The 72,089-nt window shown below is 37.1% G+C and overlaps 1 protein-coding gene across 1 annotated transcript; it reads left to right on the top strand.

Annotated features, from left to right (window-relative positions):
- Window positions 1–29,206: 29,206 nt before the first annotated feature.
- BTLA (B and T lymphocyte associated) lies at window positions 29,207–58,389 on the top strand (the record flags this gene model as incomplete). The annotated part of the gene is made up of 6 exons (XM_081302276.1): window positions 29,207–29,294; window positions 47,003–47,326; window positions 52,294–52,329; window positions 53,402–53,563; window positions 55,212–55,258; window positions 58,102–58,389. 6 exons carry the CDS (start codon window positions 29,207–29,209, stop codon window positions 58,387–58,389), a joined length of 945 nt encoding a protein of 314 aa, XP_081158402.1.
- Between the last annotated feature and the right edge of the window lie 13,700 nt (window positions 58,390–72,089).

Genomic DNA, 72,089 nt, shown 5'->3' with positions numbered 1-72,089 from the left:
TTTGTGGTGGCAGGAGTTGGAAGCAATCTGGTCATTTATAACTGGTAGAATTACAAACTACTATGCAGCAATTAGAAACATACACGTGAGACAACAAGAATAGATGTTAAATACAGACTGGAATAAAAAAAAAAAAAATTTACTTTGTGTGTTATCTACTTGGCATCACAAACATAACACACCCAACCCCAAACTCCTAATTTTATGTCTACTGCCAAAATAACTACCACAAGTGAATTAACAATAAAAACCCATGCTCCTCTCCCAATCCTTCCCATCTCAATTGATGTTACTGCTGTCCAACCAGTTGCTTAGCCAAAAGTTCTAGAGTCATCTTTACTTAATTCCTCCTGATCTTTCTGCGCCCCACCCATTAATCCCATTTCTAGCATCAAATCCTACCCTTTCCATCTTAAACATTCTGTGGTCTGGGATTGAGGCATGGATCCCATTGGGTGAGAAACCTTTAGAAGCATTCTTTCCTACTCTCAAGAAAGAATTCATCCAGCAGAGGGCAGTGAAACAGCACAAGATTAAGCACATAAATATCTTATATTTTTATTTTAATGTCTGACGAGATGGGTGGTGTTGGTGAACCTCTTATGTTTGAGAGGTGAGGAGTCATCTTCCTCTGATAAATTTGGGGCCTTCTCCAGAAAGAAAAGGTAATGGAACATGTTTTTTATTTGGGGCTTTTTAGAATAAAGGTCATTTCATAATTGCATTGTTATTAATCAGTGAATCAGTAGATATCAAGTGGTAATACCATTCAAGATTAATCACCGATGCAATTGAAAAATCGAAAGTTTATATTTGATGAACATAAGTTACAAGGTACTGGTCTTTAGAACCAATATTTAATTTTCTTTTTTAGTTGTATGACCTTGATTGGTTTACTTACTTCTGAGCCTCCAGGTGAGGATAAAGTATTCCAGCCATAGAGTAGTTAGGATTAAATGAGCTCAGGATGTAAGCATGTGACTCAGTGCTTGAGCTCAACAAAGCTACAGCTGGTATGATGATGGCTGTGATTGCTGTTCCCTGTGATTTGGACTATAGCTTCATTTTGAGGCCACAAATACTATGCTCATCCAGTAGAGGGCAGTGGAACAGCACAAAATTTAAGCACAGAGGCGTCAGATTTACCAAATATAGCTTCTCTTCTCAGGTTTATGGTTGTAATGTATGAGGTGAGGGATGAAATGTTTAAGAGTCTCACTCCTATATTTGTTGAAGGATTGTGGTGCATCCAGATATAACACTGGCTTGTAATTATTGGCAGTCTCACACTCCTAACATCTTTATGGTCCTTCACAGATATCTAATACACTTCATCCCAGGGTCCCCTTTCTAAAATGAGGGGAATGGATTAAACAGCATTTAGTTTTTAAGTCCTGTTCCCAAGAGTCCTTGCTGTTACTGAGCTGTAAAGGGCTATCAGAGTTGGAAATGGGAGTTCTACTTCTCTCCTTACTACTGTCTTAACATGTGCATATGTTTGATATAGGAATTTCTCCTAAAATTCTATATGGGGGGTAGGTGCTTTAACAATGGATGCTCACTCTGGGGCTGTAGCTCAGTGGCAGAGTACTTGCCTAGCATGTGTGAAGCACTGGGTTCAATCCTGAGCACCACATACAAATAAATAAAACAAAGGCATTTTATCCATCTGCAACTACCCCCAAAAAAATAATTAATTAAAAAGTTCTGGATACTAAAGAAACTAAAAATTTGACACCCACTAAAATCCTTTCCAGCTCTATTTTGCCATATATCCAGTTGGCTGGGGTCTTTGTTGTTTCAACAAATATAGTATTTCTGACTAGCATTTTTCAACACTTGGGCAATTCATCGATTAAAAATCAGTTATGGTGGTCTGGGATTGTGGCTCAGTGGCAGGGCCCTTGCCTTGCAGGTATGAGGCTCTGGGTTTTATCCTCAGCAGCATATAAAAATAAATAAATACAGGTATTGTGTCCATCTACAACTAAAAAAAAATTTTAAAACTCAGTTATTGTGAATTTTTATATGAATTAATGGAATATTATAATACAATTGAAAATATCAACATTCACTGACTGTACTAAGGGAAATTGTTTAAAAATGTTTCAGATATGATAAAATGAATTTATATTGTAGGTTGTGATCAGAAGTTTGAAAGCCATTGATGTGACTCCTTTTAACACAGTACTAATTTGCCAGGACTGCTCCAACAAAGTACCTATCCACACCTTATCTGTCCACTAACCCATGTTGAGAAACAGTTCAAAGGAATTTCAGGATATCCATATAGTTTACCCAAACTACTTTAATGTGCTTATCATTAACTAAGATTTAATGTTCTTTTAATTTTTATCTTGATGTAAGCTGTATTTACAATGGAATGCACAATTCTTAAATTTCCTTTATTGAGGTTTAACAAACCCTTATGCCTGTGTAACCCAAATCGCTATCAAGATATAAACTTATCACTATAGAAAATCCTCTCAAGCCCCTTCCCAGTCAGTCCTTCCCCTCATTCCTCCAGCAACAACTTCTGCCCTGATTTTTTTTCCCTAGAGCAGTTTTATTAGATAATTTAATGTAAATGGAATAGCATGTACTTCTAAACTTCTTTCACTATGAATATATTGCTATATTGCAAACTAATATTTCATTGTATGAACATGTCAGTTTTTTTAAGTTGGTATGTAAGTAGAGCATACTTAATTAAATGAGGGAAAATGCAGCTAAAAATTCAACATTTTTATTTGACCTAATCTGATTTAAACTTCTAGGAATCTCTTCTCACATTTCTAAAACTTAGGGGCTAAATTAGGAACACCTGAAATCTTCTTCAAAAAGAGTGAAATAATTTGTTAGCAGATCATCTGCTTTGAAAATGAACATGGTAAAATTTTTGCTGTGCTATTATTCTTAACAAAAATCTTTTTAAATAGTTCAGTGCATGATGCAGTATTGTTAAGTATGGCCGTAATGTTATACATCAGACCTCTAGAATTTATTCATTTTGTATAACTGAAATTTTATACATGTTGAAGAGCAACTCCCATTTTCCTCTCCCACAGTTCCTCACAACCACCATTTGACTCTTTTTCTATGAATTTGACTCTGTTAGCTGTACTTCATGTAAGTGGAATCATGCAGTATTTGTCCTTCAGTGACTGACTTTTTAGCATAATGTCCTCAAGGTTCATCCACATTGTTCCATAAAGTAAGATTTCCTTCTTTTTTAAAGATGAATAACATTTCATGTTATGTATATACCACATTTCTTTATTTACCCATTAATGGATATTTAGGTTATTTCTACATCCTGTATATTGTGAATAATGCTTTGAACATGACAGTGCAGATATCTCTTCAAGATCCTGATTTCAATTCTTTGGGTATATATCCAGAAGTAGATTGCTGGATCATATGGTAGTTCTAGTTTTAATATTTTGAAGAATTTCCATACTGTTTTCCATAGTGGCTGCAACGTTTTACATTTCCACTAATGGTGTACAAGGGCTCAAATTTCTCCACATACTGACCAATATTTATCTTTTGATTTTTTAAGTTAGCTGTCCAGATACATTTTTTGTTGCTATGACAAAACACTTAAAGCTGATTACTTTATAAAGAAAAAAAGTTTATTTAGCTCTTAATTCTGGAGGTTCAAGAAAATAACATCCATATCTGTTGGGTTCTGGTGAGGGCCTCATGACAGATGGCATCAAAATGGTGGCACATGTACAGAGAGATCACATGGTGAGAGAGCAAGCAGTAGTACAGGTAAGGACTAGGCTCATCGAACCCAATGTGATTGAAATGAAATCCCATGGCCCAGTTACCTTCTACTAGGCCCCATCTCTTAAGGAAATTAAGCTCTCAGCACCTGAAATTTCAAGGGACACACTCAAACAGATCATAGTATTCCAGCACTGGCCCCCAAATTTCATGTCCTCACAATTCAGAATGCATTTATTTATGCCAAGAGTTCCCAGGGTTTTAACTGCTTCAAAACTGAAGTCCAAAGTCTCACCTGGAACTCAAGGGTAACTTCTTTTAGCTGTGCCTGTAAAATCAAGAACAAGTTACATAGTCTAAGATAACAACAGTGGAATAGGCAAAAGGTAAACATTCTTAGACATAACCTGAAAGAAAGGAGTCACAGGCCCTCAACAAGACTGAAACTGAATAGGGAAGGCAATAAATCTTAAACCTCCAGCTCTGGCGTCTTGTAAACCACTGGGCATGGACGGCCCCCAAAGCATCAGGCAGCTCTCCCTGTGGCTGTGTCAATGCAGCCAATCTCTTTGCTACTTCATAACAAGAATGGGCTCTAGTTTCTAATGTGATATTCCCTATTTCCCTCTGAAGCCTTGTCCACATGGCCTTTACTATCCACATTTCTATCAGTATTCTGATCATGAGCACTCCACCAATCTCTAAGGAGTTCTAACTCTCCAGATCTTCTCATTTGATCCTGTTCTGGAATTGTTCATAATACTCGAATGACTGTAAAAGTGTGGAAATATGAGAGTCTTTTCTTTTGTTCCTGATCTACTTGTCAATCCTTATGTCTTCATTGATAGAGCTTTATAGGAAGATCTGAAATAAAGTAGCATATGTCCTCTAATTCTTTTTCTCAAGTTGAATGTTCTGAGTCCTTTGAATTTTCATATATAGTTTTAAATCAGTTTTTATAGGAAAATCCAGTTGAAATTTTTATTGGGATTATAGATAGTGCAACTTGAAAGATAATTGACATTTTTAACAAGATCAAGTTTTTCAGTACATGAATGTGGTATATCTCTTTATTTAGGTTCTTGGATTTCAGCATTGAACCCAGGGATGCTTTACTACTGAGCTATATCTCCACTCCTTTTTGAGATAGGGTCTTGCCAAGTTTCTCAAAGTCTCACTAAATTGCCAAGGCTGGCCTCAAACTCTGAATGCTTCTGCCTCAGTCTCCGGAATCCCTGAAATTATGTGCCAACATATTCAGGTCTTTTATTTCAGTGGTATTGTTTAGTTTCTAGTGTACATGTTTTAAACATCTGAAATTTATTTCTAGATATTTTTAGAATTACTTTTCATTGTTTGCTGCTAGTATGTAGAAGTACAAATTTTAAAATATTAAGCATTATCTTAGTTTGAACACCGGGTGGTTTAAACAACAAACACTTATTTCTCGCAGTCCTGGAAGTTAGGAAGTTCAAAAATCAAGGTGACTAGAGACTGTTGTCTGGTGAGGACACTACTCCTGGGCTGAAGATGACTATCATATATCCTCATGTGCCCAAGAGGGAAATGATCTGTTGCGTTTCTGATAAAAGCACTTTTCCCCCTCATGAAGGCTCTAAAATCAAGGCCTAAATTACCTTCCAAAGACCCTGCCTTCTAATACCATCATGTTGTGTTCAATATATAACTTTGGAGAGACAAAGGAGTTAGGGCAGGGGAGGGGGAATGAGGATGGGAAGGATGGTGAAATGAGATGGACATTATTACCCTATATACATGTATGACTGACTACACTACAGGTGTGACTCTGCACCATGTGCAGCCAGAGGAATGAGAAGTTGTACTCCATTTGTGTACAATGTGTCAAAATGCATTCTACTATCACGTATAACTAATAACAAATTAAAAAATATATATATAATAAAAAAGTATTGCACGAATACCATCTTAGTATGTAACCTTACCAAGTTCACTTATTTTTAGTAGTTTATATAGGTTCTTTAAGATTTTCCATGTAAAGAATTATATCCTCTGAATAGGGTAGTTTGCTTTTTTTTTTAACACATCATGTTTTTATTTCTTTTACTTATGTTATTACAATGAATAGGACCTCCAGAAAAATATTGAATTGAAATGATATAACTGCTCATACTTGTCTTGCTCTTGATTTTGTTTAAAAAGCATTTAATATTTCATCATCAATTATGTTAGCTATGGTATAATATAGATTGCTCTTAAGAAACAATTCTCATGTTGCTATATGGCTTGTAAGCAGATAGACTATCATCTTTTTGTTCTGGACTATCTTGTAAGTATATTTATATAGTCAAGAACCTGTAAAGTATAGTGTCTCCCTATAGAGTAAAGGGCAGATTTGTTTACTATCCAATTTAAGGATAACACGTCCCTCTGGGAAAGTTTGATCATGTTTCCTTATTGCCTATTAAAAGACATTTTGGTTCACTAAACTCAGAGTTCCTCTTCTGTCACACAAACCACTGTGTATCCTTTTAATGAGTGTGCGATCTGTAGTAATAAGTTTCTTTTAATTGGGACTTGGGACACTGATACCAAAAAATGAAGATACTCAGTGCTATTGCTTTGAAAACCAAACTTTCCTTTACAGCTGACCCAGGAGCCTTGTATCTTCTGCCAACATCTGTGAAATTGTGACAGACTAATTTATGACCTTGCAAATAAGAGTAAAATCTCAGAATTTCAGTTTCAGTTCTTAGCATCCTTAATCAGATTTAGAAAGGTCCCTTATTTATAATCATCTGATGATTTTTTGTCATGATGTGTTAACTTTTACAAAACTTTTTTTTAATCTATTGAAATTATCATTTGTTTCACTTCATTTTAAAGTATTTTATTTTATTTCTTTTTCTTTTTTTTATTGTTGGTTGTTCAAAACATTACATAGTTCTTGATATATCATATTTCACACTTTGATTCAAGTGGGTTATGAACTCCCATTTTTACCCCGTATACAGATTGCAGAATCACATCAGTTACACTTCCATTGATTTACATATTGACATACTAGTGTCTGTTGTATTCTGCTTTATAAATTACATTGATTGATATTTGAATGTTAAATTACTCATGTATTCCTGGGATACATCCTATTTACTTGTAATGTATTATTCAGTTTATATACCACTGGTTTTGATTTGCTAATATTTTGTTAAAGGATCTTTTATATATATGCTAATCATCATCATCATCATCATCATCATCATCATCATCATCTATGCTCTGTAATTTTCTCCTCATCTTCCCCGTCTTTTCCCTCTCTTTCTTTATTGAAATTCTTTTTTCAGTTTTTGATATTCTGGGCATGCTGACTTCATTTTTAAAAATTGTAAATTTTCCTTTCTTTGCTATGTTCTGATAGAACTGGTGTGAGATCAGTCTTATTTTTCCCTTAATACATGATAGAATTGACTAGTACAACTATCTGGCCTGGAATCCTGCTTCTGGGCAAGTTTTGATGACATATTTAATTTATTTAACATATATAGGCTTATTCAAATTTTCTGTCTCATTTTATATTTGTATTGATTAGTTGTGTTCTTCAAATAATTTGTTTATTCATCTGTCAAATTTGTTTGTATAAAACTATTCATTATATTTTCTTATCCTTTTAATGGGTGTGCGATCTGTAGTAATAAGTTTCTTTTAATTCCTTACATTTGTATTTCTGTTCTTTATGGCTCCCACTTCACCAATTTTGTTAATCTTTTCAAAGAATGAACTTTTGGTGTTGATAAGTTTCTCAGTTGTTTACTATTTTGTTTCAAGTATTTCTGCTCTTTCCTTTATTGTGTTCTTCCTTCTACTACTATGGGTGTATATTACCTTCCTATTGCTAGTTTTTGAACTCTAAGCTTAACTAATTTCTTTTCTAAAATAAGCATTTTAAATTATGAATTTCCCTGTAAGCAGTGCTTTAGGTAAATCCACGAAGTTTGATATGTTATGTTTTCATTTTTTCTATTAGAAATAGCTTCTTCCCCTTGGGGTTGGGTTTGTGACTTGGGGCAGAGTGCTTGCCTAGCATGTGTGATGCATGGGGTTTGATTCTCAGCAATACATATAAATAAATAAAATAAAGATCCATTGACAACTAAACACAATTTTTTTAAAAAAATAGCTTCTTCCCCTGCCAACTTAATAAGATACAATTGACAGTAAAAGATGCGTTTTTATAATTTCCAAAATAATGTTTAGATATAGTATTCATTGTGAAATGATTACATAACTAATTGGTATATCCATCATCTCATATACTTATTTATTTATTTTTGTGAAAATATTCAAGATGTTCTCTTATAGTAAGTTTCAATTTTGCAATCATTATTGGCTATAGTAACCATTCTTTACAATAGATTGGCCGCCTTCTTCATCCTATTGCTGCCCCCAGCCCGGAGGGACAGCTGAACTTAAGGTCGCTTATGTGAATTTCCAGGGACACCAAATAAAACACAGACACACACTTTACCTTTAAACAAGCTTCAGAATGGCTTCTCCTCTCTCGGCCTCAAGCTCCCCAAATGGGAGAGCGAGGAATAGTCTTGAGAGGCTGGCAAGAGAGAGTGAGCATGTTTGGAAGTGGGCTTTTATTGAGAGGACCCTTGTTCTTAGTAAGTTCCATCCAAAAAAGGCAAGAAGGGGTGGAGTTACAAGGGACATGTGAGTGTAATGAGACCAAAGGGCTATAGGTTGATGCCTATGTCTGAAGACTTCTGGGACTTCAAACTTCTGGGACCAGGGCAATGTCCAAGTCACTATGAGTTGTAGTAAGGGTCAAAGCCTCTCTGCTCCAAGATGGAAGACGTGAATCATTCAGAGTGGCTCCCCACACCCTATAAAACATTCAAAATAATTTCTAGTTTCTCCTATTATTTTTTTCTTTGTTGCATAAACTGTTGAGAAGTCTGTTGTTTCCAAATTGGGGGATTTTTCTAAATCTCTTAATAAAGACTTCTAATTGAATCTAATTACAGTTAAAGCATATACTCTGTATGATTTCAATTATTTAAAATTGATTGAGATATTACATACAGTTCAATATTTTTCCATCGTAGTAAACATGTGCACTTGAGAAAAAATATATGTTGTGCAGTTGCAAGATTTATAGTCCTGTAAAAAATCAATTTTACTAAAGTGTTACTTGATCTGTCTTAATTAACAATTTCAATATATTCACTTCAGACTGTATAGTATGTATGAAGAGGGAAGAAAGAAGGGCTTAATGTTTAGAACTCTGACTTTATTAGAATTTACCTAAAACATTTTTGTATATATTTACTAATTAGAGCTAATGGCTAGGATCATAATGGTAAATTCATATGCCTACTAATGGAGTCATAAGCACTCCCTCTTAAAACTTACATAAAGATATGAGTTTATTGGTAACCCAGTGGGAAAACAAATAGTTAAAAGTAGGCAGATTGCTTTTAAGACTTACATAGTTTGGGGCATGGTTATATGTATTCTTCAGTGTGTCCATTGTGTTATGTCGAGTTTACTATCCAATCTCACCTTGGGAAGAAAAGAACCTACCATTACTGAGCCCCAACCATGTGAAAGCACTATACAATGAACTTTATACATGTAAGTTAATTTTCATCTCCAAGAAATCCTATTAGGGTGAATATCCTCATTTTCATTTCTTAAAAGAGGAAACAAACAGGTTAATTAAATCACCAGGTTCATGAGGTTAGCGAGAGAAGCAGAGACAGTGCTCTGTGTTCAACACTTCAGTTGGTATTTTTCCTCCCTGGAAGTGAAAAGTTTATACCCAGTCTGCCTCGATATTAAGTAAGTTCATGTGATTGTTCTTTTCAATGAAATATGAGATGAAAACGCCATGCATAAGTCTTCAATCTCTCTGTTCCCCTAATGCTGAGATAATAGAACTACCCATAGGAAAAAAACTGAACTTCTGAGTTACTGCTGAAAGAGTCTTGCCTTATAGTCACCTGATTTTTAGCAGATGTTTTTAAAGTGAGGAATAAACAGAGGTTTGCAATTATATCAAAGCCTAATATTCTGATTAAAATAAAGGGGAAACTGGTATTTGTATTCAGATCTATTAAACTTGGACCCTTGCTTTTTGTACTCTTCTTTTTACCCAAAGGCTCAGTAATCATGGTGGATCTAGTAAGGAGCCAGTAAACAGCTAGGGTACAGAAGCTAGGGTAGAGAAAATGAGTCATTCTCATCCATTCATTTACTTGTTTGAGAAATAATTGCTTATCTACTGAGGCTCTAGCTTATGCTTGGCTTTTGGAGTTTATAAATATTATAAACGCCACTGACACTTTCAAGTTGTTTGGGGATGAGAGAAACACTACCACACAGATCTGCGCAAGACACTGATACTTAGGATGCCGAGCAAATGAGTCTTGGATCCTATTACATAAGGTGGCATCTGTGATTCAAGTTAATGTTTACATTTTTTATTTCTTGTGTGTTTTATGGTACTATGATCAAAGAATAGTTTTGCAGAAAATGTGCCTCCTTGAAGGCCTGGCCTGCTTATCCTAACTAGTCTTCCAGTCTCAAACCATAGCAATATACCTCAAAATATTAGGACTGGGAAAAGGCTTTCAGAAGAAAACAGTTCTCACTAACGCAAGAACCAAGTATGGGCAGAATGGTAATTTAGCCAGGCCCATTCATGGCCAACTAACAGTTAAGCACAATATAGTCTATAGAGTTTTAGGACATTTTAAGTTCCTTTATTCTACCAAAAAAAAAAAAAAAGGAACTTAAGTCCAGAGAAGTTCCAGGGATTGATACAGAAACAGCTAATACCACTTCATAGTGGGAAACTGCCATGAAAAGTCAGTTCCTCAGTGCTACTCAGAGTGTATTGGACACTGTCTACCTAGAGACAGCTTCAGATTCCACAGGTTGAGGGCTCGGTTCCCAAAATGTTCCCTGCACTTCAGAGGCCAGCTGCAAGCTCCAGGTTGTGATCTGTGCTTCTGACCTACTGGCAACAAATTGGGGTTCCTACAACTCCTTCCTCAGGTTCAACAAATTTGCTTGAGTTGCTCCCAGATCTCAGGGAAACAGTTGCTTACATTTACTGGTTTATTATAAAGGATATTACAAAGGGTAAGATGAAGAGATGCATAGTTTGAGATATGAGAAGCTTCCATGTGCTCTCTAGACTTATCAGCATCCAGGTTCTCCATGTGCTCAGCTACCCAGAAGCTTCCCACTTCCATCTTGTTGGATTTTTATGGCATTATGTAGACATGATTGCTAATGGACAAGGTGGGAAAGCCAGAAAGGCGTCTCTGTTCAGATTCTTCTTCCAGGGTATGAGATAGGACCCCTCAGAACTGAGGAGGATCTTATGACCAACTATCAGATATGGTAGGTCAGAGAATTTCTTTATGGCCGACTCCAACATAAAAAGGTGGGGGAAGATTAGAGTTTCTAAGACTTACCTTGAGAAAGAGAAATTCTGGTTTCTAGTTCTGCATTTTGGAGGTAATTAGGTGCCAGGAACCATGGTTGAAAACCAAAATAGAAGCTGGGCATGGTTGTGCATGCCTCTAATTCCAGCCACATGGGATGCTGAGGCAGGAGGACAGCAAGTTCAAGATCAGCTTCAGTAACTTAGCAAGGCTTTAAGCAACTTAATGAGATCCTGTCTCAAAATAAAAAAATAGAAAGATCTGGGGATGCGGCTCAGTACCAAAAAGAAAGAAAAGAAAACCAAATAGACATATCATAATGTCACAGTATGACAAGGTGTTTCAGTTTTCTCTGTACATTTACTTCTTCAGGACTTGAGTCAGCTATTTTTCCAAGAAGTCAATTTAAACTGGGTTGATTGTTGTGTCTAAACTTCTTCAGCAGCTAGAACTACAAAAGTTATTCCTTCTGTCCCTTCTTCCTTCTTTCTTTCTTTTCTCTCTTCTTCTTTCCCTCATCCATTCTCCTCTTCCTGTATTTATTTATTAATTAGTTTATTTATTTTAATTAGGTATATATGACAACAGGATGCATTTTGATTCATTGTACACAACTGCAGCACCACATTTCATTTCTCCGGTTATTCATGATGTAGTATTACACCATATGTGCAGTCCTACATGTACCTATGGTAATGACGTCCATCTCATTCCATCATCTTTCTTGCCCCCATACCTACTCCCCACCCCTTTGCCCAATCAAGTTCCTCCATTCCATTCCCCCATTCTGGATCAGCATCCATTTATCAGAGAGAACATTCAGCCTTTGGTTTTTGGGATTGGCTTACTTCTCTTAGCAAGATATTCTCCAGTTCCATCCATTTACCTGCAAATGCCATGATTTTATTCTCTTTTAATGCTTAGCAATATTCCATTGTGTATATTCACCACAGTTTCTCTATCCATTCATTTATTGAAGGGCATCTAGGTTGGTTCCACAGTTTAACTATTGTGAATTGTGCTGCTATAAACATTGATATGGCTGTGTCCCTGTAGTCTGCTAATTTTAAGTCCTTTTGGTATAAACCAAAGAGTGGGATAGCTGGGTCAAATGGTGGTGCCATTCCAGATTTTCTGAGGAATCTCCATACTGCTTTCCAGAGTGGTTGCACTAACTTGCAGTCCTACCAGCAATGTATGAGTGTGCCTTTTCCCCCACATCCTCACCAACATTTATTGTTGTGTATATTCTTGATAACTGCCATTCTGATTGGCATGAAAGAAAATATTGGAGTAGTTTTGATTTGCATTTCTCTAATTACTAGAGATGTTGAACATTTATCTAATACTAGACAAAGCCTCCAAAAACATACATTGGAGAAAAGATAGCCTTTTCCACAAATGGTGCTGGGAGAACTGGAAATCCACATGCAGCAAAATGAAACTAAACCCTTATCTCCCACCGTACACAAAACTCAAAGTGGATCAAGGATCTAGGAATTAGACCAGAGACCCTGCGCCTAATAGAGGAAAAAGTAGGCCCAAATCTTCATCACATCAGATTAGGCCCAACTTCCTTAACAAGACTCCTAAAGCTCAAGAATAAAATAAAGAATTAATAAATCAAAAATTAATAAATGGGATGAACTCAAACTAAAAAGTTTCTTCTCAGCAAAAGAAACAATCAATGAAGTGAAGAGAGAGCCTACATTTTGAGAGCAAATTTTTGCTACATGCATGGCAGATAGAGCAATAATCTCTAGGATATATATAAAGAACTCAAAAAACTAAATATCAAAAACCAAACAACCCAGTCAATAAATGGGCTAAGGAACTGAATAAACACTTCTCAGAAGAAAATACAAAATTGATCAACAAATATATGAAAAAATGTTCAATATCTCTTCTTTCCTTTCTTCTCTTTCCTAGCACTATGTATGTATAAACAAATTTCAGGATAAAATTCAAATTCAGGAACTCTACGGAGTTTCTGACCTAACCTTCTTGCTCTACATTATGTCTACATCTCCCTTCTATCACATGAAGAATCATGGTTCTCAACACAGGTATTCATAGAATTAAATCATTCCATAATTACTTTATTTCATATTATACATGTAATAGTCTTAGAATAGCAGTTGTTATTTCAGGGAAAAAATTAAATATTTTTTTATTATTTGTTTTCCTGCTTTGGTTTTCCTCAGCAGGGATTTCTTTTAACCATATATTAAGTCTTTTTTGCCTAATTTCAATATTTGCTCCTTTTTCTCAAATTGTATTTATTTCTTTTGAATTTAAAGTTGTCTTACACCTTCTGTTTTTATTAAAGCTATATATATTGCATCAATTTAATCTTTTGTTTCTTTTAGTTTAATTTTTGCTTCTGAAATAAGCTAATTTCCCCCCTAATTCTTTCTGAATTTCTGCCTCATTTTGAGTTTTTCTGGTTCTAAATCTTGTTGTGCTTTTATGTATTGTGTTATTTAGTCTCTTTAATCTCTTTAAAAATATGTTCTGTAGATATGTATGCTTTCGTTGTTTACAGGAAAATCATTGTGTTCTTTAGTCTCTTTTATAAAAACTACATATGAGATTTGACTTCGGTACTTTCCTGCTTCTTAATTAGTTTTTCAAACTTTTTTTTTATTGGTTGTTCAAAACATTACATAGTTCTTGATATATCATATTTCACGCTTTGATTCAAATGGGTTATGAACTCCCATTTTTACCCCGTATACAGATTGCAGAGTCACATCAGTTACACTTCCACTGATTTACATATTGACATACTCATGTCTGTTGTATATTGCTGCCTTTCCTATCCTCTACTATTCCCCCTCCCCTCCCCTCCCCTCTCCTCTTCTCTCTCTACGAAGGAGAAATGACTTGGCCTAGCTTTTCTATTTCTAGAGACCTTTTTTTCTGATTTGTCTTTTGTTGTTGTTGTTCTCTCTTTATAAAGAGTTTAAAAATAATTGTGATTTGCTTTTTGTGCTCTATTTCACACTTTGCATAGCTTTTTTTTAAATCTCTAGAGAACTTTTTTCCTGTGGGTTTGTTGTTGTTGTTGTTGTTCTCTCTTTATAAATAGTTTAAAAATAATTGTGGCTTGCTTTTTGTCCTCTGTTAGCCACCTCTGCCTTCTTAGAACCATCATAAGCATTTTCTTTTCTTCATCTTTATTATTCCTGTCCTATTCTACTTGGATACCACTACTATCAATTTCTACTCAGTGTAGGGTCCTGCCCTGCAAGAAGCCAAGTGGCTCAGTTTTGAAAGTTCACACAGACTAGTCTTCCCTAGCCTCTTTCCTTCTTACAGCAGTCTCCTGGGATTTCCTGCTTAAGGGAGTGGGCACAGCCACCCTGGTTCAGCTGCTGTTGCCATTTACCCACAATATTCTCCAGTGAGTTCCTCTTGGCTGTTTGGGGTTGTCCTGTTCTCCAATCTGTGTGATTGCTGCCCTCTGTCTGGTTGCTTTCTTTTGCACAAAGGCTGATGCTTGCAGACTTCTGCTGTTGGAAGTTTGTCCTCATTCACTTGTCTTCTGCACTCTGTGGAGAACATTGTTATGCTATTTCACCCCATAATTGTTGCCATGCTAATGTGCATCCCTGAGCATTCCATGCATCCTTATCTTGCACCAAAAATGTTTAGTAATAAATGATTTTTAAGTAATATGCCACATTTTTTAAAAGCTCATAACAATCATACCCCACTTTTTAAAAAATTGGCATAAAAATCTTCAATGATTATGTGATAAAATAAGGGTCTCTATATTTTTGTAAATGTTATTCATGTATTTCTCATCTTTCTATATAGTTACCATTTGTTTTTATTCGAGGATTTGGTAAAAATTAAAAAGAAATGTCACTGCCATCACCGTCTTCCTTAAACTTCCTTTAATAACAATGAACTCTTAAATCATATCATGAAGTTTCCAAAAATATGGTGTGTTCCTTTTAATAAATCTTTTTCAAAGGGAGGAAAATCCATAATTTTTTTCAGTTGTTTCTCTCTCTCTCTCTCTTTTTTTTTTTTTACAGGATTAAAAATATGTTGTCTTGCTTTTGGAACTCTGTGTCCCTCTTCCACCTTAATATGACCCTTTTCTTATTTATAAACAATATCTTTTGTATAGGTTCTATAATTTTTATCCTTTCTCACCCCTTCCCTTTTTTTCTTCCCTTTTAAAACAAACAAAACAAAGACTAAGAGTTGTCTGTACCCTCTAAGTATTGACTTATATCAGGAGGATTTGCAGCAGATTATATCTGTTTCCATCAGCTTTTTCACTGCTGTGACCAAAAGACCTGACAAGAACAATTAGAGGAAGGAAAGTTTATTTGGGGACTTAAGATTTCACATGTCCCAGTCCATAGATGGCCAACTCCATTCCTCGGGGTTGGAGGTGAGGGAGTATGCCATAGTGGAAGAGTATGGCAGAGGAAAGTTGCTTCGGGACATGGCCACCAGGAAACACAGAGAGTCTAAGCTCAGTTTACCAAATATATACCCCAAAGACACACTCCCAATTACCCAACTCCTCCAGCTATGCCCTACCAGCCTGCAGTTACTACTCAGCTAATCCCTGTCAGGGGATTGATTGATTCACTGTTTGGGTTAAGACTATCACAGCCCAATCATTTCACCTCTAAACTTTGTTTATTGTCCCACACATGAGCGTTTGATGACACCTAATATCTAAACCATAGCAATATCTGACTCATGCCTACATCCTTCACCCTCACCACTTTTTGAGCACTGCCCCAATTCCAATTGACAGTACCTGCATTTCTTTGCCTATGAGTTTTCCCTAGCAAACAGAGCCTACTTAGCCTACGTGAGCACAGATTGAAGTTCAAATTCTCCTCCTGGAATCTCTTCAACTGGTAATTCACAATAAATAGTAGATGTATACAGTACAGCATAATGGTGTGCCCAGAGATTATATCCCTATCCTCCAAAATCTGAATGTTATTTTACATGGTAAAAGAAACTTTGAAGTTATAATTAAGTGATGATGTTAATATGGAAGACTGTCCTGCATTGTTCAGATGGCCTTAATATTATTACATGGTCCTTCTAAGTGAAAGAAGGAGATCATGGTCAAAGAGAAAGATGCTTTGCTGCTGGCTTTGCAGGTAGAGGAAGGGGACCCCTGACACAAAATGCAGGTGGTCTCTAGAAACTGAGAAGACCATGAAGTATTCTCCTGCAGGGCCTTCAGTGGCAGCCCCATAGTCACATAGATCATAGCTCAGTATGATCCATTCTAGACTTCAGACCTCCAGAACTGCAAAGTAATAAGTGTGTTATTTTAAACCACAATGTGTTATTGTAAACCACATTGGTGAGAGTTTGTTACAGGAGAATGATGAACCTAATAAATTTTGAGTGGGATACCTGAGGCATGTGTTAAATATTAGCTTTTACTGTCTTTAGATAGACATTTCATGCCTAATCTATACCTAGAAAACAAACCAATGATTAGTTGCCTTCCCTTTCCTGTCTGATGTTTTCATTTCCGTACTGTGTTGCAAATATCTCCAAATAAACAATTTATACTAAAGTCCTCAAATTGGAGCTCACTTCTGGGTACCTCAATATAAAAAAGAACTTGGGATACCTTTAGTGATAGAATAATGTAGGTGTTTGTCAAATTCTTTAAGATTGAATTGGAAAAGAAATATTTATATTTATAGCAAGTTTCAGTTCCAAGATGCAGAGATGCAGTGATCTGCTAAAGCGGGGTAGAAGTCTAAAACTTGGGTAGTTCCAGTATGTAGTGCTTATTTTTCTTATAAAACTTTAAAAGGGAGTTTTATACATATCAGAGTGGGTCTTCAGTATTTAGAATAAGACTCTATAATCCAGACCTCTGCTTATTATCTCCAAAATTGAATCTTAGGGCCTCCCCTGCCACCAGAGTCTATCAATCTAAGAAGGAACCTGTAAGCACATTTTCCAGATTGGCTCACTTTATCCCATGATTTCTCAATCTTGTGTTATTGACATTTGGAACTGGATAATTCTTTGTTGTGAGGTTTGTCCTGTGCATTATTGGATAGTTAGCAACATTCCTCTCTTCTCTTCCAGTTGCTCAGATCATCCTCACCCGAGTTGTGATAAACAAAAATATTTTCTGACATTTGAGAGTCACCCCTCTATCTACCTCTTCCAGAAGTCTGGAAGTTAGGATTCATCATGTCACAGCTTCTGAAAACACACCAAGGTGAGGCTTGGCATGTGGAAATGAAAATCATGAAGCAGACACCACATGAGTTTTCTGACAAGCATTGACATGGAGGTACTGTAATCCTCCCTTATCCACAGGAGATGTTTCAAGAACCCCAGTGGATGCCTGAAACTGTGGATGGTACCAAATCTCATGTATACCGTGATCTTTCCTATACATATACATTTAGATTTAATGTCTTTTCCATCTTAACTAAGCACTTGCACTGTGCTCATAATTTGCAGTTGGAGATGCAAAAGTTAAATTAGTATAAATCTCTTTTCTCCTTCACAATTTCATGAACAGATTTGTTCTTGCTATAGATCTTGGTAACTGTAGTATACAATCTTTTTCTTTATTAAGTTGAAGATTTTCATCTTTTTACTTAAAGGAAGTTCTTGAGGACTTCTCTTTGGCATGTCTGAATTGCCAGCATCACTGTTCTTATACTTTGGGGACATTATTAAACAAAAGAGTTACCTAAGCACAAACACTGTGGTACCATAATAGTTGATCCTATAACAGAGATGGCTACAAAGTGATGAATAGGAAGGTAACCATGTATGGCATGGGTAGGCCGGACAAACAAATTCCAACTCTTAGTGGGATGGTGGAATAAAATGGTATGAAATTTCATCATGTTACTCACATGGCATGCAATTTAAATCTTTTAACTTATTCCTGGAATTTTCCATTTAATATGTTTGGATTGCAATTAATTGTAGGTATGTGAAATCACAGAAAAATAAAACTATGGATAAAAGAGGACTTTTTTTTTTTAAAGTAGTGATGACAGTCTATTCTGGCTTCCGAGGTACTGAGCAGAGTGGCAACAGCATGCATTTTGCTAAGGCAATCTTTTTGGATAATTGAACATATCTTCTTCTCTAATTCCTCTTATCTTGTAGCTTACAAGCTTGTTTCCTGGTACGTTAAGAAATTTGAACTAAATCCTTTTTTGATTCAAGTAGGAAGAGTTGATTCTGTTATCTGAAATAGAGTTATTTTTGCCAGGATTATATAGAGAACATCACAACTAAATAGTGGCTTTGATTCCATGAAGGAAGTAGGGAGAAAAATATCAAGAGTTTAGATTGGAAACACTGATTGAAAAGCTGCTGAGCCTAATTATGTGATGTCAAATAATCCTTGGATGGCAAAACCCATGCTAACTAAGCTTGTAACACTAGCCAAGATATTAGCACCATGTTATGGTGTTGGTATTAGGAGGTGCTGTGGACCTTTAAAGGGTGGGGCCTAATAACAATGGGCCATTTGGGGAAATTCCCTTGGAAGGGTTTATGGGGCCCTAGTTCCCAGTCAGACTGCTTTTTGGTTCATGTGAGTTCATGTGAGTGGTTTGCTATGACGTGTATTTCTCACAATTGCTAGCTGGCATCTTAGGCCTAGAGCCATAGGGTCAGTCTCCAGGTCCTGGACTGGAATTATTAGTTCAATAAACCTTTTCTCATTATTAGTGAGTTGCTTCAAGTATTTCATTGGTAGTATGAAGCTAATAAAAATTCAAAATAATAGTGTGTATAAGCTGACTCTTAGTACTTTCAGAAAAGTCCTGCGTAATACAGACAAACTAGAAGTAAAAGAAAATAGCACTTGGCTAAAGAAAGCCCATGAATCTATGGCCTATAACCTAAGTCAACTGAACCTTCATTAGTTTGGAATTTTGCACAGGTAAAAAATTCAACTGTGTATTTTCTCAAAAGAATCAGAAATTTACATGTATATGATATGCATACAGATGTTTATAGCAGCTTGTTCATGATCGCCCAAGTCTGGAAGCAACCAAGATGTCCATCAGTAAATAAACGAATTTGAGAGGACTATAGATAATTCTAACTATATGATATCCTGGTAAAAATGAAACTGTTGAGATAGGTTGTCAGGGATTAAAGAAGAGAGAGGGATGAATAGGCAGAGCATAGGGGATTTTTAGGACAGTTAAACTCTTTTTTATGATAACATAATGGTGAATAAATGTCACAATATATTTGTCAAAACCAGTAGAATATACAGTACCAAATATGAACCCTAATGTTAACTATGAGTTTTGGGTGCTGCTGCTGATGTATCAGCGTACAAATCAATTGTGACAAATTAACCACCTGGTGCCTATGTTGCTGCTGGAGGAGGCTGTGCATGTGTGGGTAAAGGGACTACATGGGAACTCTGTACTTCCCCTAAATTTTGCTGTGAAGGCTAAAAGTACTCTAGAAAATAAAGTCAGTTAAAAAAAATCAACTGCCTTAGAAAGAAACAAAGTTTTAACCCCCAAGTTCTTCAAACAAGTCATAAAAGTTCTGTGCCTGACAGTAGGAACTAGCTCACCTATAAAGATCAGATTAAGAATTGCCTTCCCACCTGTTAGATAGACTCAAGATATCTGTCTGGGCAGAGTATAGGTGGCAGGGGCTCAAGGGACCTAGGTTTAGGATGTGAACACATTTGAGAATCTGTGATTCAGCCTGCCACACTGACCTGGACTTCTGGATTAGAAATCATCCAGGAAAGGATTTTTCTAGCTTAAAAGTAATGGAAATTGCTAGATATGACTACTTTAAATAAAACTTCTGTAAATAAAAAATTACTGTTAACATGTTAAAAGGAAAAAAACAAATTATGCTGAAAATATAACTCACAAAGTGACAAGGGTTTTAAATATCCAATATATAAAATATTACCTCTAAAAGATAGTAAGAAAAACACTAAGAATCCAATGTTTTGAGAGTTAATTGTTCATGAACATAAATTCACAAAGTGAAACACCCCTAAATCTATTCCTTTTCATAAAGCATAAAATCCCCCAAATAAATAGAATGTTTTACTTTTAAGATTATGATGATCATAACAAGATAATCTCAGTAGTAACAGTGCAATTAAATAAATTCATGTACTCTTATAAATTACCTGGAAGAGTGAACATTGGTCTTTCTCAGGAGTTGTATAGCCCTAGGTATCAAGAACATTAAAAAATGTTCATCTCTTCAACTCCACTTTTGGGAAATCCTCCAAAATAGAACAGAGAGAAAATGTTGTCTTTATGTAAAAAAAAAAAAAAAAAAAATGGAAACACCTAAATATCCTAAAATAGGAAAGTGACTAAGTAAATTGTGGTAAAATCATAAGATAGAATATGCTTCAGCTATTTAAATCTATGCTACTCCCGAGCATGTGTTTTTAGTTGGAGCACTTCCTACCATAAGGGCAGGGAGGGTGATTGAATAAGGAAGTGGAACAGATGTGAAAAACATGCATCCCCCAGACCTGGGCTTTCTGAATGCGTATTTCAACTGTTATACTTGATAATTTAGATATGACTGTGTGGGTTTGTAGACTCTGACTCCAACCAGCCTCAGAGGGATAAACAGGGTGGAAATTCCTGCAGTTGTCATTGCTTTGGCTCTCTCTACCTAATGTTAAAATATGGAAACACTGCATTTCTGAATTAGTTGTTGAATGGCAAATGGTTGCTGGACTGGGTTGATCCCTGGGATCCTCCCTGCTTCTGTTGCTTCCTGGGCCCCCTCATTGGGGCCCCTCATTTTTGAATCTCCTATTTATGGGGCAACTAATAAGACTGGCATAGCTGGGCACCCAGGAGCTGCTCTAGCTTTGTGACCTTCATGGTAATTGTACCAGTGCCTGTACTGTAGGATTTAATGTATGTTTATCATTATGCACGAACTTCTCCCAAATCCTTTCTTTGATCTTAGCAGAAAGAAAGAGTAAGAGAGAGAGAAAGAGGTGTGGTGGGGGGATGAGAAAGAGGTGGGGGGGTGGAAGAGAAAGCAAGCTCTTTCTTTCCACTAAGAAAGAAAGAGGGTGGGGGGAGTAAGAGAAAGAAATAAAGAAAGAAGCTCACTCCATTCTATTTTGCTTCATTTACATGTTCTTTTTCTCACTATAAGGAAGGGACTCCATACGAAGACAAATCTGAGTGGAGCATATGCACTGTAGCTCTGAAAAGCTCTAAAAAACCTTTTACTTTATTTGGTTCAAATGCTACCTTGCTCTTAGTACCCTCATGTTTATGGTTAAAAGAATGTAAATTCTCCATGTTTTTGTCTATTTTCTGGGCTTGTTTGTCACTCTGGCTGAACTTTGGTTTCTCTCAAATTGATTAATTTAATCCTACAATTTCTACTAACTGGTTTTCATGTCTTCCTACTTCCTGTACATTCCTGCTTTGAAAAATATTACCTGTTGACCTATGGTAAGAGAAAACAAAATTGAAAAACTTTTATATTCAGGAAGGGAGGGAGGAAGAGAAGAAGAAAAAGAAAAAAAAAAAGCCCTTAGTATTTGGTATTATCATAACAGTACAAAAATGATAGCTTTGGATTGGGTTCTCCAAGAAGCAGATGTGAAGAGAGAATCAAATGTGTAAGGATTTGATTACAGGAAATTCCTCTGAGAAAAAAAATGGGGAAGTAGGAAAATTATTAGACCCAGTGCAAGGTTCATTCTGAGCCAAGGAAAGCAGGAAGTAGGTTGAGTGAAAGGATCCTAGACTGCTGTGTACCCTAAGAAGGACTGGCAAGGCCATAGGGAATTCTTAAGCCAAGTCATTCCATCAGAGGATCTTTTGTCTCCCAGAAATGAGGCTGCCTCCTTATTTCTCTTGTCATCCGCCAGTGGCTGGGAAGCATGGCCTCAGCACAAGTCGGGTAATGAATTTTCAGAGTGTAGAAACTGAGGCCTCTAGTCAATTACAGTGCCTGAAATTGTAAATCCTCCAATTACTAGGCTAGGGGGTCTATTCAGTTCCTCCTGGAAGAACCATTTCATGGCTTCAGACCCCAATTTTTGCTGATATCTCAGACTTCAGACACATCAAAGGCTGTACACATCTATAAAATTAAAAGACAAGACAATTTGCAAAGCAGTCATGAATCCATCTCTACATTGGTATCATAAAGAAAGCAATGAGGTAAACATATACAATGGCACAAAAATGTTAGCACATAGTAAATGTAATTCACTCAGATGCATCTGATACACGAGATGTCAAGTCTCTCTATGCTCATGCTTCAAGGAATATTTATAAAATTTTCTTCAAAGATTTTCTTATAAATAAAGAATATCTAGAAACTCTCAACTTACTGAATAAAAGAAAGAAAAATGCATTTATTAGGATCCTGGTCTCCTGTCAGACACTGTGGTAGGTAGTTTATTGTATGCTAGCTTGAAATGCTAATTTGTGCCTTTAACATTAATATCAGTCTTCCAGGTAGGTGTATTCCTGTTTACTATTTCAAGTATGAGGATTATAATAATAAATGTGTATATACATATATATATAAATACATATGTAAATATACAAATATACATATATATGCATGTACACGAATGTATGTGTGACATGTGGAAGCCCCTGGGTTGTGTGATCAGCACACAAACAAAATCAAAATATGTATATGTATATATATATATATGTATATATATATATATGGTGTATGTGTGTGTATGACACACACACACACATACATATGTATACATGCATATATATTTATATTTATATATACACATATAAATATGTACATATGCATATGTATATTTATATGCATATATAAACCAGAAACCATGCACATACTAGAAGAAAATTTAGGCCCCAAACTCCAACATATTGGCTTATATGCTTGTGTGTATGTGTGTGTGTGTGTGTGTGTGTGTGTGTGTGTGTGTGTAGTTTTGTTTGTGTGCTGGGGATCAGACAACCCAGCGGCTTGCTTTGTTAAGCATGTGCTCTACCAGTGAGCTACATTCTCAGCCATGTATATTTTACTATTGCAAGGAATTTTTTCCCCCTAAAGCTTCTTCAGTCTTCCAGCTTTTGCATCTGAGGCTATTTCACACCACCTTTTGGATCAATGCCATCTTTGCCACAGCATGGGACCAAATCTCTCAGCAGGAGATACTTAAAGGAGCCAAGGGGAGGAATCAGGATGAAGTTAGCAGCTTTTTCTGTCTCAGGAAGAGTTCTAGCACCTAGGATCCTTTCGTTATCTGATTCTCATTAAGTAGTCCCTGGTTTTTACTTGTCCAGCCCTCCTGTGACTCCATGCCTGTTTTGATCACTTCTAATCTTTCAGAGAGTTAAAATTCTTTCTCTAACTGATAGTTCCAATGCACAGGCCCTCTTTTAGGCCTCTGGACTCTATTTCTTTCTGCCCTTCAGTTTTTGTTTTTTTTGTTGTTTTTTTAGTTAGCTCTTTTTAGTTATACATGACAGCAGAATCCATTTTGATATTATTATATATCTTATTCTAGCTAGAGTTCCATTCTTATGGATGTACATGATGGTGGGATTCACTGTGTTGTTTTCATATATGTAAGTGGGACAATTATGTCAGATTTATTCTGCTGTCTTTACTGTGCTTATTCCCCCTCCCTTTCCTCCATTCCCCATTGTTTAACCTACTACACTTCTATACTTCCCCTCACTGCACCCCCTTATCGTGGATTAGCTTCCACCTATCAGAGAAAACATTCAACCTTTGGTTTGGGGAGTGGCTTACTTCACTTAGCATGATAGTCTCCAGGTCCATTCATTTTGCTGGCAGATGTCATTATTTCATTCTTCTTTATGACTGAGTAATAATCTTTGTGTATATATATATTAAATTTTCTTTATCCATTCATCTATTGAAGAACATCTAAGTTGGTTAATAGCTTAGCTATTATGCATTGAGCTGCTTTAAACATTGATGTGGCTGCATCACTGTAGTATGCTGATTTTAACTCCTTTGTATATATGCTGAGGAGTGGGATAACTGGGTCCAATGGTGGTTCGATTCCAAGATTTTTGAGGAATCTCCATACTGCTTTCCAGAGTGGTTGCATCAATTTGCAATCTCACCATCAATGTATAAGTGTACCCTTTTGCTCACATCCTAGCCAACATTTACTGTTAGCTGTAGTCTTGATAATTGCCATTCTGACTTGTGTGAGGTGGAATCTCAATGAAATTTTAATTTAATTGCTAGAAATTTTGAACACTTTTCCGTGTATTTATTGACTATTCATATTTTTTTCTTTTTGAGAAGTGTCTGTTCAGTTCCTTTGCCATTTATTGATTGGGTTATTTGGTTTCTTTTGCTGTTAGGTTTTTTTAGTTCTTTATATATTCTGGACTTTAATCCTCTGCCAGAATAGTAACTAGCAAACATTTTCTCACATTCTATAGGATCTCTCTTCATGTGCACATTCTTGATTGTTTCCTTTGCTGTGAAGGAGCTTTTCAGTTTGATGACATCCATTTATTGATTATTAATTTTACTTCTTGCACTTCAAGGGTCTTATTAAGGAAGTCAGTTCCTGAGTGGATATGTTGGAGTGTGGGGCCTAACTTTTCTTCTAGTATGTGCATGGTTTCTGGTCTGTTATCTATGTGCTTGATGCACTTTGAGCTGAGTTTTGTGTAGGGTGAGAGATAGGGGTTAAATTTCATTCTACTACATATGGTTTTCCAAGCACCATTTGTTGAAGAGGCTCTCTTTTCTCCAGTGTATTTTATTGGCATCTTTGTCTAGTATGAGGTAACTGCATTTTTTTTTATTTGTTTGTCTTCTATTCTGTTCCATTGGTCTTCTTGCCTGTTTTGGTGCCAATACATGCCATTATTGTTACTATAACTCTGATATTGTGATGCCTCCTGCTTCACTTTCCTCACTAAGCATTGCTTTATTTGCCCTTCAGTTCTGGGACTTACCTGCATAGCTGATCCATCTTTGTAAACACTTTTATAATTCAACCATCTTGAATTTGCCCCATTCCTGTACTTATCAAAGCCTTATTATGAAATAACTAAAAAAGAACAAGCAAAAAAAGTTACTATCCCCCTCCCCCCAAAAAACCCTATTATGACACTTTGAGTCTCAATCTCTACATATACACATTTTCAACTTGTGACACCATAAATACTTTTTGGCTTATTAGTATGGGACATGGTACCTACCTTCTCCAAATAAAACCTCACCTTTGGTTTTAGAATAGTTATATGTGCAATTTACTGATCATTTTCATGTATCACCTCCGTTAACCAACATAACAGATAGGTGTTGTGCTACAGAACCAGAAATTGAGATATGGAGTAGGTTTGATTCTCTGGAAGAAGATACTGAGATAGATTAGGAATCAACACCTGTGAAAAGAAAGGAGAAGAAGGGAAATTAAATAGAGGAAGAAATTAAACTGGGATGCTGCCTGAAATAGTCTTGATCAACTTCATTGAGAATGATAAGCATCGCCCACCAGCATTCCATGTCAGCTCTTTGTACGCTTTGCTTGCTTCATCACTGGCTGTAGATTTTCATGGGAAAGGATGACCTTGGACAAGGTGGGTACCAACTGAGAAGACCCTAAGGGAATTAATAATGGGAAGTTATCCACTGATTGCATTCTTCACAGCTAAGAGCAAATAATCCTTAAAGGGGGTATTTGTGGTACATCTCTGTGTCTACTATGGACTCTAAGAATTTTATAACAATCTGTGTACAACTAGTAAATAGCGAAAGCATTATGCCACATCTTTTATGACTCTAAAATTCATCTTCCTACCCAGGTATGGTGGCATACATCTATAATCCCTGCAACCCAGAAGCCTGAGATAGGAGGATTTCAAGTTCAAGGTTAGCCTCAGCAGTTTAGCAAGGCCCTAAGCAACTTAGGGAGACCCTGTCTCAAAATAAAAAGGGCTGAGGAATGTAGCTAAGTGGTAAAGTACTCTGGGCTAAATCTTCAGGATCCCCCCCAAAAAATAGTCATGCTCCCCACTAATTCATAATTGGCTTCCAAATATCCATTTAAGCCACTGTATCAGAATCACCTTTGGATTTTTTAAAAATAAAATATGGATCTCTGCCTCCACTTTGTGAGATTTTGACTCAATGAGTATGAGTAGGACCCATATAATCAATCTGGGCACATTTTATAAAAAAGTGCCCAGATTGATTATAAAGTATACTAATTTATAGAAACCATTGCTAACAATAAGATTAGTGAAGAGAGTGCACAAAGCAGAATGGCAGAGGTTTTAAATGCTGAACTTTATTTCTGATAGAAAGTATGGAACGTTTTGGGAGGAATTTAAAAAATTGGATTATAATTCATCTCACTGGGGTCAATGCTGTCTGTCATTGGTAGCAAGACCACTCTAGGACCTTGCATCTTGTTTTGTGATTGCTGATTCTCTGATCACTGGAGGATGGGGGATCTTTCAGAAAGCACAACTGCTTCATGATTCATAAAAATAGTTGAGTCTATAAATGAACTGAAAAATTTTCTCTTTGGGTAGCTACTGAGACGTTAAGTAAAGAGAATTTTAAAACATCAAATTCAATTTTGCCTTTTGTCTTTCAATATAAAGTTGGCAAGAAGTTTGTGCTTTAAAATTTGTTTTGGACACACAATACAATCACTTTTAAGAATGCTGTAAACTCTCTAAATTTGTACATTTAAATGAAAGTTATAATTTGGTCATCTAATGATAGGACAGGGATCAAGGCAGAAGTTTAATTACTAGATATGTCTCATTAACAGATAAGGTATAAACTTAAGAAAAATTTGACTTATTACTGAGCTAAAAAAAAAAAAAAAGAAAAACTTCTGAATTTAGCTTTTTTTTTTAAATTTTTTTTCCTTACCAGAATAGAGATAGCAGTTGGATTTTGAGGCAATTTTCATCTAGTTGGTCTCTCAGAGATAAAGAGAGATAAAGAGCCAGTCACACAGATAAAGCTATTAAAATAAATATCTTTTAAGACACACAATAGCTGGTACATTAAATTGTTTTCAAATCTTATCTAATTCCTATGGACTCCTTTATATAAAAAACATTTTTTAAAATAGTGAATTGTGAAGACTTTGAATTGAGATAAACAAAATGAATGTGTCTTCTCTCTGGTTTTGGATAATATCCTGAGCTCTGTGGCTTATGGTTATGGCTTTTGGGTTCTAGGACCATTTTAAGGAAACAACGAAACTTGCTTCAGCTGCCACAGGAAGTTTACACTTTATCCTGGGCACAAGAAAAGGAAGGAGGTGTTCAAGTGCTGCATAAATACATTCCAGGATGTTGACTTGATGTGTAAGACAGCTTTTTGTCACTGTGCCGAATTCCTGAAAACAACAACTTAAAAAGAGGAGAATTTTGTTTTGTCTTACAGTTTCATGGGTTTCTGCTATATGATCAGCTGGCTCCATTGCTTTGGGCCTGAGGTGAGGCAGAAACATCATAGCTGTAAGGCATGGTAGAGAAAGGTTACTCAGCTCATAATAGCTGGGAAGCAGAAAGAGGCAGGGGATAAGAGACACCCTTCCTAGACATCCCTAGTGACCTACTTTCTCTAACAAGTATCACTCCTACAGCTTCCACCACGTCCTGGTAGTCCATTCAGCTATCGATAGACTAATGCATTGTCCAATCACTTCCCTAAAGTTCTACCTCTGCAGTGGGGACATTGCTGCATTGGGGATCAAGCCTTCAACATTTCATATCCAAACCATATACTTGGTCAGTAATGGAAGTACTAAAGGCTATGCACAGTTACTCTATATTGTACTATGCATGGTGGAAATGCATGTGAATTTAAGTGCTATCATTAAATGTTGATGTAAAGAGGTTACAATACCAATTGACCAAATTATTTAAAATTAGGAGCAGTAACACATCTGTCTTTGTATCTCCAACCACTGCATGTTATGTTTGAATGAATGAATATACAACAGTTTTTAACCTTATGTACTAAAAGCTATTGAAGTTTGGCCTTGGGAGCACATCACCAGCCTCTGGGGGAAAGATTTGCAAAATCAACTTCTATCAATGAGTACAGGTGGACAAGGGCCACAAAGCAAGATCATTCAATTAAAATCTCAAAAGAAGGCAAATTTGAATATCTCCTGTGGTTATCAAGTACACTAATTTTTAACAGACCCACAGTAACCCTAAACTGATTTTGAAATTTTTCATTTCTTCCTGTACCATTTCTATGATACTTCATCCAGATAGCAACCGCATAAAGATTGCTGAAAATGAAAGTTTCCTTTAATTGATATTCAAGATCTCATTTTGCCCGGAACTTTAATATATTTAGAAAGAACATATAGCCCATAATAATGATGATTTTGTTCCATTGATATGTATCTGCAGATTAAAGACAGAGGCCCTTCCCTCTTCTGTTGAGGAAATGTATCCTGTCTCTCATTTTCTCCATAACCTCAGATAAGTGCTTATTGTTTTCATGATAATAAGCAGTCTCATCTTACCGTGACATGATGTTTGTGAGGGGGCCGGAGTTTAAGATCTTTTACATAAAAGAAGTTTCATAATCACAAGCTGTGAAAAGGGAGAGAATGTCTACCTCCCATAGGTACTTTTACCATGAATTTCCTGACCTTGATTTGATTAAAACCTCAACCAAAAGATTGCAACAATTTAGATGTCTTTAGAGTTTAATTGTTCATTTCACTTTGAAAAAAAAAAAGACTCAAGGTGGGGCAAGAAGGGTGGCAGAACGGAAGGAGAAGCTAAGGACTGAGTTGCTTTGCAGAGCAGTGTTTGAAAGTGAACAGCCAATTTAACAAGAAGCAAAACCACAAAGACTCTGCTCACTTTGTTTCACAGAATCATTCAGGCTCTTCCTACTGTCTTCTCCTTGGTGTTCTCCTCTTTAATTCTCAGATGCTGCTGGGGTAGATAACCTGATCCGTCTCTGAGGAATTCAGGGGAGAAAAGAAGCCTTCTGCTTGAGCAGTTCTTCTGTCACTGATAAGCAGGGGAATGAAGACGTCACCAACCATGTGTAGAATTGGGAAATTATTTGGGATCCTTTTCCTAATCCCACATCTGGGCTTCTGGAGCATCCATGGTAAGGTACTTATTTAGATTATTTCTGGTTTTATTTCTCAGGGGAATATGGATGTAATGTATTCCCCTGTTGAACTTAGCAGTGCATGATGTTTATGCCAACTGGGTAATAGTAGATGAAACGATTTGCTCCCTGATGACATTAGAGAATGTAAACCATATTAGAGCCTGGTACTCACCTGCTTAAATAGTAAACACCAAATCCACGGCTTGGCCAGTTTTCTTAAAAACATGTGCTAATGGTAAGAGAAAAAAAAATGGTTAGGTGCTATACATAGTTAAGTACAAATTTATCACTACTATTACCAAAAACTTTTTGATTACCATACTGATAGTGAATTAATAGCACTTTAAATATATATTTCCGTTTGATGAACCTTTCTTTCTTTCTTTCTTTCTTTTTTTTCTTTCTTTCTTTCTATGCAGTGCTGAGAATTGAACTCAGTGCCTCACACATGCTAGGCAAGTGCTCTATCACTGAGCTACAACCCCCCACCCCCCACCCCCACCCCCAAATAGCATGATCTTTCCAAACGGATTCCAGAAAAATATTGTAGAGTTCATTTGGGTAGTTGGGTAGGATAGGTGCTGGATAGCTGAAATTAAATCTTTCTCCTTGGTTACTCTTAAGTAGTATTTTCTCTAAATAAAATCTTGGTACTTGCTTCGGTGGTGTGTGTGCCTTGAGAATATTGACTGAGCAAATGCTGGGAAACAGGAGCAGAGCCTTCTACAGAGCTTCTACTTTGTTGGAAGGGAATGATTCCTACATGGTTGTTAGCTGAACATTGAAAGTGTCTGAGTTCTGTATAGATGATGTTTGGCCAGCTCTAAAAAGACTTTGGGTACATGAAAAAGATCATTCCTTCTCTATTTTGAGGTCTCTTTCTCCTGTACATTGACACCGGGACCATAAGTTGTACAGGGCCTATGAGTGGTTAGACAAAGTTTCTAATTGCTCAGTTAATTCTCCTTTGCACACAGCACACATTTATCAGCTTGTGTGTTTCTGTTTTAAACTAGAAAATATGATCATTGCAGTCCCACAGAATGTCATCTTTAGTTCTAAAACTGTTTAGCTTGGAATTTGACTCTAAGATACCAGGATGCCACAGTAAAAATCTCCTTGGTCACTAAAGTGTCTAAGTGTTGAGTCCAGTAGGTTCTTAGCTATTTGGCTGAAGTTTTTGGCTTCCATCAGATGCCTGCAATCACATAGCTACAGTCAGAGACAAATAGTAAACAAAATTCATCCTAAAGGATTTATTATATATTCTTTGTGAAATAAAATAAAATATTTTCAGTGCTTTACTACAATTGGGGTGCCATATGACTTCCGTTCTTCCTCTCAGTGTATTGTAACTTAGTGCTTATAAAAATAGACCCAGCTATTAGAATTGTGTTCACTTGCTCACTCTGCCAGTCACTGTGCCATCTTGGTTAAGTTTCTTATCCGCTCTCATTTTTACTTTTCTCATTTGTAAAATAGAGATGATAAATGTACCCAAGTTGTGGGCCTATAGTAATTTTAAGTGCAATAATACAGGTAAAGTATCGAATACTAAGTACACATTACCAAAGCTTGATAAATCTTAGTGGTATTTTTGCTAATAGGACTTACTGCCAAGAAACTCCCATAAAATCCAGTTAAATGAGATGTAAAGTTTAACATTATTATATCGTTACAATGCAGTGCAACAGATCACTAAACCTTTTTCTCCTAACTTGAACTCTGTACCTGTGACCAACATCTCCCAATACTTGAGTTATTAAAGTTAAAATGAATAAGTAAAATATATTGTACAATATATTTAGCCCAGGATATAGTGAATCAAATCATTTGGAAAATGAAAGGGAAAGGCTTGGACCAAGTACTGACCAGTTATCTTATATAAAAGTTAATATAATTGATTTTATCACTACTCATATTAAATTAAGAATATAGATTGAGATAGAACATCAAGTGGGGGTGTAGCTCAGAGGCAGAGCAAAGAGTTTAAAGATAATTTAAAAATGTTTTCCCTCACTTCAAAACAACCTGAGACCCATGTGCTTCTTCCCAGTATAAGGTCCTTGCTTAGCATCTGGATGGCCATCTTCAATGACAGCCCCCATTTTAAGAAAGATTTCACTTTCCTGCCTAAGGGCCTTTCTGAGAAAGGCTCACCACTCCCTTTTACCAACTCCACCCTTAACCACCCCCATTCGGGCTCGCCCAGTTCTAATCCCTGAGCTGGCCTCATAAAAGTCCTAAACCCCAAGCCTGTTTTGCCTCTCTCCATTTATGGAGAGATGTGCTTTTATTTGTCAGCTCTGACCAATAAACTCTCACGTGTATCTCTGCCTCGGCTCTGTCTTTCTTCTCTCGCTTGCCTGTCTTCCAGTTCCTCACTTTCCTTTCCTTGGTGCCAAAACCCAGGATTGGGTTTCCTGGTGTGCCCATTCCTCTCTTAAAGGGTCACTGAGTGTCTCAGGGCCCCTATCTGAATTCCATTATGGGAGCAGGCCCTCCATTCTGCCAAATACCCTCTCTGCACCCACCATTATTTCAGGTAAGACCCCTGTCTCTGGTCAACCTAAACAACCTTCAGGTCCCTGGAAGTGACTGTCGATCTTTCGTTCAGCACTCCCAGGGTTACTGTGTGGTCAGGGCACCCACAGCCACAGCTTTTACAGCTACGGCTGATCCCTACTGTTGACCGAGTCTATAGGCGGTCTTTTATTTGGGTCTTGGTTTTTGAGAAAAACCACCAAGGGTGATTGGGAGTTGTTCCTGGTGAGACTACCTCTTGGCCTTGGGTTAATCTCTATGGTTTTTGCCCCTATGTAGTCCCAGCCGGGTGCCCAAGTGCCTCTACAGGTCCTGCTTCTGATGCTTACCCAGCAGTGATGACAACCCTCTGAGCATAACCAGTCCTCTCGACTGGGTGATATTAGAGACTGGGAGACACCCACCTCTAAACTCACCTTCTGTATCTCACCGTGGGTGGCTCCTCATTCATTCCTTCCCATAGTCCTCTAGGCTGCCTCCTGGCTAACCTAGGGTCTCGTTCTCTCACGCTGGACCTAAACCCTAAAAACTTATTCATTTGTGCAATCAGATCTGTCCTCAATACCCTTTGGACTCTAAATGGCCTCTTAATGGCCCTCTAGATTCCAATATTATCAGGGATCTTTTAAACTATTGTGGACATTTGGTAAAATGGAAAGAGATATCATTCGTTCAGGCTTTCTCCTCTCTGTTCTAAGCCTTCTCTCTGCAACTCTTGCTCTCCTGCACAAGTTCTCTTAGCTCTCTCCTCCCCTATGCCTGCTTCCAAAGGGACAAAAGATTCTACCCAGGACTCCTCCTTAGACCCAGCAGATGAGCTCCCACCACACCATAATTCTCTTTCTAATGAAGCCTCTGTAGCAACTGTCCCCTCGGCCCCTCCACCTTTGATGTCCTCCTGCCTGAGGAGCCCAGGCAAGTTTGGGAGCAAGCTAGAAATTATGCAGATGAGGTACATCAGACTTCCCCTGCCCATCCAATTGGCATTGAAGCAGTTCCTGATTGGGACCCCAATTGGGTTTATAATTTGTCTGGAGGAGTAACTAGTAGAAAGCAATTCATTACTTGCCTCATGGCAGGACTTAGAAAGGCAGCCCATAAGGCTATCAATTATGAAAAGCTCCAGGAAGTCATCCAAGATAAAAATGAAAACCTTCAGCATTTTTAGACCACCTGGCCAAGGCTTTATTACAATATACTAATCTGACCCTGAGACTCCAGATGGAAGACAACTACTAATGGTCTACTTTTTCTCCTAGAGTTTCTCCAATATTAAAGCCAAACTAAGGTGCCTTGAGAGGGGGCACCTAACTCCCAAAGCTGAGGTTCTGGGAGTAGCCTTTAAGGTGTATAACAGGAGAGACGAGAAGGCCTGGAAGCAGAAATATTAGATGTTCACTCAAGTCACCTGGCTGGCTTCAGCATCTTTCCCTGGTTCCACTGGCCTATGGAAGAGTCCCTCAGGACTGCCCAGACCCTGTTTTAAATGTGGTCAATGGGTCACGGGGCTTGTACATGTCTCAAGCCTCGCAAGCCTATGGGCTCTTGTCCTAAATGCCATCAGGAGGGACAATGGGCCATTGACTGTCCCCAAGTCCATAGCAGCCCCCAGCTATCCAGCCCTTTTAGCTCTCCTTTCCAAATCTTAGAACTGGCTACAGAGGACTGATGAGGCCCAGGTCCCCATCACCCAACCACTACCATCACTCCATGGGAACCCAGGGTAACTCTGCGTATTTCAGGTAGGGCTGTCTCCTTCCTTCTATACCCCGGGAGATACATATTCAGTCCTCAAGGAGTTCTAGGGGCCTACTACCAACACTTACAGACACCTAGCCTTGTTTGTGCTTTTGGTTCTCTAATTTTTACCCACTCCTTTTTGGTTATTCCACAGTGCCCTGTTCCCTTTATAGGAAGGGACATCCTCACAAACTTGGTGGCTACGCTTTCCTTCTCTCCTCATATATGCTTCCATCCAAACTCACCTGCTGCTCCCCTGATCCTCACCCTTACCTTAGGACCATCCCCTATTCCATCTGCCAGTGCATTCCCATTACCCCCTTCCAAGGTGGACCCTACCTTCTGGGATGTTTCCAGTCCTTCTATCTCCTCACACCGTGAGTCCATTCATATCTGTCTCAAAAGCCCTCTCCATTTTCTGACCCAGTCACAATACCAGCTCTCCCTCCTTGCTGCTGCTGTCCCTCTTTTTGCAGATCAGCCTTGTCAGGCTCCTGACAATAAACCCACTTCTTATCCCAGGTTTGTGATTAGTCTGAGCCACTTTTCTTTCATTGATGCCAGTGACTCGATTACATGCTCCTATCAGATTGGCTCTCCCTTCCTGGGATTTGAGCTGCTTTGGGATCCTGGCCTGAGGGCCCAGGACAATTACCACACACACCTTCTTTCATTCACCTGTTGCTCTTCTTCTCTATCCACACTCCAGCCTCATTTGGGTAAACGACTTCACCCTTCCCCTCCCCTGCTCCTCACAACTCTACAAGTCTCCTCTTTAGAACTTAGATCTTGGTCCAGCACCAAGATTCTCATCCATATCTTCCCCTGGGTGAGTTCACTCCAACTCGCCATGGGAAACTCCCAATCCCTTCCCCTTGGCAAGTTCACTCTTGGGTCTTGGTTCTCAGCTCCTTAGTGGAGCTCACGAAAGCCCTGGCCAGGCAACCAAGACTCCCATAGGCAAAGCCCGGGACTATGGAAGTAGTGGGTTATTCCCTTCTCTCAGTCCCAGACTCCAACTTGTCATGGGGAACTTCCAAATCCCATCTGACTCACCTCTTGGCTGCCTCCTCACCCACTTAGCCCCACTCCGTTTGGCTCCTGATCTAAAGTCCCATCCACCAATTCAACCTTCCAATCAACTTTTGTGAGTGCTCAGGAAAATGGAAGAAAATCCCTTATGTGTGAGCTTTCTCCTTTCTCAATTCTAAGCCTTCCCTTTGTTCTTCTTGCTCCTCTGCCCAGCTTCTACTTGCTACTAAAACTCTGGATTCCTCCAGAGGCCCTACATCTAGACAAACAAGAGACCCAGAACTCTCCTAATCGGAGGGTCTTGACTCTACTTGCCTACAAATGTTGGCTGCAGCCTCTTGACTCATTAATGAGTCAAAAAAAATTCACCTTTGGGGCCCCATTTATCATCCTGGCTCCCCATCACCTAAAGGAACTCCTTACCTACAAGGGCTTACATTCCTTACCTCCCTGTTGCCTTTTATCTCTACAGGATTCCCTGGTAGAAGATCCCAGTCTTATTTTCCACATGTGCTCACCTTTAAATTCGGCTACTCTCCTCCCAGCTCCTCAGGAATCTTCCAATTCTTCTCTTCTTACCCATTCATGCATTGAAACTCTGGAGGAGTTTCTTCCATATCCCTCCCACCTACAGGAAGGCCCCTTGCTCCGCACAAAATACAGATGGTTCACAGATGGCTCCTCCTTCCTTTAGGAAGGAGTTCATTGGGCAGGTTATGCCATGGTCTCTCTAACCTTGGTTGCGGAAGTGGCTCCCATCCCCAATAATACATTCAATTAGCAGGCTGAACTTGTTGCCTTCATCAGAGCCTTCACTGTGGCAAAGGGAGCCTCCCTCAATGTCTATGCTGACTCTAAATACGCTTTCCACATACTTCTGTCCCATTCTGCTATTTGGAAGGAGCATGGATTCCTTACCACCAAGGGAACTTCAATTACTAATGCCCCCTTTATCTCCAATATCCTTCAGACCTCAAAGCTTCCCATTGCCATTGGAACTGAAGGATGGCAGCTAAGTAACTCCCTTCTCCAGTGGGCACTTCCTTTTCTGACCTCTCTCCTTGTCATAGGCCTTTTACTAATGCTTGTCCCCTGCATCATTAGATTTATTCAAGACCATATTCAAAGGATCTCTAACCAAACTGTGAACCAGCTTCTGTTATAGGACTTCCAACCCCTCGCCAAAATTGGGCCCTCTGGAGTCAGCATCACCTGGCGCCACCTGACCATCACCATTGCCTCAATGGCACACAACACCCCTCACAAGGGTCCAGATGCTGCCCCTTCCCAGCAGGAAGAAGCTACAGAAGATTAAATCTATGCCCCTGTCCCTTAAGGGGCCCAATACAAAGAAAAATATCCTTGCTTAGCACCTGGGATGGCCATCTTAAATGACAGCCACCATTTTAAGAAAAATTTCACTTTCCCTCCCAAGGGCCTTTCTGAGGAATGCTCACAACTCCCTCATACCAACCCTACCTTTCACCACCCACATTAGGACCTGCCCATCTCTAATCTCTGAGCCTGCCCCATAAAAGTCCTGAACCCAAGCCTGTTTTGCCTCTCTCTGTCTATGGAGAGATGTGCCTTTATTTGTCAGCTCTGACCAGTAAACTCTCTCATGTATCTCTACCTGGTCTCTGTCTTCCATTTCTCACTTTCTTGCCCGTCTTCCCATTCCTCACTTTCCTTTCACCCAGGAGTGACTCTGAATCTATAATAAGGTCGAAAAAAATGTAACATTTTCTACAAACTCCATGTTTAAAGTCCTTCTTTAACACAAAATTATGCTTGCTTGCTTTTTTTTCTTCTCTATTTATCAAAAACATACAGGGAAACCTGTCCTTCAGTGCTTCAGTGTCAAGTGATTTCTGTCCTCATGAAAGTAATAAAAGTACCAACCCCTTCTCATGCTGACAAGACCTAGGCTGCAGGTGGAGGTTGTTCTTTCTGCTGTAAGTCCCTGGACCACTTGTTCAGTTGAGGATCAACTGAGGATTCCACCTTCAGTCAGGCAGGAGTACTACAATTAATGTCTGGACACTGACAGTGTGTATGAGCTGGAATAAAGGCAATTGGAAATCTTTGTTCACTGGTTATTGTGATACAAAAGAATCCTAATCTGGTCCAGTAAGACTATTTGGAAAACAAAGTAGTTAGGGTCACATCTCCATTTGGTTTTTGCCTGTGTCCAATTCTTATTATGAGGGTTCAGTATGGTTCATGGATCAACCTTTAAATGCCATACTCCACACCCCATCCAGATTATGTTGCTCCATTATGTACCAGCTGTGTCCTTGAATCAGAGCAGGCCCACTAGGGCAGATAACCAGTAGTCTGCAACCAGAATTGCTTGAAGTTCAAGTATTGTAGCACAGCATCTGTATCAGGCTTATTTATTTATATGGCTGTTGTATTTGTTCCTGTTGAAATGCGCATATGAAATATTAGAGATAGAGTTATGTCTTCTACTAAATGCCAAATACTTATGTGCTGTCATCACAGAAATGCCCACCATTTATGCAAATGTCTAGAAATTCATTCTGCATTTTCAGGATTTCCTGGATTAGGGCATGAACAGATTAACCCCTGTGCTGATTACAGCCTTGAATTGACTCCCTAACAATGAGGGGCTCTTCGATTTATTATTGCTTCCTTCATCCAACTATAAAAATTTCCTCTATTTTAATGATTAAATCAAAAGCTATTATCTTGCCTCTTTGGGACTTTCTACTTAATTTCCATTACTGGTGAGTTTTGTTATACTTAGAGTTCGGAAAACAGCTTATCTTCTCGTATACTCAATTTCCTCATCTTAAAAATAAAAATAATAATAACAATCATTGTGAGGATAAAAATAAAATATATATAGATGGTCCTTGATTTAGAATGACTCAACTTAAAATTTTCTAACTTTACAATAATGCAAAAGTGATATGCCTAAAAGTGACTAACATGAAATAGGAACTTAAATGTATTAGTCTTATCCTTTTTGCCTATTGTGGGGATGGATCCAGAAAGGGTCTATCGTCCAGTGGTGAATGAGGTGCCATGGGCTCTTGGGCAGGTGGCAGTGAGTGTGCAGCAATGATTCCCAAGATGCTCTTCCAAATGTGACTTAGCCCATCCATCTGCTATCTGACCTGATGACATTGAAAGACCTCTGCTTGTCCTATTCTTAAATATCTCAAGGAGAGGAAATGGCTCAGGTACTTTGTAAGCTTTGCTAAGTATTATCAAAAGCTACAGCAAATACGAAAGTGACTATTTTTAGGTAAAACAATTTCAGAATTATCTCAAACTAGATAAAACCATGAGGTGTATAGTTTACGTCTTAGATTGCTCTATACAACTAGGTGGAAGAGATAGTCTTCAAATATCCCCCCAAGTAGTCATATCATACAGTGAGAAATTCTAGCCTTAGAAGAAATAGTTTGAAAGTGTGCTAAATAAATACCATATGAAAGCAACTTAAATGATTCTTGCATGATTATAAGAAGATACATTTTTGAAAGAAGGGGATTTTTAAGAGGAAATAGTAAATGATAATTATGAAAATTCTTTCAATTTTCTTGTATCATGGCCATTGTTTTGCAAGTACTGAGAATATGGAATCATACCATGTGTATTCTTGATATGAAGTTAATTCTTTCCATTTTCATTTTTGTTAAGAGAACTTTATATTGTATGAGTGTGTGTGTGTGTGTGTGCATGCATTTGTATGTGCTTAGGGAGAAAATGGCTCTCTCTGTCTAAAGACAATATCCAGAGAAATTATTCTACAGAGAACAGGAGACAATATTATTCCATGCTATTTATGTCTGTGATCTATATTACATTAAGTTCTGTTTGTCAAGAAGATGTATACGAATACATTTTCATTTCACAGCAATCTCAGTTTCCATTATAGTCCTGAGAACAAGTCACAGGGTTTTCCTTAAGCTAACAATGGTCACCTTTTATAATACAAGTTCTGACTTTAACATATTTATGCTCATGTCTATTTAAATTTCTCCAGGTATTCCTATCAATTCTGGGAGTGTCTGACTTATGCAGTAGGTTCATTTGCCACAATGTTAAAGTGACGTATTTAATAAAGGCTACAAAACATTGAATTACTGGTTTCTAGATGAGGTGGAAGTTCCTGCTCTAATCTCATGTCACCGCATTCTGATTTTGTGAATGTATGTCAGCTAGTTTGTGACAGGAAGTATGGCATTTGGGCCTTCAAGTGTTACTTGTGTGATTCCCCAAGGTGTCCAAATTGATGTCCTCCCAGGCTCTTTGATGTGTGATTACAAGTCTGCCATCGCTGTGCATGGATTTCCTTGACTGTGCTCAAACCATTGCCTGATGTCATCACAAAACCTCAATTTGCTAGGGTTGATGCAGTTATTTCCTTCTCTGGTGGCATCATCTCTCCTCCCTCTACTATCCTACCCCACTGAAGTAAAGCAGAACATACCACCAGCATCACCTGAAAGCCTTTTCTGCCTGAGTGTGAACAAACTATCCTCTGTAGTCACCCCAGCATATATCTGAAGTATTTGTTATTTGTCTATTATCATCTCTTCTGATAGAGGCTAAAATCTTGGCTGATGTCCTTAAAAATTATTGGTCTATTATACCTTTAGTAATATTATAGTTTTCTAAAATATTGTTTACATTTCTATGTTCATCTCTAACACTGTCAGCTCAAATTAATCATTTTGAACTTTCCTTAAATTTTAAGAATTTTCAATGGAGGAGCAGTGAAACTTGTTAGGATTTTTCTAATGATAACAGTTATAATCAAAGGACATGGTTTTTAAAAATAAGAAATAATGACATTTCACAAAATATGCATAATCACAGTCCTAATTTAAGAACCTAGCTAATAGTTTTCACAAATTACTTACTCTCTTCAGCCCCTGAAAGAATTTCTATATGCAATTACACTTGCTCAGCTGGAAGTCCCTGGACCATGTAGTTGTTTATGGCTGGCATTCCTTTTCAATTAACTGATCTGGTGTCTAGATGGCTGTGGAACACCACATACTAAATAGTTTAAATATCACCCACAAGTGGACATAAATCAGATCTTCCCACATACTTGCAAAATCTAGTTTTTCTTCAGTGGTTATGAATTAGCCACTACAGGGTATTTTGATGTGCACATATTACCACCTCAATGCCTTTTGATTGAGCTCTTAAAGGGCTTAGCTGTGTCTGTGTCTTAAGACAAAGGAACATTTAGAGCTGTAAACAGGGGATTCTTCACTTCATCAAGCTTTCTTTTTAGTCTCAGGACACATCATGCCTTCTCACCTTCATACTTTCCTAAGGCTACTTACTTCTGCAGAGATGGGTACCATAGGATCAAGGTCATGGTTAACTAGACAGAGGGCAAATGCTTCAACACAGAGGTAGTTGAAATAGAGTGATGTGTGCCACGCTGAATAGCATGGGACCATTCTTTAGGGAGGGGGGTGGTATTAATTGTGAAAATAGGAAAAGGACCAAGTATACCTGGAGGTGGGAGAAGGTTCATTTTCCTCCATGAGGCCTTCCTGATTGGCCTAGTCAGAAATATTCCCTCCCTCTTAGGGATCTGAAAACTCTCAGAGATTATAATAATGTTCAAAATAAATAAAAATCTAGCTGCACAATTGAAGAGCCACATAAGCAACTTTCGGTCTCATCTTTGCACTAGAAACCATCATTCCTAAATTGCCACAGGCGTTAGGGTATCTATGTTCCCACAGTCTATCTAGTATCTTACAGCACTAGTAATTCTGAACAACGTCAGGAGTCAAACACTGCTCCCGTAATATTTGGTCTAAGTTTTAAGTGATTAATGTGTTACTGTTGAGTGTTAATAATATGTATACGATCTTCACATTAATGTGTTTATAGTTATGACTCTCCAATAAATGTTACCTTCTACATGCAAGTTAACTCCAAGAACTTCCCACTTAGAGTTGGCCCTGGACACATACAAATTCAGCTACTTTTTTTTTCATTTCCAGAATAAATTTACAATATTCAGAATCACTCTCCAGTGCTCCAGGTCCATTCTAGAGCCACAGTGGCTGTGGTACTACATGTTCCTGCCTCTCAACTGTCCTCTTTAAATGAACACCACAATGATTATAGAGATGAAGAAACACAACAGAAGCTGTTTCATTTCTGTCACTATATGCAATTGTGTTGAATATTTATTGTGTTTGAAGTTTTAAAACAACAAAACAGAGCACAGAGTGTAGGTGTGATATTTTTATTTGGTGACCTATTCATACATCAAATGTTTGATTAGTATCTTTACAATTGAAATGAACACTTTTTAAAGGGCTTAATTGTTTTGAAACTACAGAATGAAGCAAGAAAAACACTTTGTATTAGTGGTAAAATTTAGCAGTTGCCTAAATTGTACTTTACAGAATTTCAGTTTCAATAAAGGTTCAATCATTAGTTTAATGAAATTCACCTTATGAATTAGTGGACATTTATTTTGTACATTATTACCACAGCATGTAACTAAGGATCAAAGTTCACATCATTGCTCAAATTATTGAACAAATAGTTACGCATTTTTAATTTTTTTCTATTCTACTATTTTTCAAATATTTGCTAAACTTATTAGTTATGTATATGTAAAATTCAATGCAAAAATATTTATAGTTTATATTTCTTTTCTGGCCATTATATTGTCTCATTTTTTGATCATTTCTGAAAATACTTTTCCATGTAGAGGTAAAGGTTGTTAAAAATGAGTTGTGCTAGATTTCAGATGTGCTACATACTGTGATAATAACCCTGTGGTTTTCTTAAGAATTTAAAAAATAAGAGGCTTCCTAAATCTATAGTTACTTAAAAAGCAACTATTATATTTTATCAGATGAAAACCTAGAGGTGGTAGATGCTTTTAACCTCAGGCTGCATTTTAATTATTTTAGCATCAAAAATTCCCTATTACCAGATATGAATGTTTGAAAAAAAACAGCAGAAACACTAACAGTAGTAACAAAAATTAACTGATAGTTGACAGATAAGTCACAGCTCAAAGCAACTATGATTGTCTTTTCCCTTCAGAAAATGTTTTCCCCTTGAGGAAAGCTTTGTGTGTCTTGCGTGTATTAAGGTGGAGTTTCATAATTCAAGATAGACAAAAAAACTTGTCAACATACCTGTAGGTTCAATGGTATTTTATTGAGATAAGATTCATATAGCATACTATTCACCACTTCAAAGTGTACAATTCAGTGGTTTTTAGTGTATTCAAAACATGGTGCACTTATCTCCACCATCTTATCCCAGAACATTTCCATCATTTCAAAGAAACCATACTGGTTAAGTTGTTCCCAGTTCCCTCCTTTTCCCCATCTTCTAGAGACCACTAATGTACTTTCTGTCTCTATGGATTGTCTGTCTGGAGTATTTAATAGAAATAGGATCATACAACATGTGATCTTTTGTATCTGGCTTATTTCACTTAACATAATATTTTCAAAGTTCATCTATATTGTAGTATGAATAAATATTTCATTTTTTATGGATGGATAATATTCCATTGTTTGGAAAAACCACTTTTGTTTATACATTTATCAGTTGATGGACATTCAGGTAATTCCTATTTTTTTTTACTATTATGAATATAGTTACAATTAACACTATTATACAAGACACTGTAGGTGCACATATTGTTACTCCTATTGGAGTATACCTAAGAATAGAATTGCTGAGTCCTAGGATAACTATAATGCTTAGCTTTTTGAGGAACTGCCAAACTGTTTTCCACACCAACTGCATCATTTTGTATTTCGCTCAGCAGTGTATAAGCATTCAAATTTCTCCACATTCCCACAAACACTTGTTGTTTTCTGAAGTTTTATTATTATTACACTTATTCTAGAATGTGTAAATTGGTATCTCATTGTGACTTTTATTTGTACTTCTCTGGTAAATAATGATATTAAACAGATTTTTTTTTTTTTGGCACTTGGAATCGAACCCAGGCCACTTTACTACTGAGCTACATCTCCAATTCTTTTAGTTGTGAGACAGGGTCTTGCTAACTTGCTGAGGCTGGCCTTGAATCTGTGATCCTCCTGCCTCAGACTCCCAAGTCATTGAGATTACAGGCATGTACTATGGTGCCAAGGGTTGAACATCTTTTCATATATGTATTTGGCCATTTGTATATACCCTTAGGAGAAATATCTACTCAAATTCTTTGACCTTTCTTTAGTGGGTGATTTATCTTTTATTATGGAGCTGTGAGAGTTCTTTATACACTCTAACTTTTAGACTCTTACACATAAATAATTGCAAATATTTTCTCTCATTCTGTGAGTTTTGTTCCTTCCTTCCTTCCTTCTTTTTTTTTCCCCTGGAGATAGAACCCAAGGGCACTCTACCATGAAGCTACATCCCCAGTATTTATTTTTTTGAGACAGAGCTTCACTGATTTGCCTAGGTTGACCTCCTGCTTCCCAGTTGCTGGGATTACAGGAGTGCACCACTGCACCTAGCTTCCTTTTGGCTTCTTGATGGTGTCCTTGAACAAAAACATGTTCACTTAACCTTTTGACCATTAAGGTAAATTCAGGATACAGATCCGAGATTCTTTATCCCCTGAGAGCTTCCTAGGAATAGCTAGGGAGCAGTCCTCCTTTGAGATCTGGCCACCCACATATCCTGAAAAATTAGAATTGTTACATTTGGTTCAGTGGATCCTTTTTGTCCTAGAAGCATCAGGTTTAATCTCTGAGAGACAGGAAGAGTAACACCTCGTTTATGCAAGAGGGAATATTCTTGATGATTTTTAATGCCTGGTTTCCAAGCATTCATCATCTATTCATTCTTTCATTCAAGAAAAATTCCTGTGCCTGTGGAATCAAAGTTCACACCGGGATTGTCAATGATCCTCATCCTGCTGATAAAAATATGCAGGAACCTCAATAATGTTTCTGTAAGCCCTTTGCAAGTTAGGGATGTAGCTAGGACTAACAGCTATCTCTTTTTTTCCCACTTCCACCTGCTAATCAATTTTGTGCACTCCTCTCGAGCATAGAATCACAGGATGCTGAGACCAAAAGATGTGTTTAATTGTGCTACTAGCATGAGGTGACAATTCTTTGGATAAATGGAAGGGTACTATGTTGCAATAGGGGTCAAAATTGCAGTTTAGAAGTGGTTTCATAGTCAATCACACATTGGAGGACGTGAAGTTGTATGTGTTTGTGTTAGGAGGTGATGGTGGTTAGTGACTTTTCTATTTTTGTAATTCAATCCTGTTCTTATTGTGAAGCAATTGAGTGCTGTTGAAACTGGGTAGTTATCCCAAGTTCACACAATGTTTTAACATTTGAAATAGGTGTGTTCAATGAATATTCTCATTTATAGCTATTTCCATGCCCTTTATAAATACCTCTCCCCCAAAATTAGGCACTGCATTTTCTCATGGTAGATAGGCAAAGTTTAAACTTCCCTACTTAATACTTATTCCATTTATTCTGAACTAACCAGTGGAATCCATGTCACTTTCAGAAAACTGCAATCCGGTTGTATGTCAGTTCCTTGAATGAACCATAAGATTTCTGGATGAAGAGCCTTTTTTTTTTTTTTTAATCCCCCATTGTCTCAGTCCTGAAATATCTTACTGGTCTCTGCTCTGATTGTCAAAGGGCTGTTTATTTACTGAGGTTCAGCTCTCAGGTTCCATGAAGACTTGCCTCAAGAGCCCTAGCTGAGGTCACACCTGTGCATAGCCACGCAAAGTGGTCTGTACGTTTTCACAGTGCTATTCTCCCATTCATCCTACATCTTTATTTCCCATTAGAAGCCAAATTCCAAAATGCAGGCATCACGTCTTATTTCTATAAAGCCACCCCCCCAAAATTAACATACTAGGTCCCTCTAAACCTTGCTTTCAGCTCAAGTAAACTTTAAGAAAAAAGAGTAGTAGATAATAAGTATATTCTAGAAACGTGGCCTTGTCATTAGGTAATATTGTCTAATTAAACAGTAAACTTCTGAAAACAAAATGTCTTTGTAACCATCTGGATTTTTGCAATTCTGGTACAAAGTTATAGGCTCCATAAACTGTTATTAATTTACCCAAGAGAATGAAAAGGGGAAGTTAGGAAGCTATGATAGTCCATTAACGTTAGGGAGAGGAACAGACACCTGGTTTCACTTGGTCTTTCTACCCCTGATCTCCTTGCTTTTTGGTCATAACTATAACCACATTTAGGCACTTCCTTTTGGTAAGTTATTTTACTCTTTCTCTTCAATTTTTGAAAATCTCATTTTTATGACTTACCTTTTTGTTTGCTTTCATTTTTATTCTGAATTTTTGAAAGCCACTGACTTAGCAAGTATTAAAGTGAACTCGCTCTCAACATAGTTATAAATAGTAAATCGGGTTCTTAAGTTTCTCTAAAGGTTCTCTGTCTCAATCACAATTTCTGAAAACTTAATCAAATTTCAATTTTAGTGAGCTGGAATTGATGAGATATGACCAGGAATTAGAGTGAAAGTTTTATTAGGTGTTAGGAAATAGCTAAAAATGAGAATATTCATTCTATAAGGGTATAGAAATAAAGCAGAACATTGTCCTATGTAGAGAGGCTTGTGGAACTTGGGGCCCAAAGCTGCTGGCTAGCTCAACGTATGGTCCCCCCTGTGGTAGAGTCCTTAGCCCTCCTGGTCTTTAAAGAAGGCTTTTAGCTGTAATCTCAGGTATGCTTATGTGATTATAACCCATGATTCGGTGAATCTATTCAGAAGAATACTTGAAGATGTGTTAAAGAGATTAATGGAGATGGATTAGACACATTGCTGAGAGAGTAGTTCAAAACATAAAAGAATAGGCTAATAAAGAACTAGAAGATTGGAGGAAAAAAGTATTTTAAATACTTTTAAGACCATGTGCTTAGCCTTATCTTTACTAGAAAAATAAAAAGATATAAATTGCTTAACTAGACAGAAACTTTGCCTATTTTATTTTGTTTCACCACATCAGGAAGTTAGAACCATAATAAAATATTCAGTGATTTTATACACATATCATACATATATCAGTTACACGATGTAAATGATGTAAAAGTTTTTTTTTAATTATTGTAAATGCATACGGTATCTCACGCCCCTTATGCATGGGACTCTGAGAATTAATAGTTAAAATTCTATTATTGATTAAGTCTTGTCATTATGAACATATCAGTCTGTATCTTATAGCATGTTTTGTCCTCTGAAGTGAAAATGGAATTGGAAGAATTAGGTATAAAATGAGCTAAATTTTAGATCTAGAGATATCTATTTTGTCTGCTTAGAAAAGATTTCTTTCTCATATAACTTGGTTCTCAGGTATTATTTTGAATATAGAGGTTACAGGGTAAATATATTTATGATAAGTTAATGATAACTTATTCAACAACATAGAAAACTTTAAAAATGTTTCTGGCTGCAGATTTTATACACACTTGACAATTGCTAGCTGGAGATTCATAGATTACATAGAAATGCCTATTTTCAGGGAAAAGCTCTTTCCCCCAAAGGGAGGCATGTTTGCAGTATGTTGGGCCAGCATGCAGAGATTCCCAGAGTTGGAGCCCTGCTCCTCCTTCCTGTTGGAGAATAAAAAGTTCTGGGTAACTAGGAACATCTTGTCTTCAGATGATTATTTTGAGTTGCACGTCTTCTACAAAGAAAACGTGGAAAAACTTGCAAGGCAGCATTAAGGCCATTGAAAAACTAAGAAATAAAATTCCTAATTTCAGGTATTCCAGGCATATGATTGTTTACAAAAATTCTTCTTCTTGGGGCTGGAGCTGTAGCTCAGTGGCAGAGCACTTGCCTAGCATGAGTGAGGCTCTGGGTTCAATCCTAATCACTACATAAAAAAATATAAAATAAACAAATGAAATAAAGGCAGTCTGTCCATCTACAACTATAAAAAAAACTTTTAAAAAATTCTTCTTCATTTAATGAATTAAGAGTTGCTCAAGAAGTAATATAGACTAATGGCTAATGGGTTCTAGAACAAGAAACTACAGTATGACTTTAAATCTTAATTCTCTGAATTTTTAGCATGTTACTATAGACAAGTTCTTTACCACCTCAGTCTTCTCATTTGTAAAACATATATACTAATATATAGGATTTTTGTTGTGAAGATGAAATGATTTTCTATAAATCCAGTATTAAAAATATTAAATAAATATCTTTGTTATGTGAATACTATATACCAGACACTGGGCTAGTGAGGGTCAGTTCCTTGGATATATTACCTAGAAAAATTATATAATTAAGCTTGATAAATTTTTGGTAGAAATGGTGGAAGTGGCATGTATATGGTGGTTGAGAAGAACAGATTTGATTTTAATTCTGTCTTTATCTTTTAGGGGAGGAGTCATGTAAAGAACAACTTTCCGTGAAGAGACATTCAGCATACCATGCCCCGGCAGGAAATTCCTTTAAATTGGAATGCCCTGTCAAATACTGTGCTAAGAGACCCAATATAACTTGGTGCAAATTCAATGGAACACAGTGTTTCCAACTTGGAGATAGACTTCAGCCACACACAAGTTGGGAAGAAAGGCAGAATATTTCAGTATTTTTTCTACATTTTGAACCAGTGCTTCCTAGCGACAATGGCTCATATAGCTGTCGTGCGTATTTTCAGTCTTTTGTCTCTCCAAGTCATTCAATAATCCTTTATGTGACAGGTGAGTTCTCAACCCTCAGACCATCTAATGTTTTTCTCATCATATTTCCAGGCAACCGAAGATCCGGGTTTTCTTAAGTGAGTAGGTTAGAAACTGAACTCCTGTATCACCTCAGAAGTCTGCCACACCTCACAGAGTGTGAGATCCAGGAGTGCATGGGTGTCTGCATGTATGTGGGTGTGTGCGTGTGAAGTGAGTTGGGGAAGAGTAAGAAAAGTACAATGAAAGTTTTTGTTTTTGCACTTACAGATTATATCATTTACTTGGTAAGTCCAGAAGTAGATTATTGAAACAGTGAAAAAAAAAAAATGACAAGGTGAATACCAGTGATTACAGATAGTTCTTTATTGTTTGTCCTTGCTTTCTTTTTCTTTTCTTTTTTTCTTCCATTTTTCTGTTTTTGAATTTGTCGATTATAATTAATGCAAGTTATATTTGTGGTGCTCCGATAAATACACACTTATTAATGTTCACAGGGCAAACCAACACAAGTAGCTTGACTCTGATGAGTTTGGGGACTGTGCAGGGCTTCAGCTGACTCCCCACTTCCTCCCCGGAGGCCTTTAATTAGCTGTAACAGCTGAGGGAGAATAGGTGAAGATCAAGCTGTGGAAAACCCAACTGAACAAAGCAGAGGGAAAAAATATATATATAGGGAGGAGGAAAGGAGAGTAAAATTATTTTTGATTTGTGAAAATCCCACAGCAAACAGCTTATCCAGTGGTGGGAGATGGAATTCTTGTCCCCTAAGATCAGGAACAAAACAAGGGTGCCTGCTTCTGCCATTTCCATTCAACATTGATCTGGGAGTTCGAGCCAGAACAATTTAGCAAGAACAAAAAATAAAAGGCATCTAAATTTGAATGGAAGAAGTAAAACAGTCTGTTCAAAGACAGCATGACCTTTTATATAGATAAATGCTATAAAATTCATAAAAAAATATTAAGATTAACACTCAAATTTAGCAAATTTATAGGATACAGGATGAACATATAACAATCAGTGGTATTTCTATAACACTAGTAAAGAATAATCTGAAAAGGAAATTAAGGGGAAAATTTTCATTTATAATAACATCAAAAAGTAAAACACTTAGAAATAAATTTAACCAAGGAGGTACAAGACTTGCAAACTGAGCAAAAAAAGTCTGACTAAAATAAATTTAAGATGTAAATAAGTGTAAACACCTTCCATCATCATGGGTTAGAAGAATCACTGTTGTAAAAATTATAATATTCCCTAAGATGGTCTAGAGAGTCAATGTAATCCCGTTCAAAATCCCAACAGCTGTTTTTTCCTATGAATTTTTAGGATCAGATTTTCATAGGAAATTGTGATAGATCTGGAATAGCCAAAACAATCTTGAAAAGTAGCAAAGCAGGAGGCATCACATACCTGATCTCAAGACATACCACAGAGACACAGTAACAAAGACAGCATGCTACTGACCAAACAGGCACAAAGATCAGTGGAGCAGAACAGAGGACCCAAACACATCTTCAGCCAACTGATTTTATTTTATTTTATTTTATTGGTACCAGGGATTGAACTCAGAGGCACTAGCCACTGAGCCACATCCCCAGTTCTGTTTTGTGTTTTGTTTAGAGTCAGGGTCTCACTGAGTTGCTTAGTACCTCATTTTTGCTGAGGCTGGCTTTGAACTTGAGATTCTCCTGCTTCAGCTTCCCTAGCCATTGAGATTACAGTCACTGCGTCCAGCCCAGTCAACTAATTTTTGATAAAGGTACCAAAAAAAAAAAAACATTACAGGAAGGACAGCCTCTTTACCAGATGGTGCTGGGAAAACTGGATATTCACATGTTGAAAATTGAAACTTAACTCCTATCTCACCCTGTACAGAAATCAGCTCAAAATGAGTCAAAGACCTTAATCTAAATCCTGAATCTTAAAAACTACTAGAAGAGAACATAGGAGAAACCCTTAAGATATTGGTCCCTAGCATGCAAGAAGCCCCAGGTTTGATCCCCAACACTGAACACCACCCAATAAAAAAAACACAAATGAATGATTTGGTTGTGACAATTGTATACACACAAGCAAAAGAATAAATTAAAACCCTTTACCTCACACAAAATTTAAAAAATGGATCAGATATTTAAATATAAGAGCTAAAATTATGAAAACTAAATTTATATAAAACTATAAATATGTATATAAAACTGTAAACCTTCCTGATCTTTGATGTGGTAATAGTTTTCTAGATAAAATTACAAAAAAAGTAAACAAAAAAATTAGATAAGTTTGGCTTCATAAAACCTGAAAACTTTTCTGCATCTAAGGACACTTTCAAAAGAGTAAAAATTCAAACCACAGAATATGAGAAAATATTTGCAAATTATATGTCTGGTAGGAGATGTTTGCCTAGAATGTGTAAGAACTACTACAAGCCAACTATAAACAGATAAGCAAGAACTTGAGTAGACATGTTATCAAAGAATTTTGTATACAAAATGGCCAATAAGCATGTGAGAAAAAGCTCAATATTATTTAATCTTTAGGAACATGCAAATCAAAACCACCATGAGATACCATGGCATACCCACTAGAATGACAAGAATTAAAAAACAAAACAAAACAAGTGTTGGCAAGGGTGTGGAGAAGTGAAAACACTTTTACGTTGCTTGTGGTGGTAATATAAATTGGCACAGCTAATTTGGAAAACAGTCTAGCAGTTCTTCAGAAAGATAACCTAGTTACCACATGACCAAGCAATTGTGTGGCTAGGTAAATACCCAAGTGGAATTAAATATATTTCACAAAAAACTTTCACATGAACGTTTTTAAGCAGCTATTCACAATACCGGAGGTGGAAACAACCTAAATGCTCACCACCTGATGAATGGAAATGTGGCATATCTATACAAATGGATATTATTGATCTATAAAAAGGAATGAGTACCGATACATGCTGCAACCTGGATAAACCTCAGAAACGTTCTGCTAAGGAAAAGAAGTCAGACCCCAAAGCATTTCCTGTTAAACTCTGTACCCCAAGGGGTTTTATTAGTTTTATACTGGAAAAAAAAAGTGTGGAGGTGAGGCCCTCGAGACCCAAAGAGTTAAATTGAAGACAGGAAGGGGATGGTTTCTTTTGGAAGATTTCTACCCTCCCAGGTTTGTCTCTTCCCTGCTCCTCCTCCTTATTGCTCTCTTTCATTTCACTTGGTCAATCAAAGCTTCTGGTCCACACTGGGTATTCCCCACCACTTGGTTTTGGCCTTCTGCTCCTGTTTGTCAAGAGAGTCTTCTGCTCCGTGATGTGTTCTCTTTACAGCTTCTAAGAGCATCTCAGACCTTCATTATTTTCCTTCTAAATGACTCCAATTAATGGTACTATTGGACTTCTTGTCCTTAGTGTTTCCCATTTTGGTCATTTTGGCCCAAAATCTCCCTAAAATACTTAATATGCCTGATACATTTCTTGTCCCCTGGAGAGCATCCTCAGTGCTCGCAGAAATGGGCTTTTGTTTGTTCACCGTCACTCAAGGTCTTCCTCAACTCATCCCTACCTTTGTGGATTGTTTCTGGATTCCAGGAAGAACCTCTCCACTCAGCCCAGCTGCCCCACTTGCCATGGCTCTACACTTACCATGAACCAACCCTCTTATGCCATTGTCACTGCTCACAGGGCATTCATTCACCTATCTTTACCTATCAAAGCTTCAGCCTGCCATTCAATTCCAGCTCATTACCTAAGTTTTTAAGGAAGCCTTCCATGATTGCTTTAGGGGATGCAATTTCTCTTTTCTACTAATTCTTATGCAATTTAAGCCTCTGTGTCTCTCATTTTTTTTACATATTTTCTTTCACAACAGTAATATATGGAAATGCTCTCAAGTTCCATGAGAGAGTATAATGTCCTGGAAGGTAGAAATTGTGTCATATTTCTTTGGGTTATCTGATTCCTTCACAAAAGTCAAATAAATTATTTTGAAATTATTTTAATTTAAACTGAGTGTGAATTCTACTTTAATGAAATGGTGAAAACAAAGGTAATAGGGAAAGGGTTAAGAAAATTGTTTTCCTTTTGAAAATGAGAGGACTCAATAAAGTAAATATGAAGTGAGGGGAAAATGTGCCCTAGAGTTATATTTAAGAACCATGCTTTAATAAATACATTTTGGAGGTATGACAAAACTATTTAATTGTTCCCCCTTGAAATATCTTTCTGAAGGGTTATTGGGAATTTTCTTGTTTTTGTGTCTGACTCTCCTTTGCTGTTTATGTTCAGAGTGGGTTCATGTAAAAACAGGCATGTGACAAAGTGGGGAATTTGATTCTCTTGGGAAAGCAGTATTCTCCCAAAATGAAGAAAAGCAACTTTGTTAAAGCAAAGCAAAGTCCCAAGAGGAAAGTTGATTGAGCTGGGAAACAGTTAGGGGAACATACCTTGGTCTGGAAGTCTGTTCTCCTCAGACTGTCCCTGGTCAGTCCTGATGAGAAACTTCACAAATACAGGGTGATTATTATCTGAGAAAGAAAGTGGTGTGGAGTGAGAGGGAAGAGAGTGAAAGGCACAGTCTTTGTTTCAGAATGAGCACCCAGAATGTCTCCCAAAGCATCCTTTCCTTATGGCCTTCCATACTCAACGAGGAGCACTTGCTGGTGTGTCTTGTTATTGCAGGTTCTAGAGGTGCTACATGGGCTGTTCTGTATCCATATACCTAAGGAATGTGGAAGAGGGAATCAAAGCAGACAGATGAGGGTTACCTTGTATTTGCGGAGTTTTTCTTTGAGTCTGAAACTAACTTAGGAATTTATTTCATGATTTTGTAGTGATGATACATGAATCATGCAAAAAACTGACCTTGAGGTGGATCATTGGATTGTCTGTTAGTATGCAATTACCAGAGTCTTCTCCAAAGTTAGCTTTGATTTTAGACATCCCTGAGAATATACTCATTGTTTTCTCAATTTCAATTCTTCATCCTATTTCTGTATTTCAGAACAGACCAGAAATAATTCAGAACAACCTCAAATAAGTAAGTATCAAACTAATCAAATAAAATTGACAAGTTTGTGTGATGGGTGGAAAAATAATAAGTTGGGTCTTCTTAGTCTAGTGGATTTGTTTGTATTAGATTATCTGTTGTTTGTTATCCAAACCCCTCCCCCAGACAGCCGTCTCCCACTCCTGCAATGAATTGGCTGCCTGCCCAATTTCAACAGCAGCTGCAGCACGAACAGTGCTACATTTGTTTCCACTCTTTCTGAATTACCAAACTATAGAACTATAGGTCCACTATATGTCCACCTGCAGTATGGTGAAGAGGTGTCTTGTGTAATATAGGGTGTTTAGCCTGTGCTCACTATATGCCAGTCCCACTCCAACTTTGTTACAACCAGAAACATTTCCAGACATTGTCACTTGTGTCCTGAGGGAGAAATTGTCCTGCTTGAGAATCACTACTGTGTGTGATCCATTCCAATGTATTCTGTTGTGCTCTGCTTCATTTTCCAGAAATGATATTTGTGATCTACTAAATTGTTTTATAATCGGCTAACAAGTTTCAAACTACCCTGGACAAGTGGCCTTAATGTTTGTTAAGACCTATAAATAATAATGAGCATCAGCTATATGCCAGGCAAAGCATATTTGAGGAAACCAAAAGTATTTGGTATTTGGAGATAACAGTGAGTTATGAGACAAAGAAAAGGCACTGTGTTGAAGGGAAGTGAATTTAGTATCTGAAACATGTTGGTTCACTGGCTGTCTTATTTTGGGGTAACTCCTGGAATTATTATTATTTTACTCAAGTCACAGAATTGAATAAAGCTAAAGCCTTCTCTAATTTCCTTAAATAGTGCATACGAATGGAAACTTTGATACTGTAAAGGGAAGGGCTTGGTGAAATACTTTCTGAGAGCTGTTATGAAGATTGTTCTACAGAAGATTAACCCTAGCAGAATAAAAAAAAAAAATTGCAAAAGATTAAGCCAAGTACTGAGGCCTGTTTTTTTAGGAGAGACCTCCGGAGGAGAAATAGAAGCATCTGATGATGCAGAGGTATGTTGCTGAACCTAATATAGCTCTGACTTCCTAACTGTCTTTAGCACTGACTAACATTCCAGATGCACCAACTGCCTCAGGACCACCCTCAAAGGAAGAGGTGGCAGACAAGCCGTGGCTCCTCTACAGTCTGCTTCCTGTGGGAGGATTGTTTCTCTTCATCATTGCCTGTTTCTGCTTGTTCTGCTACCTAAAAAGGCATCAAGGTGGGTTCCATTTTCCTTCTGCCCCTCTGTATCTGGGGTTCTGTTTTCCAGGATGATAGATTTTCCATTGGTTCCTGTTTTTTTTTTTTTTCTGATCTATGATAAACCACGGAGAAGGAGTTCCTGGGAACACTCCTCATATTTTCACCAAAAATGCCAAGTGGGTCCATTTGGGCTCCCTCTTGTCATATTAAGGCACCTGCATCACAGAAAAGTGCACAGCCCAGGGTTGTGGCCAGAAGGCCATGTTGCTGGGACATTCTCTATTGGCGTCAGTCTTATGCTCATATGAGAAAGAATTCTTCTAAACTTTGAGTTGAAAGTGGGGTTGAAATAATTTCTCAGTGAACAAGTCTGCATTGAGTTGTTTTGTCTCACCTTTTTACACCTATAATGCATCATCCCAGTCACACAGTCTTGTCTAAAGAACCATTGTCCTTGGCAGGAATTCATATGTGTGTCCTTTCTATTGCCATCAAGAACACACAACTGAACTGATTGCACTCAGTCCTCACTCAAAAATAATGTGTTTGAAAAATGTGGGTTTGGTGAAAATGGGAGAGGTGTGGTGTTTTGAAAACAATTCCTTTCTACTTTTGAAAACATTCTGTCAGGGTCACCACCAAATACTTAAACCCAGTAAGAGAGGAATGCATTGAGAATTCTGATTAACTCTGATCTTGTCACCTCAGTTTTCTCTCTTTTTTTTTTCTTTTCCTTCCATGTCTTCCCAATCATTTTCCTACAACATCAGCTATAGTGTAGGTATAGAAACTAAGCCAGACAGACCACCCCTGATTCCATTGCCACAAAAGAAAGAATTATCTGGTTGAAGTGCTTCCAGTGAGGAATTCTGAAGCCCAGAACCTTCTTACAATTCTGAGGAATCTTCTGTAATCCCACCTTTGCATCTGCAACTCCATAGATCTTTCCTTGTCTCTCTGTATTCCATCATTTTTCTTGAGGCTACTATAACTTCTCTCAGAACTTCAGAAAAAAGAGGAAGGCATAATTTTTTAAATTCATTTATCAGTTTATTTTTATTATTTGCAGTACTGGGGATTGAACCCAGGGTGTCACTCTACTGGGAGATACATCCTCAGCCCATTTACTATGTTTAATTTTATTTGAGACAAGGTCTCACTAGGTTCTCCAGACTGACTTTGTGATCCTCCCGTATCAGACTCCTAAGTAGCTGGGATTACAGACAGGTGTGGGACAAATCTTTTGATTTGCCACATCAAAGTGAACTGAGTAACAGGAGATACTGGCTATGCAGGTGACAGGACAGGAGCATTTCTGGGATTGCATATGGGATATACTCAGAGCAAGGGCTTCCAACCTTTTCAAAATGAAGTTGCTAGATCCTGCCTCTTCCTCTTGGATATGCCATAGGCCATGTGGTATCAGGAGGGCTGGAAGGGAAATGGGTAATGTGAATTCTCATCCACAGGGGCCTGTACAGCATGCTAGCCAAGGCAAATATACAAGCCCAAACATATGACATCATTGTTAGTATGCAACAGGATGGGCGTGGGGAGAGGTGGTTTACCTCTGCTTTCTTTCCTCCTTTTGATTAATCGTTTTTTTTTTTTTTTTGTTTTTTTTTTTGTTGTTGTTTTGTTTTGTTTTTACTTTTATCTTCCAGGGAAACAAAAGAAGTCTTCTGATATAGAAGGAAGGGAAATTAACCTGGTATGTTTAATGTATCTGTTATGATAAATGTGACTTGTATTATGTCATTTTTTTCAATAAGTTTGCATAACACCAAGGGCCACCCACTTTTTTTTCAATACATCAAAGACTCTTTGGGAATAACAAGTCTCATAATAAGTGTTTCTTTGATATGGAAGCAGTCCAGAATAGAAACAGGAAAGTCAGAGACGGACCCACATAACTTTGGCTCAGCTCTGGTCTATTATGTGGCTTTGGGTTCTTCATTCATTCTTACAAAAACACCTTGAAGTCTTTCTGGAAGAGAGTAGAGAGTTAATGAAAAAATGAACCCATAAATAATCATACTTCTAGGTTAATTATTGCAATAAATCATAACTGCATTATAATAACTAGATTTTTTTTCATAAACATACCAGTAGGTAAAGAGACATGATTCCAGGCTAAATGATTATGCCAAAGTCCATGGTCAGGTGTGTGGGCTCATTAAGGAAAGCAAGAGGGAGCCAGACAAAGGAAAGAGCTTTTTGAAAGCAATTGTTCCTGGAAGATTTGGAGAATAAATTTAGGTCTTTCTTTTGGATCCAAAGTTGTGAAGATATTGGAACAAAAGAGAGAATGCAAGATAAAGCAATGTATTTGTGGGGAAAAAAATGAAGCTCCTTAATTAAAATAGGCATAAATGATGTATTTGATGTGTGTGTGTGTGTGTGTGTGTGTGTGTGTGTGTGTGTTTCAGTAAGGAAAATTAGAGACAACTAAGTAGTAAGCATCTTGAAAGTTCCAGAAATGCCAGAGACAGATACAACCAATAATTCTACATGTAATATTAAATAGTATTCAACATTTCCCACCTAAGCTGCCAAATTTTATCGTATTTTCCCCCTATTTTTATTCCATTATAATTACACATAATGGTGGGGTTCATTATTATGCATTTGTACATGTGCACGATAAAACAATATAACAATATCATTTGGTAAATATCATTTCCCAGTTTCCTCTGCCCCTTCTTCCTCCCCCTGGTCCCTTTCCTCTATTCTATTGATGTCGCTTCCATGAGATCCCCTCCACTCACCTTTCTTTTTCTTTTTCCTCCCTGGCCTCCATATGTGAGAGAAAACATATGACCCTTGATATTATGAGTTTGGTTTATTTTGCTTAACATAATGTTCTCAAGTTATATCCATTTTCCTGCAAATTGGATAATTTCATTCTTTTTTTATGGCTGAATTGTATACAGAATCAAATGCATTCACCTTGATAAACTTTATATTAAGTTTTAAATAAGCACTAGTAGGCACTATTTTTGGTGCTAAAGCTTTATTTTCTCAAATAGGGAATGGTTCTTAAATATTATTTTCTATATTTCTAAGTAAACAACAAGAAAAATACAGCATTCTGTCATAGTCAGGCCTGAAACTATTTAAAATAATAATCTAAATAATATACCATGCAAGGAAAACCCAGACTCATTAGAATGTGGTCACATTTTTTCTTGTATAAGCTGGTGTTAATTATGATTTGAAGTTGAATTTAAAAGGGGGAACACATAGTTCAGCATTCTTTGCAGGTTAAAACTTGAACAAACCTGATGAGGGGAATTGACTCAAATCAGAGCGGTTACAAAGTTTGCAAGTCCATTGCCATACCAAGGAAAGACCACCGGTAACTCTGGACTCTTTGAAGGCCCATTGGATATTTACAAAGTACCAAAGATTACTTTATTTTCAGTTTTTGTGGCAATGTGCAGCAACTTATCCCTATCAACAAGCCTCTAAGGCTTATGAAAGAATTTTTGCCTTCTCTTTGTCCATTCTACAGCCATTTTGACTTTAATTTATCAGTACATATAAAAAAAAATGATATTCTGGATTTATTCCAAAATGGTACTTGGCAAAAAAAAGCGATTATACACTTAAGAGTTGAATGCTATGATAAGTACATTTGAACATTTTTGGGGGGTAGGTAGCATTAGCAGGAATTGAACCCCAAGGCACTGAATCACTGAACCACATCCCCAGCCCTTTTTATATTTTATTTTGAAACGGGGTCTTGCCAAGTTGCTTAGGGCCTTACTAAGTTGCTGTGGCTAGCTTTGAACTTGAGATCTGCTTCAGAACTCCCAAGCTGTTGGGATTACAGGCATGCACCACTGTGCCCAGCTCAATATGCATTTTTAAAAGCATATTATAAACCATAATGTGCCATAAGTATGTAAGTGGGATTGCTGCTTCTGTCTTTATCAACTTTTTCCACCACATCATGGGGCGAGATCCTTGTGGCACTGATTGTATAAGAACTTTCTGGTGATAGAAATAACAACTGGAATAATATTTCAGAACTTTATCTAAACTTTGTCCCTCTAAAACTGACATCAATTTTCCAACTCCAGGTCTCAGATCATAATAATTTATCTTGGATAGCTCATAATATTTATTCTTTTGGCCCCCATCAGGAGGTCACTATTCTGCTTTATTTATGAATCTTTTTATTCTATACTGCATTAATACTTCCCATTGGATTATGAAATAAATACCTGAAGTTTTCATGGGGCAGTTTATGTTTTTCCCATTAATTTGGGCTAAACTTTTATGTTGAATGGAATTTAAAGTGTTCTATGATTTCAAAAGTGACCCATAATAAAGCACGAAATAACCACTTGGGAGGAACATAGTAGTCCTCAAAATTTATCCCTTAAGAACCAAGAATTTGCCAAAAGTGTAGACATTATCAGCCTATGTGAGGAAAAGTAGATTATTTCTCTCAAGGTAGATGACACCATTTAGCCTTTTGCTCACAGTTTGCTAATGAGGCCATATTATCATTCAGTGGTGCACCTTTTTTTTTTTTTTCTCTTTTAGGTGGATGTCTCTCAGCCCTTGAGGAGTGAACAAGCTGAAGTGAGCGTCAGACAAAATTCCCAAACTTTGCCATCCCAAACTGAAATTTATGATAATGACTCCTTGTTCAGGATAAGAGAAGGCTCTGAAGTTTATTCTAACCCATCCCTGGACGAAAACAAACAGGGAATCGTTTATGCTTCCCTGAATCATTCTATCATTGGTATGAACCTAAGACAAGCAAGACCAGTGCAAGAAGCACCAACAGAATATGCTTCAGTATGTGTGCGGAGTCAAAGTCGGTCCTGATACTAACCAGCCAAATGATGGGCCTGTCACCTCCTCTGGCCCCAACAGTTTGCCAAATATTCATCAACTTGGGAATTTTCACTTCAAGGTGGTTTATGGTGGTGCTTGTGTCTTAAGGGTCCATAGAACATATGATCAGAATTCCTCCTGATAACTTCTTTGGGAGAATTTTATACTATAGCCTTGAACAACAAAATCTTCTCTCCAAAACTGTTTCATATGGTCAATAGCACAATAGTAGAACATTTAAACTCAGCTAAATTTTACCCAATATATAGACTCAATATTTCCTTTGAGGCTATCAGAGAGACTTGTGGAGAAGAGAGGTTTGTATTATCTGGATCAATTCACTACACACTCTTGAAAAGGAAAGAATGTGCTAATTTGAGTAACTATAAATATAGTCATTGTGTGTTACCAGTCAATATTCTGTAATTAGAAATTTTTATTTGTCAATCTAAAGCTATTGTTTCTTACATATAAAGGAGAAATAAAATTTTAGACTTGACATAGGCAAAGAATGGAAAGAATAGGTGCAATACAGGTATATAATATACCAACTGGATGTGGGGTAGATATTCCCTAAGCCTGGCAAGCAAACGCTTAAATCTACCCTGTTGGATTGTGAAGCAAATATATAGGTATTTATGGAGCAACCAATGTATAGTATTTTATGAGCAGGACAGTGACTTGGTGTTTGGGTCATGTGGTATCAGGTATGTGAATGTGACATAATGCTGCTGATTTAATATACTCGTGGGCATCTGAATAGACCTAAAAAGCAATGACAACAGGTATTATCAGGCAAGTGCCGACTGAACTTTTAACTCTCTCATTCTTGACCTGACAATAATAAAAGGGACAAGTAATGGAATGGAAGGTTAGAATAACAAGTTGGTCTGTAGGGGTCAACATACTTTCATTAACATCTGTAACTTGGCTGTTTTTAGGAAGGAAACAGGGCAAATCATATGCTTTGAAGCATTACAGTTTGACAACCATTTGTTAAAAACACTGAGATTGCAGCCAATTAGGAGGATTTCAGATTTCAGATTTTTAGAATTTCTGGAATACTTGAGTCTAATTATTTAAGCAGTAGCCTGCAACTTGATTCAACAGTTGAGATTAGTGTTCTTGGGTGCTGCTACTAAATAATGCAGAAGAGGGGGCTGGGGATGTGGCTCAAGCGGTAGCGCGCTCGCCTGGCATGCGTGCGGCCCGGGTTCGATCCTCAGCACCACATACCAACAAAGATGTTGTGTCCACCGAGAACTAAAAAATAAATATTAAAAAAAATTCTCTCTCTCTCTCTCTCTCTCTCTCTCTCTCTCTCTCTCTCTCTCTCTCTCTCTCCCCCCTCTCTCACTCTCTCTTTCAAATAAATAAATAAATAAATAAATAAATAAATAAATAAATAATGCAGAAGTCCTGGTACAAAGTGGATGGCAAACATTAGGATCCACTTGAACAAACATGTGAGCTGCTGCCGAACAAATGAATGTGGTCTGTGTGTGTGCGTGCGTGTATGTGTGTGTTTTACTGTAGAGAGAGGCAGGTGACTTACGGAAATAGTACAAAACAAACTGATCAAATTGGCTTTCCATTTTTAGTTTGCTGATGAAACACCCAATACTAGAATGAGTTATTAAATAAAATAATCCATACAAAATTATGACAGTCGGAGTGTGAGTAGAGAACACACACAAAGACAAACATGAGGTTTTATGATGAAGCTTTTTTTACACAATGCTCATGTTAATTTTAGTTCTGTGGATTTGGGTTTTTGAGTCAACATTATTTAGCCAGTTTGATAACATTACATATCTAGAATTTTAAGCAACCAATTCTAGGTAGGTTCTTTTCACCAAGCTACATTTGTGGGCAATTTATGTAAAAAAGAATAGCGACTAGTTGTGATCTTAAAAATAGAAACCGGAAGCATGGGAGGATGCATGCAGCTGCCTTCTTATCAGATGAACACACAGAGTTGAACGGTTCTTTCATAAATTCCTTCCAATTTAAAAACAAGTATATTTCCATCACTGTATTTAAAATATTCTTAATACATCTTACAATCAAAGATAATGTTGGGAGTGACTTCATCTCTATCAATGATTTATTCTTATATTTGTACCATGCTTGTCAAAATCACAATTCATTTATGCTTCTATTCATTCTTAATAAAAAATATCAGAGAGATATATGTAATAAATTTATTTTAGTATTGTTCCATGATTATTTCATTAATTTATACATAGTATGTAATTTAATGATTTCCTGTGAATTCTAAGCTTGTTGATTGTTCCGAATAAAAAAATAAAGCTATTAAAACGTACTTGAAATCAATTTGATGTTTATTTTTGTAACAAAAATATATGGATACAAAATGGAAGTGATTCTTAAATTTCATGCACATCAAACAGCCTGAAGAATTTGTTAACCTACAGATCACCAACTCCTGACACTAAGAAATTCTGATTTGGGAGGTCTAAGACATGGCTGTATGATCTTCATCCTTAAGATATGCCCTGGGTGGTTTTGACATGTTTTCCAAAGTCCACGATTTGAGAAAATGTGAAGTAGGGGCTAGGTTGGTTATGTCATTTACTTGATCTGTTTTGTGCACCAACCAAGATCATCTAGTCCAGAAGGGATGAGAGAAAAAGAGAGACTGACTGAGACTTAAAGACTAGTTTTAGTTTCATCAAAACTAAGCAGAAAGCACAGGGATTTTTTCATATGCTCCTTCTCCACCCCACAACACACACAGATTCCCTTCTCATTAATATCCTTCTCTGCTTCACTGCCATGGTATATTTGTTAAAACTGAACAAATACTGAGATATCACTATCAACCAAAGTCTCTAGTTTGCCTTAACATTCACTCTTGGTGTTGAAGTTGTTTGGGCTTTGACATGTATAATGGCCTATCCCCATAATTATAGTGACATGCATGATAACTTTACTGCCCTAAAAAATTTCTGAGCTCCATCTATTCATCCCTCCTTTCCTTCTAACCCCTGGTAACTAGTAATCTACCTATTGCATCCATAGTTTTGCCTTTTCCAGAATGTGATGTAGCTGGAATCATATCCCATGTAGCCTTTTTGAAATGAGTTCTTTCATATAGTAACATGCATATAAGTTTCCTCCGTGTCTTTCTATGGCTCAATAGCTCATTTCTCTTCAGTGTTGAATAATATTCAATTGTTTCACTATACCTACTGAGGAACATCTTGTTTTTTTCCCAAGTTTTTTAAATTATGAGATTGCTGTAAACATTCTAATTTTGTGTGGTCACACTTTCAACTCATTTGGGTAATTTGCAAGGAGGATGATTGTTACATCACATTGGTGAGAGTCTGTTCAATTTTGTTAATAAAATGCCAAACGGGCTTCCAAAGGGACTCTACTGTTTTGCATCCTTACCAGCAATGAATGAAAGTCCCTATTGCTTCACATTCTAGCCAGCATTCGGTATTGTCAGTATTTTGGAATTTTGCCATCCTAATAGGTGTTCAGTGATATCTCTTTGTTGTGATTTCCTAATAACATATTATGTTAATCCTCTTTGCATATTCTTGCATGAAATCTTTTTTTTGGATTATTTTTCTCCATTTTTAAATTGGATTATTTATTTTCTTGTTGAATTTTAAGAGTTCTTTATGTGGTTTGGATAATAACCCTTTATCAGAAATGTCTTTTGCAAATATTTCCTCCCAATCTATAGTTTGTCTTCTTAATCTCATGATAGTCATAGCATTTGTTTGTTATTGTGTTTGTTATCTAGACTGTGGGTTACATTCCTCTTTAGTTTCATAGCTCAGTGCCTGATACATTTTAGAATTAAATTTACTGTTAAGAAATTTTAGTATTGAATGAATGAATTATTATGAAATAGATCATCTACTTCCTTGTTGCTCAAATAAATCAGTGGCGTGGGAACCTCTGGGAGTTTGGTAGAACTTGTGTTTTTTCAGGCTTCACACACTCAATAAGAATCTATGGTTTAGCAAGATTCTTGGGTAATATGTATGCACTTTAATTCTTTCAATCCACTTAGTCTTTATGTACCCATCTCTCCCTACCCTGAGTAAGTGAGGTAGGAACCCAAAATACATTTGTAGAACAGACTAATTTGGAAAGTTCTATTTTAGGAAGAAACAGGAAGGACCTCACCACCTCACCCAGAAAGTAAAAATGACAAGTGAGACATGACATTATAGAAAAGAAGTTGGTACTGAACTGGAGAATGTGGGAACTGAAAGTTTTGTGCTAGAAATCAACTCACAGTTTCAAATTCAAGTTATAGATATTGTGCTTTAACATAAGGCCTTGATCTGTAGTCACTCACAGTAAACATGCCATGAGAGTTGCTTTCTCTGTAAATAATTTATGACCCCCTACTACTACCTACTAGTTTGCTAGATGCTGAGGTTCTATGGTTGAGAAAGATTTCATTCCTAACACTGCTAACAGTCTAGATGAAGAGGGTAGAAACTAAACAAAAGATTATAATTCACGGACTAAATTATAATGTATATAGTATATACATTAATTGCTGTGGAAACACCACAGAACTGTGAGTTCTTTGAGCATAAGACACACTTCTGATTCATTTTAGTAGAATATTTTGTTCCTAATACACTGAGGATTTGGGAGAGAACCCTGATTAATCACATTTCTCTGTTTCTATAGGCTATTTCTATTTCTATATTTCTTAACCTATTAAGATATAGAAGAGCCCACAGAGATACCCAACCAACCCATGGAAGGGTGTCAGTCAGCTTCAAGCTTCCTTGCAGCTGAAGAGGAGTTGGGATATGGTGACACCTTCCTTACCTTTAACACAAGGGCTGCATCCTGAGGTTAATGTGGCTGAAAGCCTCTGTCTCACTAACCACTTAAATCAATCCTCTTTCTGTAAGAAGGCAGGGTAGATCAACAGAAGACTGTGTTTTGTAGCTAATGTGAGGATAGGAGGAAAGCAAAAAGAATGATTTTCCCCCTTATTGGAGAACATAGTAAGAATTCACTGAATGTTACATTAGTGAAATGAATGGATTAAAAAGGAGGCAACTCTTCTTTAGGAGAAATCAAAGATTGTGCTTTCTCTTAGCGCCATCATCCTTAAGAGGTGCGGTGATTTTGACGTTTTTCCAAAGTCCAAAATTTGAGAAAATGTGAAGTAGAGGCTAGGTTAGTTGTATCATTTACTTGATCAGTTTTGTGCACCAACCAAGATTGTCTAGGCCACAGAATCCTCTGTGGAGAGGAGAGCTATTCGAAAAGGCACGGCATATTCTGAGAATGGCCAGAAATCCAGTGGCTATCGTGTAAATTACATGAGAGGAGGAACACGATATAAGACCAATTTCAGCTGACATGTCCATTTAAATAGAATGTGGGTGGTTACAAAGTGCTTTCCTGTATATTATTCCAAACATTTTATTCACCGTGAGAAATCTATTGCAACCATTTTCTCTTTAAGTTACATGGCTGTCAAGAATATGCATAATTAACATGCTGATATAGTCATAAACTTCATTTTTATTTTAAACACTATCACAACAAACATAAATTATTATTTTTTTCTTATTGTTAATGACAAAAGTCTTAAATAAAATATTTCCAAATATGAATCAATAAAACACTTAAGCAATAATGTACTGGAACAAAGGGAAGCACATCCAAGTAATGTCAAGCATGTAACTACAGTCTTAGAAGAAGAGGACACTGAAGCTTGGCTAGAAAAGATATATTTGAAGAAATAATGGTTAAAATTCTTCCTAAATTTGAGAGAAAAGATGCATCTATATGTCTCCAGGTAGACAAATAAAAGGAAGGTTATACTTAACCATATCATGGTTAAATTATCAATACCCAAATATAAAGGGAAAATATTGAAAGCAGACAGCAAAAGGCCATGATATATACATTGCATTAATAAAAATGGCAACTTGTCATAAAAATAGTGAAACAAAATTTTAAAGTTCAGAAAGAAAAAACAGTTGTCCTAGAAATTTATGTCAGAAGAAAATATCATTTAAAATAAAGGCAAAGTAATTTTTAAAATTTTTTAAAAAATAAAATGGGGAAAGTTTGTCACCAAAGCAAATATACCACTAAAATATTTTTTAAAAATTTGGGGGGGGGTTAAGGAAAATGACAACAGATGAAAAGCTGGATCTGAACAATAGAGTGAAAAGTTTCAGGAATGGAAATTATGTGAGTAAATGTAAAATAAATCTGAATTCTTGTTTTTAATTTTTTAAAATGATTTTCTAAAGAAAACATAACAATGTTATATGGACTTAATAGAACATGTAGATGTAAAATATATGACAATACTAGCCCAAAGAAAGAGGGTGGTAAATGAAAGTATGATATTATATAAAGATAAATGGTGATAAATCAAGGATGCAAATTGAAATACATAGAGTAATCATTAAATTCTTTTCTAAAAAATTATAGCGAGAAGGCAAATAAAAGCAATAAAGGAGGATGTTAGGTAAATATTTAATGAAAAATAGTCAGAAAACAAGAAAATAGACAAAACATATAAGACCAATAAAAAACAAATATTAAGATAGTGAACTTTTTTTTTTTATGAATTTTTTTTTATTGATTATTTAAAGCATTACATAGCTCATGATATATCATCTTTCATACATTAGACTCAAATTGTGTTTTGAACTCCCATTTTCACCCCAAATATAGATTGCAGAATCACATCTGTTACATATTCACATTTTTACATAATGCCATATTAGTGTCTGTTGTATTCTGCTACCTTTCCTAACCCCTACTATCCCCCCTCCCCTCCCCTCCCCTCCCATCTTCCCTCTCTATCTCCCCTGCTGTTGTTCAATTCTCTCCCTTTTTTTTCCCCTCCCCCTTGCCCCTCATAGCCTCTTATAATTTTATGTATCCTTGAAGGTCTCCTACCATTTCCATATGCTTTCCCTTCTCTCTCCGTTTCTCTCCCCCCATTCGTCTTTGTTTACTGTAGTCTCTTCCACATGCTCTTCCTTCCTGTTCTGTTCTTAGTTGTTCTCTTTATAACAAAGCAGACATTTGGCATTTGTTTTTTAGGGCTTGGCTAGCTTCACTTAGCATAATCTGCTCTAATGCCATCCATTTCCCTGCAAATTCTATGATTTTGTCATTTCTTAGTGCTGCATAATATTCCATTGTGTATAGATGCCACATTTTCTTTATCCATTCATCTATTGAAGGGCATCTAGGTTGGTTCCACAGTCTAGCTATTGTGAATTGTGCCGCTATAATCATTGATGCAGCCGTATCCCTATAGTGCGCTCTTTTAAGGTCCTCAGGGAATAGTCCGAGAAGTGCAATAGCTGGGTCAAATGGTGGTTCCATTCCCAGCTTTCCCAGGAATCTCCATACTGCTTTCCAAATTGGCCTCACCATTTTGCAGCCCCACCAGCAGTGTACAAGTGTACCTTTTTCCCCACATCCCCGCCAACACTTGTTGTTGTTTGACTTCATAATGGCTGCCAATCTTACTGGAGTGAGATGGTATCTTAGGGTGGTTTTGATTTGCATTTCTCTGATTGCTAGAGATGGTGAGCATTTTTTCATGAACTTGTTGATTGATTGTATGTCCTCCTCTGAGAAGTGTCTGTTGAGGTCCTTGGCCCATTTGTTAATTGGGTTATTTGTTATCTTATTATTTAATTTTTTGAGTTCTTTGTACATTCTGGATATTAGGGCTCTATCAGAGGTGTGGGGGGTAAAGATTTGTTCCCAGGATGTAGGCTCTCTATTTACCTCTTTTATTGTTTCTCTTGCTGAGAAAAAACTTTTTAGTTTAAGTAAGTCCCATTTGTTTATTCTGGTTGTTAACTCTTGGGCTATGGGTGTCCTATTAAGGAATTTGGAGCCCGACCCCACAATTTGTAGATCGTAGCCAACTTTTTCTTCTATCAGACGCAGTGTCTCTGATTTGATATCTAGCTCCCTGATCCATTTTGAGTTAATTTTTGTGGATGGCGAGAGAAAGGGATTCAATTTCATTTTGTTGCATATGGATTTCCAATTTTCCCAGCACCATTTGTTGAAGATGCTATCCTTCCTCCATTGCATGCTTTTAGCCCCTTTATCAAATATAAGATAGTTGTAACTTTGTGGATTAGTCTCTGTGTCTTCTATTCTGTACCATTGGTCCACCTGCCTGTTTTGGTACCAGTACCAGGCTGTTTTTGTTACTATTGCTTTGTAGTACAGTTTGACCTCTGGTATCGCTATACCTCCAGATTCACACTTCCTGCTTAGAATTGCTTTTGCTATTCTGGGTCTTTTGTTTTTCCATATGAATTTCATGATTGCTTTGTCTATTTCTACAAGAAATGCCGTTGGTATTTTGATTGGCATCGCATTAAACCTATAGAGAACTTTGGGTAATATCGCCATTTTGATGATGTTAGTTCTGCCTATCCATGAACAGGGTACATTTTTCCATCTTCTGAGATCTTCTTCTATCTCTCTCTTTAGGGTTCTGTAGTTTTCATTGTATAAATCTTTCACCTCTTTTGTTAGGTTGATACCCAAGTATCTTATTTTCTTTGAGGATATTGTGAATGGAGTGGTTTTCCTTATTTCCATTTCAGAAGTTTTGTTGCTGATATATAGGAATGCCTTTGATTTATGCGTGTTGATTTTATAACCTGCCACTTTGCTGAATTCATTTATTAACTCTAGCAGCTTCTTTGTAGACTCTTTTGGGTCTGTTAAGTATATTATCATGTCATCCGCAAATAGCGATAGTTTAATTTCTTCTTTTCCTATTTTTATGCCTTTAATTTCTTTTGTCTGTCTAATTGCTCTGGCTAGTACTTCGAGAACTAAATTGAATAGAAGTGGTGATAGAGGGCATCCCTGTCTTGTTCCAGATTTTAGAGGGAATGCCTTCAATTTTTCTCCATTCAGAATGATGCTAGCCTGAGGCTTAGCATAGATAGCTTTTACAATGTTGAGGTAAGTTCCTGTTATCCCTAGTTTTTCTAGTGTTTTGAACATAAAGGGATGCTGTACTTTGTCAAATGCTTTTTCTGCATCCATCGAGATGATCATGTGGTTCTTGTCTTTAAGTCTATTGATGTGGTGGATAGCATTTATTGATTTCCGTATATTGAACCATCCTTGCATCCCAGGAATGAATCCTACTTGATCATGGTGCACAAGTTTTCTGATATGTTTTTGTATTCGATTCGCCAGAATTTTATTGAGAATTTTTGCATCCAAGTTCATTAGAGATATTGGTCTGTAGTTTTCTTTCTTTGAAGTATCTTTGTCTGGTTTTGGGATCAAAGTGATGTTGGCCTCATAGAATGAATTTGGAAGAGCTCCTTCTTTTTCTATTTCTTGAAATAGCTTGAAAAGTATTGGTATTAATTCTTCTTTGAAGGTTTTGTAGAACTCCGCTGTATACCCATCTGGTCCAGGGCTTTTCTTAGTTGGTAGTCTTTTGATGGCTTCTTCTATTTCTTCTTTTGTTATTGGTCTGTTTAAATTGTGTGTGTCTTCCTGTCTCAATCTGGGCAATTCATATGCCTTAAGAAATTTATCGATATCTTCGTTATCTTCTATTTTATTAGAATATAGGGTTTCAAAATACTTTCTAATTATCTTCTGTATTTCTGTAGTGTCTGTTGTGATATTGCCTTTTTCATCCCGTATGTTAGTAATTTGAGTTCTCTCTCTTCTTCTTTTCGTTAGCGTGGCTAAGGGCTTGTCTATCTTATTTATTTTTTCAAAGAACCAACTTTTAGTTTTATCTATTTTTTCAATGGTTTCTTTTGTTTCAATTTCATTGATTTCTGCTCTAATTTTAATTATTTCTTGTCTTCTACTACATTTGCTGTTGTTTTGCTCTTCCTTTTCTAGATTTTTGAGGTGTTGTGTGAGTTCATTTATTTGTTGGTTTTTTCTTTTTTTGAGGTAAGAACTCCAAGAAATGAATTTCCCTCTTAAAACTGCTTTCATTGTGTCCCATAAATTCCGGTATGTTGTGTCTGTGTTATCATTTGACTCTAAGAATTTTTCCATCTCCTCCTTTATGTCTTCTATAACCCATTGATCATTCAATAACATATTGTTCATTTTCCATGTGATGTAGGATTTTTCCTTCCTTCTTTTATCATTGATTTCCAATTTCATTCCATTATGGTCAGATATGGTGCATGGTATTATCTCCACGCCTTTATATTTACTAAGAGTTGTCTTATGGCATAATATATGGTCTATCTTTGAGTAGGATCCATGTGCTGCTGAGAAGAACGTGTATCCACTTGATGATGGTTGATATATTCTATATATGTCGGTTAAGTCTAGATTATTGATTGTGCTGTTGAGTTTTATAGTTTCTTTATTCAGTTTTTGTCTAGAGGATCTGTCTAATGGCGAGAGCGGTGTGTTGAAGTCACCCATAATTATTGTGTTGTGGTCTATTTGACTCTTGAACTTGAGGAGAGTTTGTTTTATGAACGTTGCAGCTCCATTGTTGGGTGCATACAAATTGATGATTGTTATGTCTTGTTGGTGGATGGTTCCTTTTAACAGTATATAGTGACCTTCTTTGTCCTTCTTGATTAACTTAGGTTTGAAGTTGATTTTATTCGATATGAGTATGGCCACTCCTGCTTGCTTCCGAGGGCCATGTGAGTGGTATGATTTTTCCCAACCTTTTACCTTCAGCCTGTGTATGTCTTTTCCTATCATATGAGTCTCTTGAAGGCAGCATATTGTTGGATTTGTTTTTTTGATCCAGTTTACTAGCCTATGTCTCTTGATTGGTGAGTTTAGGCCATTAACATTTAAGGTTACAATTGAGATATGATTTGTATTTCCAGTCATGCTTCTTTATTTATTTATTTTAGTTTGGTTAGTTTTGCTTTTTGGTTATTTTCCTCCCCCTTTACTGAGATACTTCCTGCTGTTAGTTTTGGGCACTATTTTTCACATCCTCTTCTTGTAGTGTTTTGTTCAAAATGCTTTGCAGAGCTGGTTTTCTTGCTGCAAATTCTTTTAGCTTTTGTTTATCGTGAAAGATTTTAATTTCATTGTCAAATTTGAAGCTCAATTTTGCTGGATATAGTATTCTTGGTTGGAATCCATTATTTTTCAGCGTTTGAAATACGTTATTCCAGGATCTTCTCGCTTTCAAAGTTTGTGATGAGAAATCTGTCGTTAACCTAATTGGTTTACCCCTGAAAGTAATCTGCCTCTTTTCTCTCGTAGCTTTTAATATTCTCTCCTTGTTCTGTACGTTGGCTATCTTCATAATTATATGTCTTGGGGTTGGTCTATTATGGTTTTGAATGTTTGGGGTCCTGTAGGCTTCCAGGATTTGGCAATCCATTCCATCTTTCATCTCTGGGAAGTTTTCTAGAATTATTTCATTTAATATGCTGTCCATTCCTTTGGTTTGAATCTCTGTGCCTTCTTCTATCCCTATGACTCTCAGATTTGGTTTTTTTATGACATCCCATATCTCTTGAATAGATTGCTCGTGGGATTTAAGCATCTTTTCTGTGTTGACTATATTCTTTTCAAGTTGATAAACCTTGTCTTCATTATCTGATGTTCTGACTTCTACTTGATCAAGTCTATTTGTAATATTCTCGTTTGAGTTTTTAATTTGGTTTATAGTTTCCTGTAATTCTAGGATTATTGTTTGATTTTTTTTTAATATCTCTATCTCCTGGTAGAGCTCGTTCTTTGCCATTTGAATTTGTTTGTTTAATTCATTTTCAAAATATATTTTTATTTCTTGGACTTGCTGTCTCATGTCTTCTCTAATATTCCTTTCCATTCGAGTTAGGTATGCCTTGAGTTCTTTCCCTATACCTGTTTCTGAAGTTTCTATGTCCTCCTGTAGAATTGAGTAGTCTTGCATTGTTTGTAATCCTTTTTTCCCTTGTTTTCTCATGTTGTCCACGTTACTTTCCAGCTCTTTTTGATTGTCGTGTTTCTGCTCTCCTCTATAGATTTGTTTTGTTTCTGTATTACTCTGATGTCTCTCCTTTGTGTTGTTGAAGTATGACTGCTAACGTGGATTCCGCTGGGAAGGAATTCCGACGTTCGAGCTCCAGTGACGACACTACTCTGCTATGACGGGCCCCAGTCTCCTTGCCGGGGTGCCCTAATGGGGGGGTGTGACTGGACTGTCTCTGTGTGGTTTCAGCTCCCGGTCGTGGCAGGCGGGTAGACTCCAGCCGCCCAGTATCACAGGCCGCGGGCAGGTGATCCGTCACCAAAGGGAGGGCGTTCTCCTACCGCCCAGTTACGCGGGCAGTGGGTGAACTGTCGCCGGTGGGCCTGCAGTTTACAGCTGCCCAGTCGCGAGGGCCTTGCCTCTAGGCTCCTGGTTTCTCCTGCTAGCCTTGGTTTCTCCTGCTAGACCAGATTTCCCCTCAGTGATGATTCTCAGCAGTTCAAACTGTACTCTGTGCCTGTTTTGTTGTTGCAATCTGTCGGACAGTGGCGGTGGATACTTCAGCTGTCCAAGATGGTGGCCGCTGGTTACCTTAGTGGAGTGTCCCTTGTGGGGGGTGGGGCTGTACCGCTTCCGTGCGGGCTTGGGATTGGCTGGTGGGATACCACCGTGTCGCAGCCACTTAATTCCCTGCTGACTAGTTAACCCCTTCTCTGGGGCGCCACGCCTTCTGTAGCCTCGGGGCAGGCCGCGCGAATCAGACAGCCTGGATCTCCGGGGTCACACCGTTGGCTTTTGGGATCCCCGGCACTCTATGGTTTTGATTTTTTCTGCTTGCCCCTCCCCCAGCGCTGGCTAGACAGGTTTTGTTTTGGCCGCTGATGGGAGTGGGGGGTTGGGGGTCAGGTGCCTCTTCTGTGTTTTTGAGGCCCTATCAAAAAAAAATCTTGCCCATTTTAATGTTCTAAAGTGTTTCTCCTGTGTTTTCTTTTAATAGTTTCAGGTCCTACATTCATGTCATTAATCCATTTTGAATTGATTTTTTTTTTTTTGCAACTAGTGAAGAATAGGGATCTAGTTTCATTCTTTTGAATATGGATATCCAATTTTCCAGGACCTTCTATCAAAATGACTGTCTTTTCTCCAACATGTGTTCTTAGCACAATCATCAAAAACATGTTGGCTATAGATATGTGAGTTTACTTCTAGGCTCTGTATTCTGTTACATTGCTATATAAGTTTGTTTTTATGTCAATACCATGCTGTTTTGATTACTACAGGTTTGTAGTATGAAGTCAGATAGTATAATGCTTTCTACTTTGTTCCTTTTTGCTCAAGGTGGTTTTGTCTATTTGGCATTTTTTATTATGGTTTTACAGAATTTCAGGATTCTTTTTTCTAATTCTATGAAAAATGCTGTTGGTATTTGATAGGGATTGCATTAAACTTGTTTTGTAGCATTTTTAAGTTAGTATGAGCATTTTAAAAATACCAACTCTTCTAATCCATGAATATGGGTTATCTTTCTGTTTTTGTGTACTCTTCAATTTCTTTCACCAATGTTTTATAATTTTCATTATGGAGATCTTTCCTGTTTGGTTAAGTTTATTCATAGGGATTTTATATATTTTTATCATTATTTTAAATGGGATTGCTTTCTTGATTTCTGTTTCAGATAATCCACTATTTGCATATAGAATACTGAGTTTTGTATACTAATTTTGTATGTTGCAACTTTGCT

This window comes from Spermophilus citellus, assembly GCF_964194105.1.
Source record: "Spermophilus citellus genome assembly, chromosome: 7".
Lineage (NCBI taxonomy): Eukaryota > Metazoa > Chordata > Mammalia > Rodentia > Sciuridae > Spermophilus > Spermophilus citellus.
This window is presented reverse-complemented; position numbering and strand designations above follow the sequence as displayed.